This window comes from Platichthys flesus, chromosome 20, assembly GCF_949316205.1.
Source record: "Platichthys flesus chromosome 20, fPlaFle2.1, whole genome shotgun sequence".
In the NCBI taxonomy this organism is placed as follows: Eukaryota; Metazoa; Chordata; class Actinopteri; order Pleuronectiformes; family Pleuronectidae; genus Platichthys; species Platichthys flesus.
This window is the reverse complement of record NC_084964.1, coordinates 12,114,223-12,176,883: the sequence shown is the minus strand read 5'-3', so window position 1 is coordinate 12,176,883 and position 62,661 is coordinate 12,114,223. Positions and strand designations below refer to the sequence as shown.

Genomic DNA, 62,661 nt, shown 5'->3' with positions numbered 1-62,661 from the left:
TCGGCTAGCAACAGCTCTGATATATCCACTGAACAGCGTGAGAGGAAAACAACATCACTGAACTTTTTGCATTCCTTTGATTGAGCTGCAAAAGTTGCATATTGTGCATTTAAACTTAAAAAAAATGTTAACACTAATTAAACGTGTTTTGACCTGCTTACCATACTGCGCGAAGTTCCCCAAGTAGCTTTAACATTCTCAGCAATGCAATTGAAAACTGGGGTTAAAGTTTGACACCATCTGTTGCGCTTAAAGATTTACCCACTGCTACTGAAAGTAATATCTTACTCTAATCGATGAATTACTCAGGATTCTTCCTCTTATAAAGCTGGTTGGGTGTTAGCTAGCTAACCCTGCTAAACTAGCTAAATTCAGTTGTATGTAGCAGATGGGAAACAATGAGGATTACAGCAATTGACTTTCGAAGTGCTACAAAAGTTAACGCACCAAAGTAGCACAAAGTAAACTAACTTTGCAGCTCTACAGTTTAGCCCATCGTTTTGATTCTAATATACACAGTCTAGTCTCAGTAGCCCTTGTTTGCACCAACGAACCCCCCTGTTCACAAAGTTAGCAAAACAGTTAGCAGCTATAGCCAGTAAACACAGCTGAAAAGAGAAGCTAAAGAGCTGATGTTGCCGCAAGTCTTCAAAAGCTAAATGTTAACCCACCGCCCCAGTGTCATCGATTAACGCAGCTTTTACCCTTTGATTGCTTTTGCACTTTGAATACTATTTCATCTTGTATCATCTTATTCGTCGGGGTAACATTGCATCAGTGCTGTGGCACAGGGACGGCTAGCAGAAATCTGTTGTGTCATTTTATAATCGGTACTTAGGGACTTTATCTGTAGCTTATGCTGGTTCAGCATCGCTATGGACAGTTTCAGAACAAGTGTGTGTGTGTGTGTGTGTGTGTGTGTGTGTGTGTGTGTGTGTGTGTGTGTGTGAGAGCGCAATGAAAAAGAAGAGAGGCAGTCCGTGTGTGTTTGTCACAGTATGGGTGCGTGGGTGTGTGTACATGAAGTTGCATAACACCATAGGGCAGAAAGGAACAAATCCGCAGTGCCTCCCTCTGTCCTCCCTGCCCTCCTTCCCCTATAGCTTACCCACTTTTGGCAAAGCTCCCTCGCCTGGTTGTCAGGTTGCATTGCCGCCAAAGCATCCCCCCCCCCAAGCGAAAGGCGCAGGGATGCTGCGGCGAGCAGGCAAGCCGCGTGGGCTGTTGCCACGGCGATGGACGCATGGGTCGGGGGTGCGTGGTGAGGTGATGAGGGCGTGGGACGGAGGGTAGAGGGGTCATCGAGACAAATGAAGTGCATCAGAGCAAATGTGGAAGGAAACCTTATACTGTGAGACAGCAACTTTGCAATGTCGGTTCATCCACTTGTCACAGAGCCTATCCATCTATCTATGTATCAATGTATGTATCAATATATCTATCAATCTATCTATCTATCTATCTATCTATCTATCTATCTATCTATCTATCTATCTATCTATCTATCTATCAATGTATGTATCAATATATCTATCTATCTATCTATCTATCTATATTAAAACAAAAAAAACTGAAACATTCAATACATGTATCAATGTATGTATCTATCTATCTATCTATCTATCTATCTATCTATCTATCTATCGATCTATCTATGTATCTATGTATCTATCTATCTATCTATCTATCTATCTATCTATCTATCTATCTATCTATCTATCTATCTATCTATCTATCTATCTATCTATCTATCTATCTATCTATCTATCTGTCTGTCTATCTATCTACATGAAAACAAAAAAAAACTGAAACATTCAATACATTCATCCCTAAACAAACAAATCCAAATTGCCAGAGGACTTATAAAAAGATTTGGCTGGCATGCCCTGTATGTGTGTGAGTGTGCACGTATGTGTGTGCGTGTGTGTGTGTCTCCTGCTGAGCCTGTGTAGAGTGTGTGATCACACATCCTCTCTGACTGAATCCTACAGCCACACACAACTGAGATTGCTCTGGCAAGTCACAAGCGCTGTTTATTGCGTCTGTAAGTGTGTGGATGTGTGTTTTCATGTGTGTGTTTTTTGTATAAGTGTGTGTGTGTATGTGTGTGTGTGTCCCCACATCTTCAGCTAGTTACCATGGAAATAGGCCAAGCAGCAGGCACGCGGGGGAAAAGCCGAACCATGTGATTTAACAGAGAAACACACTGTGCTGAACTGGTTGTGATAGCACACACACACACACACACACACACACACACACACACAAAGACACATGCACTGGCACACACAAGGCTGGCAAGTGATGATGATGTGTATTGATGGTGGAGAGTTCCTGGAAGCCAGAGTGAGTCAAGGCACAAGTCAGTCAAACTCCCTGACCCTGCCCTGGCAGGCATAAGGAGACCGGGACCTGTGGTCGCAGCCCAGACCACACGTGGAAGACATTTCCACGTATGATGTCGAGGTGAGGATAACAGTGGCGCATCCAGACGCACATTGTGCTTGGTGAGTGTCTGTGTGTGTGTGTTTGCCTGTGTGTGTATACACTGTGTTATGTGGCTCCATCTTCTAACTCGGTGGTAATCAGACCCAGTTTGAATTTGAAATGTCATGAGGAATGAGAAAAAATTGAGGCCCTGACTTCTTCGGTGGGCAGGATGGCGATGTAGGGTTTTAGTCAAATTTTGGATCAAGTGCAGGTTAGACTCAATGTGCAACTACTACTTCAACTACTGATACTATACAAGTCCTAATAGTATTTTAACTTCTATATATCTGACACCATTTCTTCTTCTGTGTCTAATCGTGCAACTGCCACCATCAGGGCCACCATGATATTTACTCATAGATTTCAGATAAAGATGGATGACATGACTGCACTCAAAAGTGAAGCTCAAAGCATCTAGTCATAAGTCATAAAGTCATTAACCCCACCTCCTCCATGTTAGTGGATTGGACATTGGCCGAACTAAACAGTTCGTGTTTAATAAATTTGTATACGGGACATTTTGACATCATTTCTGGACAGTTAAGGGATCCATCTTTATCTACAGTATATGTATTTCTGACACACAGTAGTACATTAATTACTTTTACTCCTTCACTTGGTTTCCCTTTCCTCTGTCATCGCTTAGCCTCCTTCTATCTGCCTCACTCCAACCTAATGATGGTGTTTTCTCAGCCTAACTCACTTCCTAAGGTTTACCCCGGTCTTCACACGGCCTTATGGAACCCACAGCTCTCCTCTTGCCCTCTGTCCTTTCCCTTACTCTTTCCTCTCCTTCCGTCCTCTGTTATTCCTCAACTTTTCCTGAGCTCACCCAGTGACATGCAGAACTTCAGACGACTGTGGGAACTTATCCGATGACACAATCTGGAGGGTGGCTCAAAGCCTATTTGATCCAGGGCGCACTGTGACACCTCTCTGCTCCACATTGCTGCGATTAATGTAAACATGCTGCGAAAACATCCCTGCACATCCATCTGCCGCGACATCAGATCAACATTTGGGAGGAGTGGCACGACATATGACACGCGGATCAAGCTTTCTTTCCACTTTCCTCTCCTAATCTGACTTCCATTGCTTGGTGTTGTGCACTCTCCCCCTCCCTCTGTCATTCCTTTCCATCTCTCTGTGCTTTGAAAAGATCATGAGACTTAAGTTTCGGTGATAAAGCATTACGTAAATTTGAGGTCATTTATTTCTTGGGATTGGATTTATCATGAGGCTGTTTAGCTGGTTATGCAAAAAAAGCTTAATGGAAATAACGTAATTCCCAAGTCTCTCTACTATGTCTTTTTTATACCCACCGAAGAGCGATTATGGACGAAAGCATATGGACACTAAAAAAAACATCAAAGCATTACATCAATCTGTCATTGTTCAACATCTGGCTGCAGGGATACTTCACCACAAATGCATCACTTCAAATGTTGAACAACAAACTGGGAAAACCATCTTCTTATAAACCTCACGTCCTGCACAGGGGTATTGCCATGCTGAAACAAGGGCCTCAGTCAAACTTTTGCAGCAAAGTCTGAAGCTCACTATTGTCTCTAAACAATCTCCCAGACCCGTCTATTCAGTAGCTTTCCTGGACCTTTTCATCACATCACACAGTGTCCCACAGCAGATGGAGTTGCCATATTGTCATTGATCCATATATGTTCAAATTTCCATTTAGCTGAGCCTTTTGAAGATTAGGACTTCAAGGCTGGAAACCTTGGCGGAACAATCCTACCACACGGTGCATTAGTCACTGGGCTTCATCATGTGCTTTTCAGCCAGCATGATGAGAACGCCCTTATATGCTTTAAATGATGATTGGGTGATACAGTGAAATATTCCGCAGACGCTGCTCGACAGACCTTGAGGGCAAATTGTCCAACCGACCACAGTTTCCAACAAGGAAATCTGAGGTCATTGTCCCTGATCATTCTACCTTGTAAAGATCCGATATGCTTGACTGATTGAGTTGCTCGTGCCAACTGTGACGTCGGCACAATGTCTCCTTCATACTTTTGCTAAATGTTAGGTATCACAGCTGAGAAAAGAAACAAACACACCGTCAGAAAATGGCAAAGATGAAGAAGAAAGACAAGTCAAGCAAGTTGGAGGACCAGCCCAAACAAACAACAGTGGAAATTACATAATTTCTGGCTCACACTGCTACGCTCAAGGACAGGAATTGCGAGCATAAGCTAAGCTTTACTTTACATGTGCCTTGATTACAACTCTGTTGAGGCTTAAAGTCCCAACATATGGAAAATGTCTCTGCATACTTTTAACCTAAAAGTCCAATATGTCTAACATCTATCTAGAATGTGACCCCATCCGAAGGTCAAGTGTATGACTATAATCCTTAAACAAAAATCTGCATCTTGTTGAAATATCGTTTGTTTTTCCATTTTATGCTTCCTTTTATTACACTCAGCTGTGTGGAAAACATTTGACCTCAGAGGCGAATGGGAATACAAATGCTGTTGATGACACCGTTTTGGACTTTGGATTTACTGTCACTGTTTCTCTCTTTCTCTCTCTCTCTCTCTGGCTGCTGCTGGTTGGTGTGGCTTGGTGACAGTGACACCGGTGTCAAGCAAGCAGAACAAAGAGCTGATGCTGTCCCTGAGGACAATAGCCTGTCTCATACACTGTCTCCCTCCCACTCAAGCAAACCTAAAGACAAGATTGGGTGTTTATATGTCACTCTGAAGAAAAGGGGTCTTTACTTTCACAACCACTGCCCTTCTCTCTCCATACCATTCACTGCTTTTTAGCTCCCTGTCTCTCACTCTCAGGGGTCCACTGACCTCCACCTTTAATTCTCATTCACTCTCTACACTTTCCCTCCCCCCGTTCATCCCTGTTTCTTCACATGCATGTGCTCATAACATGAACACAAACACAAACAAACACACACAAACGCAGTAACTTTCCTGTAACTGGGTTATGTGTAACTTCAAATAGCCCTAGTCGACAATGGGGAGAGCCCAGAGTTCATCCTTCCCTCTGTGCATCACGTTATCCCCCCTCAATCTCTGGGAAGTTTTATATTATATATGTGTGTGTGTAAGTGTGTTTGTTTGTGTGTGTGTGTGTGTCTACTGTGAGTGTCAACTTTCTGAACATACAGTAGACCCACGTGCAGCTGCATGTGTGAGCATATTACTGAGACTGGGATTTTTTTTTTTTGCAAGAGTCAAGGTCATTTCCCGGCTCAGACTCTGTAACATTCAAGTACACGTATGAGAACTCACACATAGTCACATGCATGCAGACCGAGACACAAACACACGTGCACACTATAACCTAGATGCAACCGATTATCACTGTGTCACATGTGCACTACCCAATTATGTAGTGCACATGTGACACATTATGTGCACTACCCTATTAGTAGAACATATAGAGAGGGGTGAATATTTGCTTAATATTTGGGCTATTATATAACCATCCATACTTACAATGCATGGTGGGATAAATGTGAGGTTTTTAAAGTTTAGGTTAGGAGGAGCGGAGGAGAGGAGAGGAGAGGAGAGGAGAGGAGAGAGGAGGAGAGGAGAGGAGAGGAGAGGAGAGGAGAGGAGAGGAGAGGAGAGGAGAGGAGAGGAGAGGAGAGGAAAGAGAAAAAGGAGGAACAAGGAGCGGAACAGGATGAGAGGAAAACAAGGGAATGGGGAAGAAGAAGGAGGGGAGAAATAAGTGGGACATTAGGTTGAACAACCAGCCACGCGTCAAAGATAGAAAAAGAGAGACTCCAGCGGATGATAAAGGTTAAAGGAGACATACAGTGTGAGCGTGCCTTTCTTTTCCTCTCCTCCCTCTTCATCCTCGGGGATGACTTAATCTGCTCTTCCTTATACCTCAACCCTCACACAATCCCACACTCGTGGACCCAACCACATCAAGGACACACCAACGGAAATGCCAGCGATAGACAAAGCCCCTGGGAAGCGGAGACACAAGCTGGGCTCAGTCACACATGAGAAATAAATACTCTGAGGATTTAAACCAATTAAATTGGGGGAAATTAAGGGAATTACATATGCTCTCAATTGTTTCAACAAATGGCTGTTTGTCTGCAAATACGCGCGAGAAGTCGAGGAGACCTTGAGAATCCAGCAGCACTTGGTAACACGTAGAGGATGATGGTGGTTGTGTGTGTCGATTATGTTGGTTCGGTTTCCATAAATCATAATGAAAAACTATGGCAGTTTTCAGACATGAACTTTGGGAAATGTCCTTAGAATTGGTTTAGGATATTATTCTGGGTTTACATATGAAGAACGCAGCAGGAGAATGTACGATTCTGACACAGAGATGTTCCAGAGACTGTCCCACGCAACTGACTCCAACATTTGCGTTCTCACGTAAAGCCCCTCCGGATAATTTCAGGAGAATATGCAGAGTTCAGTGAATGTCTGAAAGCAGCTTATGAAAGATGTTAAATACAAACAACAGTCCGAGAACTGATAAGAAAAAGAAAATATATTCAAGACCCAAAGTCAAAGGACGTTTATGTCACGTGTCTCTTCGCCCCTTCAGCAGAGCGACACACAACATCACATAAGGCCTCCCGATTGGTTTGATCATTTAGACAACGCCGGTGGAAACACCCCTGAGGAGAGTCGTCCGGAGAGGGACGAGGGAAGCCAGGCTTTTCTCTTTTGGCAGTGTGGACCGAGGCTGAGAATGAGCTATTTTGTAGATAAAGGTAATGAGAGTTTATAGCTTCCAGGAAAATCCCGCTCTTCCTACAGAATGAAAGGTTACACGGCCTGGGACGAGAACGTTAGAGGAGGCTACAGTGATGGTTCGTAAATATGTGGACACAGCTGTGCATACAAGGACTTGTAATGTTAAACAAAGGGCTGAAATTAGCTTTGACCTATTGTTTTTAAGATAAAACCATATGAGAGGGTAATGTGCAGACGGCAGATTAACACACACATTGTGCATACACCCTTAACAACTGTATTTCATCTCTAAACACGGCAAATGATGATAAGTGCAACTTAAAAGTCATGGCAACATTTCAACTCAGCTGGGAGGGTGTGTGTGTGTTTGTACTTTTTCTTTTACCTCTTAAGGACCTTTTCTCGTTATTATAAACACTAAACCTTGTCAGTACCAGTAGACCTCATGGGGATGAAGGGAGCAGTGCAAACAAAGAAAGAAGTACAAACTTTCTATATACAAATTTGTGTGTGCTCCAGTGTGTGTGTGTGCGTGTGTATTTGTGTTTGATTTGTTTTTACTGACCACATTATAACCCTATAATAAAGATTATCCTTTATCATAGGGTTAAGCCTTGGTCTTAGGGTAAACCCAGGCTAAGTTTAATTACGTTAACTTTAGACTTAAGGAGTTGCTGTAAGTCAATGCAATGTCCTCACAAGTAGCCAAACACAAATTTGTGTATTGTAAGTACGTAGTAGTACGTGTGCGCGCAGCTGAGGACCATGAGCCCCGCCATACTGTCCAGGCGGGCGGGTGACGTCTGGGGCCCGGTGAGGGGCCAGAGCGATCAATCACGCGGATTGAAACCGCAACGTTAAATCAATTGTGGCCCCCGGGAGCGATGACAGCCGAACGTGGATCCGCCGTGGTGAAAAGAGGCTGCGGTCCCTGCGCCATCCATCAACAAGTCCACACAGAGCTGGAGAGTCCGACACACGCACGCAGAGGAGAGGACCGGTGCCACGCGCACAGCACAGCTATATGTACAGGGATGGATGCCCGCATGGGTGGGATGGGATGGAACCGCGTGGATGATAATAACACTTGTGACATGCGAGAACAACCCCTCCCCCCCCCCCCCCCTCCCACAATACTGTGTGATGCGACCGGGACAAACTTGCGGGGGGGAGGAAGGGGGAGATGCCTGGAGGGGGAACCACCGACTCACGCGCAACCTGATGAAATTATATCGTGGACATGATACAGAGCAACAGAGCGGCACGCTGGAGAGTGGTGCTGATGGGAGTCATGATGGAGGTGATGATGATGAGGATGATGATGGAGGGGGTGACATCCTAAGAGACTGTCGCACATCTGGAGGGGTGTGGGGGGGGGGGGGTCACATCTGGCCGACACGTTGACTATATAGCCTCTCACACCCACTCCCTAAACCACACACGCGTCCCCCCTCACACAAACACCTTCCCACCCCCTTACCTCACCCATGCTCCCCTTCTATCCCATGATGCGTTTGCGTGCTGTGAAGGTTTTGGGGATGTTGTAACTCACCCCGGGTTCTTTCGCCGCAAGTCACCGTCCGATCGCGTGTCCCTCCGTGGGATTTAACCGAGAGAGAGCGAGAGAGGGAGGGAGAGGGAGGGAGTGTGAGCCGTGGGCGCATCATCCAGCCCCCACCACCGCCAGCGCCATCCAGCGGCACGGTGCTCTCGCGATACCATGCCATCTTCAGAGCCAATGTGTGTGTGTGTGTGTATGTGCGTGTGTGTGACGTAGCGGTTTTCATCGGGGAAAGGATTGCCTGGCCCGATGGCGCCGCCTATCGGGCGTGGGGAGAAAAAAGGGATCTGGCCCTTACCTGTTACACCTCCACTAACATGATGTCTGACCAATGCACTGACAAGATGCAGACAGAGTAACTAAGTACTTTTACCTCAGTAATCCAAGTGCTGTCAGACTCTACAACATCAGAGATGAAAAATAAAATACTGCACTGTTTTTCACTGTACTCCTACTATTTACTATTTACATAAATTGTACTTTATAACATTTCTATACAAACCAATACAGTGGAAGGTGATTCTAATGCACGTACTCTACATTATTTATTTACTTCTTATGCCTTTTATTTATATATTTGTATTCTCTTGTCTACCTCGTTCTGACCTGCCTGCTGCTGAAAGAGCTGGATTTTGTGTGGATCAATACAGTTCTTATCTTATCTCTAATATGATTACATGTGTATTCCCATGTTTATGTTACTATTACTTCTACTCCACTACTTTCTAGAGGGAAAAGTTTTACTCCACTGTATTTAACAGTTTTACCAACTAATTATTCCACAGATTAATCTTCCATCACACACAAGAGCTCTATGTGAGATACGACCATGCAGATTAAACTGTAAATAATTTACACGAGTGGAGAATTCATTAGAGACCACGTCCATCATCATTTTTCATCTACAACTGTCATGTTGATATGCTGAGCACTTCTTCAGCCACAGCGTGCAGAAGACATCTGTTTAATAGGTGTCATTGGAGACCTGCCAGCTCCGGTTTACGGTCACAGCCTGAGTGGGCTGACTATTCATAGTGCAAGTGAGAGGTCATGGGGACAGCGTTTAGTTTGGTTATGAAGGTGTGCAAGAGAGGTCAAACAAGTCGTGTGCATCAAACCTTTGGGTTTGGTGGTTGCAGCAGAAAAAACAATTTGACAATTTCTAAATAGATTTGGGGGCTCCAGTTTCTTTATGATGATTATCAAACTCTCAGAAAGAAAATAAAAAAGCACAATAGGACTATAAGGGGTGCTGATAAAGACATTGCTTTTTAAGTTTTTACTTTCTTTTTGGTATTTTTGCCTTTATTTGATGCTACGTCTGTCAAAAGAGATTAGACAGAAGACATTGGCACCAACTGGAATCAGTTATGTTGCTGTCATAGCGCCTGTGACTCCCACTCAGCCACCACAATCAATCAAATTCTATTTAAACAAGCTGCTCAGCTCGATTTAGGAAAATGAATGTGACCCTCTATAGACTTTGCACTTTGCTTGTGCGGGGCAGAGGAAAGATCAAATTCGAAGCATTTAACCACATCCTCAGTAGTGGATGTTGTTTTCTGTCATGGAGATGTCTTAAGTGTCATCATGTGACTTTTAAGTTTTAAACTCTGGGCAAGGTGGTAACAGGTGGTTGCATATGAGTTTGATACTTAACCCCTGTTTGGCAACTGAGCAAAATCCACCCGCTGTAGACGGCTGGTTTGAAAGCTCCAGAAAGAGACAGAAAGTTGAAGATTTCCACCAAAATAAGCAAACTTTTGTATATTGTAACTTGTGAAAAAAGATCTCCAGGAGCAGGATATGCAGCGTTGAAATGAGAAGCAGTCAGACGTTCTGTAAAGGGGAACTTTATTGCATAAATAAACATTTTTAAGAGTGCAGGGTGCTTATCTGTTTCTGTTCACACACGTGTCACATTAACTTACCACAGTTTGCACACACATAGTAAGAAAGCATGCAGGAGGCCGAGGAAACTCTTTGTCCTCTTCCATCAAGTCAGTTTAGAATATTTTTTGGCTTGTTTTCGATTTCTTTCCCATGCAATTAAAGTAAATTTCAACATGTGTTCATGGGAGCTTCAGCAGCTCTACCAGTGCAAATGTTGTCGGTGTGTGGGTCAAGAATTAGGATCTGCCCAATGCTCTAATAAACATATGTGAGGTTGTGTTCTTCATGTAAGTATATGTTTGTGGGTCATATAGTTCATGTACTTGTAATGTGTGTTTCAGGCTACATGTACTGTATCATGCTTCTCCCTGCACGCGTGTTCACAGGTCATCTGTCTCTCCGTCGAAGGCGATGTTGTCCTCGTCCATGTGGATGTTTGAGTTGTCCTCGCTGCACACCCAGCCGATGGGCGTGCGGTTGAACGAGGGTCGTGAGCGGATGTCCGCCTGCAGGGAGGCCAGTGACTCCGGCTCATCGTTGGCAACGCTGGGCTCCGGGAGCTCGAAGGCCAGAATCTTGCACGCCTTCTCGTTGCCGCCAAATGGCAACGCCGTCCTGGCAGAGAAAAAGGGAACATAGGAGGAAGGTGAGAGATTAGGATGAGCGTCATGGGCATCACACACAACAAAGTGACACAAAATAAACACAAAGAGAAAAAAAACTCAAATGAACATAAAATAAACACTTAGATACGCAAAACAACCACATAAACCCCAAACCCATCACAAAGACTGGCAAAATGTCCACAACGTAATACAAAAAAACCACACAAATGTACAAACAACCAGATATGCACAAAACAGAAACATTAAACAGAAACAAAACAACCACAAATACACATATATTGACCACAATGACACACAGAACAACCAAAAAGAAACACAAAATAACCACAAACAGCAAATTGATTAGCATTTCAGATGTGTATGAGTCAGTGTGAGTCTGAGTGCTCTGTGGCGTTGTCAGTGAGTTTCCCTCCTCTGTAGGAGTGGTGGGTGGGCTTTTACATATCTGTGCCCAGGGACCTGTTGTCTCGTAATAACTCCCCCCCGGCTGGTTATTTATCGCTGACTCAGACCCATTAGTAATTATAAAGGCTGCAGCTATATGTTCTGAGGTCCATAGCAACCATCAGCACTCTCTCCACGGACAGAGTTCAAACGAGATTAAAAATAAGGACATGTGGAACGAGATGGGAGCGATGTGCGGGAGTATGTGTGATTTGTATCTCTGCTGAGTGACGCCATAGAAACAGACGAAGAGGAAGTTGCTTTTTTTTGTTTGCTAATGAAACAGCAAATTGCTGGTTGTCATAGAGACGTTGGTCCTATATAAGTGCTGCAGTTATAACTATAATTACACTGAGTAATTCCAGTTTTATCGGAACACGGTTAGGATGTCGCTCTTGTGCAATTTTTCCATATTAACACATGACTACTCCCCAAAAGTGAAGACAAAACATCTTGGTCACCACTTGGTGTATGGCTGCACTACAAGTCATGATCCCTGTCTTTTATGGACCAAACTAAAAATACTGAAATAATTTTTCTCAAACATGGTTTCGGCCATATTAGGTATCACACCGATGTATGTGCAATTGATCATTATTCCTGTATCGGCAGGACCTTGCTCCCGTGGCTCGAACTTTTGTACGGATCTGGCTCCAAAAGCATAAAATGGCAGTGTTTGGATCAGAGATATATTTGCTTAATTTCTCAAAAGTGGGAGGAGGTGGAGACGAGTCATCAAGTCAACGTCAAGGCATATTCTTAATCTTGGAGCTAAGCCCATTCAATGGTAATAATTGTTGCCTTTAATATATTAATTCTGAATTTTTTCCCCCCAGATTGTGAAATTTCAGATGACTATTAAGAGTGCCAGTACGTTGAAGCAAACTTTTATTATTCTGAAACACCTAAATGAAGAACTGTTCTGCACTTGAAGGTGAGATGAAAAGCCTCAAATTGTGGAGGGGGGCAGATGTGGTAGTGTTGAAGACGCCACTGCAGAGTTTCAGGTGCCAGAAGTAAGGGTTTGAGGAAAGAAGGCCTGAGAGCCCAGCTGCTCACTTTCTCACCTCCACACATCTGACCCGCCGCCGTGTGAAGTGAAGGTCAGAGCGTCAGAAAGATACATGAAATGAATGTTCCTTGATGCAAAGTGAAGAAGTCTTCCAGGAGGATGAAATAAATTCCACTTTCTTTTGCTGGTTCACTATGAGTGATTATTTGAGTTTACAGCATCCTCTCTAAAGTCACTCAATTTGTTCAAACGTGTGAGAGTGAGAGCTTAAATAATAGCTACTTTTATCTGCTTTAATTTCAACACGTTTATGATAAATGCAGGCTTGAAAATATGCTCTTATGCCATCTGTGTGTGTGTGTGTGTGTGTGTGTGGGGGTGTGTGTGTTTGTTGGTGTGTACCTGTTGAAGCTCTTGTAGAGGATCAGGTCTGGGTGGATCTGGATGGGTCCCGGCATGTTGCCCTTCATGGTGGCTGTCAGCTCCACGTTGCCCCTCATGGCCCGTTCCCATGGTGATACGTAGGTGCGTATGTACTCCTTCCTCTTCGCCTCCTTTTCCGCCTCCTCATCCACAGGTTCCTCCACCACTGAGACACCCAGGGACAAGGGGGGGGGGGGAGCACATAGATGAAGTGCAAAAATCATAAAAGTAATAATGAAAATCTACAAACTGCATGGGTGACCCCATACCTTCTACTTTTGGCATCTCAGGTTTTGGTGCGACAGGGGGAGGACACATCAGAAGGTTCTCGAGGTTCTGCTGGAGGACATAAAATAAAGATACAGCCCGAACAGTATCCGCATACATACACAGCATACATCTAGGCTCTCCTTCAGTTCCTCACTCTCACCATGTTCTGGTTGGTCACGATGAACTTGTCCACCCTTTGCTGCCTCATCCTGAACATCTTGGAGCCCTTGTTCGAGAGCAGGGAGAGCTCCTCCAGCATCAAGTCCTTGGGCGTCTTGATCTTGGTGCCCAGGTCGAACTCGGAGGCCTCTGGGTCGGTTTCATCGTCTGCCAGGGAGACAAAGGAGGAAGAGGAGGAAGAAGAGGAAGACAAAATGAAGAGGCTCAATGTGAAAAGGTTAGGCTTATGGGGTTAGGGTTACACCATGAATTTAAGGCAGACACTCAACTTTTGTTATTTGTGTCATCCAGAAATTTTAAAAAGAGGTTTAAATTGCTTTTGCTTTTTGTCCCTTTCCCCGTTTCAAATATGGTTCAAGGTTATTTTTATGACAATGTTTCTTGTTTTATCAAATATGTGCTTATTTGTTTCACTTTCATCTGCTTGTACAGGTCACTTAGCTTCAAAATTATAATATGTTGCACAGTATTGTTAACCAAATTAAAATTGAATTTAAGTCAAGATAAGAGTCATGTTGAAAGGACAGAAATGAGAGTGGTATTGATTTTAACAGGTAGCAGGTTGTCGATGATATTTTTTACATTTTCTCTTGAACTACTGCTCTTACTTGAATGAATAAACCTGTCACCTGGACCCAAAGGTGATTTATCACTGCTCGGATGAAACATTTCTAAGCATTTTTGGTTATTAAGATTCACAGGATTGTTTCTTTTTTTGGCGTAGCTACTGCATACGCTTGTCAACTAAACCCATTTGGCAAATTAAAAGGTGGGTTTAACCTCCAATTTAGGTCTGATATTGAATCAGTGATGTGACTGTAAAGGGCAAATACTTCTATCCTCTGGCTTTCACACCATACTTGTTGTGATGAATTACAGTTAAAACCTGTTGTATTAGAGGGCGTGAGTGTGTATGAAGCCAGGGGAGTCGTAGGAATTACTGGGCCAAAGCAATATAGAAGAAAAGGGGCACTGGGGAACGACACAACAGGAAGAACTGTTCATGGAGGGAAATCCTCATAACATACTGTTGCTCTCTCTCTCTCTCTCTCTCTCTCTCTCTCTCTCTCTCTCTCTCTCTCTCTCTCTCTCCTCCGCTGCAGTGATGGAGAGATCTGATGGATTTTACTGCTGCACCGAGCTCCTCATAAAACACTCTTCTCATCCACCGCATCCACTCTGATATCATTCATAACACCTGGAGTCCAGCCATAAAACAACATACACACACACACACACACACTCACACACACATACACACACACACACTTGTACACACACTCACACGGACACATCTATAAAGCAGGGAGTTGGCATTGCAATGCTGCTCTTAGCAGTATATCGTAAATCAGACTTGTGCAAGCGGGTGGGTGTTAAGTGTGTGTGTGTGTGTCTGTGTGTGTGTGTGTGTGACAGAGAAATAGAGAGAGAGAGAGAGAGAGAGAGAGAGAGAGAGAGAGAGAGAGAGAGAGAGAGAGAGAGAGAGAAAGAGAGAAAGAGAGAGAGAGAGAGAGAGGGGAGAAAAATTGAGGCTGCTGAGCAGAGCGGACTCTCCCTTGGGGATATTGATTAGAGTGTTAATTCAGAAGAATGTGAAAGTGGAGTTGGCTGCTGACTAGGAGGAAACGGGACAGACTGACAGAGACAGGGGCGGAGAGATGCAAGCAGGCGACATGCAGAGGGGACAGGGGCATGGGACAAACTGTCAGAGCGACCGAGTGCAGTGAGGATGATGGATGGATGACTGGGCATTAACTGGAGCAAAAAGGGGGATAAGCAGGATAAGCTCCTGAATGACTGACTGACTGACTGTCTGACTGTCTGTCTGAGTGACTGAGAACAAACCGGTTGAAAGGCTCAGATGTGGCTACAGATGTGACAGCAGAAGGAGAAGCAGAGGACGGAAATGGCAGATTGTTGAATGACAGATAGGAGCATGTGCAAACACTCCGAAAGCAGATTGTACGTGCAAAGATTTGGTTCATTGTAGGTGTTTATAAATAGAATATGTTATGCAAGAAGTAAATGGCAGTTTTGATTCTGCGATAGAAAATAATCCCTATAAAATGAAGACTCAATGCTAGCAGCTCTGTAAAGCATTGTGCTTTTGAGCTGAATGATAATGCACCATGCTGAGATCATTCAAATTAAACAACAGCAGGGGCTGATGGGAAGGTCAATCGTTTTGTAGTCATATAATTACAATGCCAGAAAGTATTACAAATAGTAAGTCTGACCTGATTGTGGCGCAAAATGGAAAATTGGATAAAAAAAAAGAAGGAAAATTCCTCTTTTGGGGACATGAACTTTTGTACCAAAATTCATGGCAATACAACCAATAGTATTACAACTTAAAAATAAATTACATTGTAATTAGTCATACCTTTACGATTTTAATAACTTAAAGAGCCAGGTAAGACTTCTACATTTTTATTCCGCGACAAGTTAGTATTAAGATATAATTTTTTGTACCACTAAAACCACTAAGTATTGAGAAAGGGTTCCTTCAGAGTTTTACACTATACTGTATACTATTACATCATCCTATTTTAATAGATTTTTTCCATAATGTGTTGTCAACATGTTGCAGTTTTGTAGGAGTTTTTCACCAAATAATTTCCTCTTATACCAATACTACATCATAAACGTTCCCACAATGAGCAAACACATGGTGACAATAGTTGGGTAAATTAATTCACTTTTAAGGCTGCACCATCTCATTTATTGGAAATGCTGCACATGCCATCTGTAGCGGCTTTTACATATTATCCTCACATTCAGCCTGACACATCAATTTTTTAATGTTTAATAATTTATTTTTGAAACTGGGATTTCCACTAAAAGTAAAAATAACAGCATGTGATTCTGAAGTGTGTCCAGCTTCACAGCGAGAGTTGAACAGATGGACCTACTGGTGGGTCTGGCAGGGGGAAATGTTTTAAACACTTTTGTTTCTGGTGGGTCTTTTCCTGCAGTAAGTCTCTGGACACTCTCTGGTGCACAGCAAGGGATTTATAGAAACATAAATGGAGGAAAAATTAAGTGTTTGTTATTGGGCAACATATATTAGCAAAGAAAAGAGCACCATAATATACACTACTACAGCGATAACCACAGAGTGTTCAAATAAGTATATATACTTTGAAATACATAGATTTTCACCTTTCACAGTACGGTTGTGGGTTAAAGACGTAAACTTTTTGCCACGTTTGTACATGTTGTAATGACTCCACACACAATAAACACACAACTAAAACAAACCACAGTCTGGTATTTTGTGTTGCCTCTAATAGTATCAGGTCTGTAGCTCCTCTGCCATTTGATAATGAGCCACATGACCCCACAGAAGACTTTAGATATTGTGTTACTGCTTGGAATGTGTGTGTGTGTACAAGTGTGTGTGTGTATCACAAATCCACATAAGACCACATGCAATGATTCAATTTACAGACACAGATTGTGCAGATAGTGGACACCAGAGAGCAAAGCTCACAATCGGACTTGACATTTGCTGGGTTGGATAATCAGATCACAGGGGAGATACAGGGAGGTCTTTGAGGAATGAGGGTGGAGAGGTCCGGCAAAATGTTTCCAGTTGCTGTGTGTAAATGTGGGAAGCTGTTTGTGTGTGTGTGTGTGTGTGTGTGTGTGTGTGTGTATGTCTGTGTGTATCTTACCATTCTGGCTGATGTTGGACAAGTCAGTGATGATCTTGTCGGACTTCTTCCTTTTGTTAGAAGGGGCAAAAGTATCGAGAGGCATGGCTGTAGAACAGAACAAGAACAATAATCATCATTATCACCAGCCATTCATTTCATATTAGAAATGTAATTTTTTTACATGGAGAATAAAAGACTGGCAAGGTATAAATAACATCAATAACACATTTGACAGCTCCAGCAGTTGACTGACTATGATGCTGAGACAGCTCCATCCCAGTCAAATCGTTTCAATAGACTACTTAAAGGGTCACAACCTCAAGTTTCAAGATAAATATTTCTGCATTTATAATGGATGTACTGTTTGTGTCATGTGGAAATTAAGAGAGTGCAGTACTAATTTTAAATTAGTTTAAATTAGTGAAAATGTAGCTGAAGAATACTTGCATCATTCACAGAACTAAGATAAAGGTTATGTTGGCCAGCATGTGGCTCCTTGGTGTCTGGTTGTCGAGGGTTATTGATGTCATATCTTGTAAATTGTAAATGGTTTGTATTTATTTAGCACTTTTCTAGCCTTGATGACCACTCAAAACGCTTTACAGTACAGTTTGCCTATGATGTGCTATTCAGGGGTTCAGCATCTTGCCCAAGGACACTTTGGCAAGCAGATGGGGAAGACTAGGATGGAACTGCCGACCTTCTGGTTGGAGGACGACCGCTTTACCTCTCAGCCCCTACATTTATTGTGAATTGTCCCTGTTCAGCAAACAATAATGTAAAATAAGAGTTCTTCTTGGTGATAAACCATAGCAGCTTGACTCTACGGTGTCCCTTCAGCTCTACAAAACATTTTTGCATCGTTCAACTCAGTGTGTTGGTTTTACACACTTTCATTAACCTTCCCGATGCAGCAGGCAGCTGTTTTCAACTCTGATTACCCCACTGTACACGACCAGCACCAAATAGACCCAACAGACAATGACACAAACAAGTTGTTCCCAAATGAGCATTTAGCCACAACGACAAAAAAAGCTGGTGGAGGCCAAAAACAAAGCAAAAGGCAGTACTGGGTTAACTCTAATCAGATGACCAGAAACATGACGCCATATGTTGAACACATTCACCAAAACATATTTTTTTATGATATCATAATGTCTAATACTAAATCGTATAATATCAATTTAGAATTAATGTTTACAGAAGATTCTCTTCCCGAGAAACACAACAGCGAGATAAACTGTGTGATGAGGCTGTGTGTAGGAGAAAAGACGTTATTATTGAGCAACAAAGTCTGAACAGGGAGGAGGCAGCGGTGATGGATGAGACTACTAAACACACAACGTCTCCCATTTTCTTACAATGACCAGGATCAATTACCAACCTTAACTCATTTCAACCCATCGATGAACTCACAAAGTCGTTTTTGTACCTGTTGTGTTGTTATTCCTGAACCTAACCAAAACGTAACCATATCATAAACATTGATTTTTGGAAGGCACAGAACAATTACGTAATCCTGCCTGGAGGGACATCCGATCAGAGAGTGAGTTGCTCTAATGGGCCGTTACAACCACCAAGGTATTTTGTCATTTAATTTGGAGCTCTTGTTTGTGTACGGCTTGTTGTATTGTCCCCGATTGACCAAAAGGAAATCTATTAATGCAGCTTCAAAAATTGAGCCAACGTATACATAATAAATCAGCGGTGGGCCAGTGATAATAGATTGGAGGGGATCTTGTTTTAGCCTATCCATGCAGTTGCTGTCCTGAGATCCAGAGGGAGACTATTAAAAAAAGTAAGAATCTAGGAGGCAGCTACACTGTGAGTTGTTTGGTACAAATAAATACGCCATAGCCACGACTCTATTTGTGACATAAAATGCATTTAATTATTTTGTTTAAATGTCTTCAAATGAGATCTTTGATCTAAATCAACTTTAACTGATCACATAGTGTAAATGTGGTTTAATTAGATATAAAGAATCACTGCCTCAAAACTAATTTGGTCTGTCTGGCATCCAGAAAGGAGCATGACAAAATTAGCAACAAGACACTGACAGGCAGTGAAATCTGATACAACAAAAGTGTTAAACCTGCCCATAGATATTTCAGGAGAAGGAATAAAATGTATCTATGTATGATGAAGTTGAAATCAGGTCGAAATGCATGCAAGTCTGAGGAGATCCATCCCAGAGTTAATTAAGTTAAGAACACTTTATAGTGTGGTCTATAGCCTCCACGTGCCCTAGAGGACACAAATTCCCAGTGGCAGCTTGTGTCTCTCTTGACTAACCACTCCAGGGGCAGGCAGTATGTCGCTGTCTATTGCACAGGTCAAAAGCAATTATGTAAGGCTGGAGGTGAGTCCCTCTACAAGAGAAAAAGCCGCAGAGCTCGTCTACAGGGAGACAGTTAATTTAATTGCTTTTCATCTGCTGTAATTGAAGCTCATTCCTAGCTGGGGATTCAGTCCTGTGTGTGCTATTTTTGGGAACCTATGTTCCATACCTCCGGAATGAGTGGGGGTGACATGCATGTGCACAAGACCACACACACACACTCACGCACACACCAGCCACGGCGAGAGAGATTTGGACTTTGGATTAATGTCACTACATGAGGTTACAGGTGTTTTCAGATGTTTAGGGAAATGCAAGATGGAGGGAAACAGCCAGGCTGGTCGCAAACTACAGGAGCTTAGTGCAAAGGGCCTTGGGTCCTGTTACCGCCTCTCTGAGTGAAGGCGCTCCAGTCCCCCACGACCAGCCTGTTTTAGCTCTAGATAAATCTTGAGGGGACAGCTGGGGAGGAAGGGCATCAGTCAGCACATTCCCAGATCCGCACATACATGCATCCCATGGACTAAAAACTCCACTGCAGAGGGCCACGTTCCTCACCTACCACGATGTTGGTAAGAAGTGGTGGAAGAAGAGGAAAGTCATCCACAATTCTGCTCTCGTAATTCCAATTTGGTTTAATTCATAATTAAATTAGCTATTTGATCATTAAATTTCATTCTACGATGTAACTGTCAAACCATGTGCGATATAGTGTGAATTTAAATATTTTCTCGACCAATTACTGTGACTTCAAACATAATCAACTGTGCAATCTGCCAAAGTGGAGCATCTGCTTCTGATTCCCTCATTCATTAATTAATCGATTGCAAAGGCCTCTACAGGCCACACACAGAGGCTTCTCCTCCAAAATCTTCTGACCGTGGGGTTCAAATTAACTTGACCACAACTGGCACAGAATTACTACCATTGATGTGTTATAATCCACAAACACTCATGGCATCTCAGAGAGAGATTTCTTTGAGTTTTATCACTGCCATCGTCACATTTCACTTCTCAGACGTCTTACCTAAGGCCCAGGTGTCGGCAGGAAGACACAGGTCCCAGAGGTTCCCTGAAAAAGGTTTGTGTTGAAGGAAGAGGAATATAGATTCCCAGGTAGATTTGTGTCCTGCGATTTGTATTGTACTGCCTGCCCTCTTCTTCAGCCTAGAGACAGTGAAACCCTATCAGCAGGGCTGCAGCAGGGCTATGGACTGGGCCCGGAGGGTGGGAGGGGTGGCAGGGTTTAAAGGGTAAAGTGGGAGGCGGTTGTGGTGTACAGAGAAGATGTCATGAGTGACAATAACAAACCTGATAGTTACTTAACTTTATTCATCACTTTTATTTAATAAAGATATCATGTAAGGAATAAAGCTGAAGTTAAAGATGTATTTATTTGTAGAATTAAGGTATTTGCTTAAAATATAAATTCATATCCCATTTTCGTCACAATAATGAGGATTATTTGATGTGAATATAAGAGTTACAATGTGTTACATACCGTACATGTATGTACAATTTTAGCTCCACTGGAAAATTCTAAATCCATTACTATCTACTCTTAGAAGGTTTTGTTGAAAGCAATTGCAACTATGGGCAAACAGCAACTTCACTTCTCCATTGTTGGCTAAATCTATAACTGATCCTGAAAGAAATCTGTTAACAATGGAATGATACAAGGAATGGCCTCATAGGTGAAGTGGATTCTTCCAGCCCCCTTTAATCACCTGTCCCATAATATGCAAATACAGGGTAAAAAGGCCTTTGTCATAACATGACTATCACTGCAAGAAAAGATGAACATATTTCTCCAGCAGTTGTTTTCTTCCCTGTCACTTGTTGTATCAGCTTTAAGGCATCTGTGCTTTTGGTTGGTGTGTTTTCCTCCTCCTCTCACTTTGCTCACAGCGTCCTGCAAACCTTTGGGTATGAATGATTAGCAGCTTCACGACCAGCTTGTGTCTGGCGGCATACCTTGGATCATCATGTCAGACGGTTCATCATCTGTTCAGTGCTTTAACGTTTCAGCCAGTTTGTCAGGTATTTGATCATAAACAATCACTGGTAAACTAAGATTACATATTTATAAAGATCACCAGGGATTTTATCATTCAACATATGAATTTCTTAGTAACATTTCATGAAAAAAATCGAATGGTTGCTAGGTATTTCTGTTAAAACCACGTTGTCATGGTTACAAAAGAGGAAAAAGTGCTTAATCTAAATCCAAGGGTTGGTTATTACCTTCTCCTTTCAAAATAATAATTATCAAGAGATGGAATGAATTGAGAATGAAGATTGAGCATTATTTGTTGACCTGCCCCTAAACCCCGACCCCATGTGACTCGGACTGTGCTGACCCAGAAACATGGTGCGAGGGAGAGGGCCTCTTTGGCGGAGCAGAGAGAGGAGGACGGACGTATGAGGCAGCGCTTCCCCTCTCGGCTCGCAATCACATTGTAAAAAAAAGCCATCAGAATTAAGGGTTTAGCACCGCGCCAAATAGCGGGAGATTAACGACTCCAAATATCGGTTGAATGAGCTCTGTGTGTGTGTGTCTGGGGGGGGGGGGGGTATGTGGGTGTGGCAGTGTGGCTGCAGTTGAGTGAGAGAGAAATTACCAGAAATGAGGAGGTAGACCAATAGAAGAGAAACGTAGAAGTCATTTATTAATATGGCCGAGGGTTAAAGGAGCCGCTTCAGTCATTACTATAAGTGCAGTTACAGCTTTTATGTGTTTCTACAATTCAGTGACCTAGTTTGTAGACAAACGATTTTGCCTAAATATCGGAAGGATTTTTTTTTTGTTATATTTCGTGTTGTACCTTCCACTGGCAGAGCAGTGGCGGTACATAACAGGATTAAAGTTAGCTGCTAAAGTTAGCCCCGTCTGTCACCTGATCCCAGTCAGGGGTCATAGGTTAGATCCCTCTCTGTGGCCGTGGTTGGGTTTCACAGCTCCAAGGCCGTCGCTCTGCTCTGAAATGTGGCCAACAATCCCACAAGGACAAATTCAACCACATGGATAAAATATGGAAAAACATAATCATTATTAAAGGGGGTTTGTGTATTTGAAATCATTTTTAACTCTTCTCATGTAGCTGGATTACCAAATATACTGTGTGTTTGACAATACAAATATAGAACATCTGATATATGGTAAGAACAAATAAAGAATATTTGTGTATTTTTTCTATAACAGGTCTGTATTATTGATATATTATATGAAACTAATATATTTCCTGATTTAAATCTGTGTTAAGAAAAGGGAGGAGACTACAAACTGAGGTGGTGCAACATGTCTCCCAGGAAAATCCTACAGTGCCTCCATGTGGTAGAATTTAAAAGAAGTTTCTCTTGATCCCTCAACTATCCCTTTTCAATATTGTATACCGGTATTTAACCTCTTAACTGGCTAAATCCTCAACAAATTATAATGGTGTTATACTTGGGGGTAAATGTCTGAATGGGCGACGAGGTACTCGGGCCTGGTGACATGTGTGACAGAGGAAGAAACAGAGTGACAGCTGAGGTGAGTCATGTCTATTTTTATTCAGCCGTATGTCTCCTTGTAAAAGAATCACAGCTAAACAGACACGTTATACTTTTCTTGTTCCATATCAGCAGATCAGAAATCAAATCTACTTCGCTCTATGAAAAAACTACAGAAAACAAAGCTAACACCGCTGCACTCTGCAACTAGAAAAAAATAATACACTCAGTTATCAAACACACATACTCAGAATATATATTACAGTGAGGGGATTACACAAGTTGTGTCAAATTTGCTAGAACTACAAATGTTCTCATATGATACTGTACTGCCAGGTGTTTACAGATGAGTAAAATCTGTACTTTTCACCCCTCATCAGGCTTTAATGTTTCTTTATTGTCACTTCATCAGTGCCTTTTCATTATTTTCTCATCCTCGACTATTCCTCTCTTCTATCAGTCTTGTCTTTTCACATCCGCTGTTCTTCTTTTTTACGCTAAAACACAATTCTTTAATCATTCAATACAATATTTACAAAACTCTCTCTCGAGTATCTCTTCCTGGCCTTTCAATCTCTACTACCCATTTTTTTGTTTTAACCTTACTCAGGTTTCCATTTTCTTTAAATTTATTAAAAGAGTAAATGTCTGTGACAATATGTGCTACATGTGTGGCCAATCCAAACTAATCTTTAGTTAAAATGTGGCTGATAAAACCCATGAATAAAAACATGGCACTACTAAAAACACTTCAGGCTCCCTATAGAGCCCTGGTTTCTTGTGTCCAGACCAGAATCAGGTCAGTGCATGGTGGATCCAGGGCGCCAGACGCTGGGCTGCAGGCCCAGGTTGGAAGTGCTGAACCTGGGCCTCGGTACCCTGGCAGGCAGAGCGCTGCTGAGGGCTGGCTGAGAGGCACCAGTGGGATTCAGAGGACTAAGATCTGGGGCGCTCTTGAACTCCCTTCTGGCCTGGGCAGTGTTGGAGGCCTGGAGGTGGGAGAAAGTGGGGGACTGAACCGGGTTTGGAGCCGGAGAAGAGGAGAAGGTGGGAAGATGAGGGAGTGGGGCGGTAGGGGCAGGAGGAGGGGGGGGAGACAGAGGGCCGTTGGCCCACTGAGGTTGGTAAGGATGGGGCTGAGGCTGATAGGGTTGGTAGGAGGCGGGACCAACTGTGGGTGGAGACGTGACATCAGAGCGCCACAGTGGCTCTCCGAGTGTCGTAGCAGATCGAGGGACGATCACTTTGAGGGCAGGTCTTGTGGATGTCGGTGGGGGCGTGGAGAAACGTTTCACCTCGTATACTCGCGCTGTTTTCTGAGGAACACCTGTCATTCCTCGCTGCTGCTGATAGGTTGATGTGTCCTGGGGAATCCCATTCCCGTAGGTGAACAGGGAGGAGTTGAGCTGGTAGGGCTGGTGGCTCATGATGTCCACAGGCTTGATGCCCGCTTTCTTCCCTTTAGACACAGCTGGCCCAGACTTTTTCATCTCAGGCTTCTTCTGGGCTTTCAGAGGGCAGGAGGGTGAAAGGAGGGGGTTGTAGCTGATGGGAGGTGGTGCACGGATGCTGGATGAGTACTTCCAGGTAGCAGGGAGAGAAGGCGTGGGTGAGGGCTCCCTTGTCTGGGCAGGAGAGTAAGGTGCTGCAGCCACAGAGGGAGATCGATCCACAACATATCGATCCATCCTGCTCTGTCTGCGGGCAAACAGCTGCCCTCCCTTCCCTTCCAGCTGTGGCATCTGAGGAGCTTGCGGTTTTGGGGCCACAGGGGGGGGCCTGGGTCCTCGCTGAGCCTGCATGAAGTTGCAGGCCTCTGCCCCTAGTCTCAGCCAGTCCTCCTCAGGCCCCGACTCGTGCCCAGTCTCCCCACTGGGTGGGACTCCAACTTCAGCCGTCGGGGCTCTCACGAAGCGGTCGTCCATGTTCTGGACCATCGACAGCAAATCCGGGTTGGGAGACACATCTTTGTTCTGGACTGCACAAAACATTGGCTTGTTGTTGGTTCGACGACGGGCATCGTGCAGGATGCCGGTGCGAGCGGCGGGGACGGAGATGCGCTGCTCACGTGTTGCAAGGGAATCAGAGGCGGGAGCCTGGGGGTTAGAAGTCATTGCACCTGATGTGTTTAGGTAAGGGTGAACAGATGGAGAGGGACAAGGCTGGATGGGAGGAGGAAGATGGGTGTTCTGGGCATTGAAGGACATTTGAGGTGGGTCAGGGGCATATTGTGGGGAGATGGGAAGAGCAGGAAGACAAGCAGAGGGAGGTGTGTAAGTCTGAGCAGGAGTAGAGGGATGTAGAAGTGGAGCTGGAGGGGAGAAGGTTTGAGCAGGTGATGGACCGACTGGGCTTCCTTGAGCTACAGGTGGAGACAGAGGGGTTGCAGGAGAAACATGCACTGCAGGCTGAGGAGAAAACATTTGTGCGTTTGCTAGAGGCGGGGAGAAAGGTGCAGAAGAAAGAGAGTAGGGAGGCGAGAGAACTGAGGGAGGGGAGTTAACAGAGGGGTGAGTGTTGTTATTTCTTGGAGGGATGTAGAGAGAGGTGCTAGACACCGCTCTCCTCGCATCTGGCCCTGATGGATGGCGAGTAGGCGGTATTGTCACCATGGAGACGGCCGCCACAGGTTTGGTTTCCATGGACACAATCATGGGTTTGGCTTGGGGGGGGCGAAACATGACGGAGGTTACAGACGCACGAGAAGGGGTCGGGCCAGGGGTGAAAGGTCGTGCAGTGCGGTTCAGAACATTGGGATTAGAACCAAGGTTGTTCAGGTGATGGTCTGAGTCTGTGACGGTGCTCGGACTAAGGTTCTGGGTGGGACCATGTGAACCATTTTGACTTTGAAGAGGAATCTGAGGGGGTGCGCTCAGAACTACGCTCGCCCGACTAACAGCTACTGACCCACCATTGGTGTGAGCGACAGCGGGAGGAGACATGTGTGCAGGGTGGTTGATAGGTGGGGGCTTTGTGATGCTGCTCTCCAGCCTTGAACCCTGATAGGGTGAGCTCTCCAGCCCTGATCCCTCCAACCCTGGGGTTTGATTGACAGGGGTCAGAAGTCCTGGACTCTGATACGCTGAGATGTCCAACCCTAGGCTGTGATTGGCTTTTGGTGTTGTTGGAGTAGTTGGTGCGGATGAAGGGCAGGCAGAGCTTCTCCTGTCCAGCAGATCCAGATAACCCGAGTCCCACGTGGGGTCAAACGATGAGAATCCCTCTTCATCCAATTCCGAGCCACTTGGGATGGAACTCCCTCCTTCCTCCTCTGTCTCCCCTCCTGTATCTCCCTCGGTCTCCCCTCCTCTATCTCCCTCGCCTTTGCCAAAGCAGGTCAGCGTGTACTTCTTTGCCCTCTGTCGGCGCTTCTTGAACATAAGAACCCCTTTTGAGTTGGGGTTGGGAGCATCAGTCAGCAAAGAGGCAATAGAGCGGCATTTGGTACGAGCTTCTTTCACCTGCTTCTCCACCAAACTCTCCCCACGCTGCAGCTCTGCAAGACAGGAAGAGGGGAGACAGGGAAGGTGAATGTGTTGAAAGAGAGAACTGGTAAAGGAGAGATTTTTTTTATCATTGCATAACAAGGCACAGGCGAAAATGACTGGAAACGAAGCAATGTGGTAACCGGTGCTGACTTGTACAGTATCATCCCAATGAGGAGCTGCAATGAGGATTACCGCTGACAGACAGGAGTGTGTGTTGTGGATTTAGAACAAAGAATTCCTGCTGTCACCGGTACTGCCTGTCTGTGTTTGTGTGTGTGTGTGTGTGTGTGTCCGCTTAGTCCAAGGCTATTTGTGTCTTTTTGGTATTTTGGCTCACCTCGCATGAATATCATCACTAAATAATTGTAGTCTGACGCTGTCATGCCAACCAGGGCAAAATAAACTACAACAGTACTCAGTAGAGGGCTGAGTCCCCTTAAATATCAGTCCCCTGAATATTCTTGATTGATTTTTTTCCCCATCAAAATCCATAAATTATTCTCTGACAAATAAATCAAAATGCTGAAAATATCCCTATCTCACAACATGAAAGAAATTAGAATAGATATCCTTGATCCATCACCTGATTTAAAGCCGCCCCAAATTTCAATGGGTTCTTTCCTGACTCATTCCATTCCTATTTGTTTGTAATCCGTTTGGTAGTTTTTGCGTTATCCTGGTAACCGACAAGCAAACAAACGGACAAGGCAAAAAACAACCTTATTGTTTTAAAAATAATCATCCCATCATCAAACTGCTTACTTGTGTTGCGATATTCAGCAAAATTTATTTTTCAATTTATGCCACTAGAGTCAATGTAAGGAGGCTAAAAGGAGAAAAATGTCCATGCTAGTATCATCGGTGCCTAAATACTAATACACCTTTAGCACCAAACACAGCTGAGCCTGGTAAGAATGGCTCTAGTTTTGTTGGTTAGATTAAAGGGATCGCCAAAGTTATTACAATTCATCCTGAGGGGGACAATGATGTCTGCTCCAAATCTTTTTGGGGCGATCCATCCAATAGCTGTCATGTTAACACACAAACGACAAAGGTCAGCCTCCTGCTAGCGGTGGAGGAAAAGTCAAGGGGGGATCACCAACATCATTAGGAAACATCCTCTGGGGTGTACAAAATTTTAACCTAATCCATCTAGTAACTGTTGAGCTATTTCAGTCTTAACCGAAGCGGCGACTAACATCATCACTGGAGCCATATGGTTAAAAATTACCATGAATATTTAGTAACCAATCATTTAGCATCATGTTTCTGACCCCGAAACACAACAACATAGACATATTGGCCCATGTAGATGCAATTTCTCTTAGAAGCATAAAAACACAAAATGGGATACCAAGTCACAGGTGAGTCTCCTCACGTCTAAATCATTTCAACAAAAGGATTGTTTGTTATGTCCAGCAAGTAAAACAATGACAAAAAACAATAATAGCATAGAAATTGATTGACAGATTCCTCTAAATCTGAAGAAGACACCAGAGCTTGTGAGCTGTGTGTGAATCTTACCTGCGTACACAGTGTGTGGGGCCGTGTGTCCACGCACGTCTGAACCTGACAGAGATGTGAAGTCCCTCATCTCACAAGTGTTTTTCTCACACCCTCCCACACACACGTAGACACACACACACACACTGACACACACTCTCGATAGCGTCCACTTCTGCTCTGAGCGCGGAAAAACGTTCGCTCCTCGTCACCCACCTCTTCTCTTGGGGCACAGCCCTTGTAAAGACCTTTGTTTCTGTCCAGCAACCCAAACCAACACATGATGTCAACCCACTATTCCTGTCTGTCTGACAGGCATCAAACACCTGTCCACTCTCTAGCCCCTACACACACATGTACACGCACACACACACACACACATACACAAGGACAGGAAGACCCCGTCCCCAGCGAATATCTTCACAGCAGTGTCATTGAGTGTGTGCCCATATGTTTGATGGTATCTGTGTGTATGAGTTCATAGAGCCAATTATAGACTATAAGGAAGTGTGGTCGTAACCCTTTGCCAATGTCCCGTTCCCTGCTGCTGACCCAACAACCACTGCACACACAGACACACAACTCCACAGCAGCAGAGCTTACAATCTCAGATCCAAAGCCGAAGGCAATGTGTGTGTGTAATGTGAGAAAGGGCAGATCCCCGGACGCCTCGGCCATTCATCCTATAGTAAAACCCCCGCGAAGCCCTTTGGCTTCTCGCAGCAGAGGACAGATCACTCATTCCAGCACAATCACTCATTTGAAGTCACAACTCAGTCAGTGCATAGTTATTTGCTGCCATCAGCTATGATCCCTACTACCTTGTTGAGATGAAGTCAATAAAACTTTAGTGTTTAAGTATTTGGGTCAACATTTAGATGGAACGATTGATTTCACTTTTACAAATTGTTTTGAAAACTATTGCCCAGCTCATAACCCGAACAAATAGGTGTTTTTACTCTTCAGATTTTAACAGACCAAGTAATCGAGTTATAATATGGTTATTATTGATCTTAAAAAGTGCTGGTTCGAGGATTTGTTACCTTTAGGGCAAAGCCAGGCCACATGTTTAACTAGTTTTCAATCTTTATGCTAAAAATGCAAAAATTCTCCAGCATGTTATTTTCATACTTAGTACAATAATAGTATCTGAGGGGCATAGGGCATCAATAGAGCACATAAACATGATTTAAACTGCATCCTATCATCAAGTTATTGTGGTTATCCACCTTCTTATTTTTGCGTAATCCTTTTAACTAACAAACAAACGCAGATCAAAACATGACCTTTGGTTGAACTTACTTTTATGGTTAGTTTCAGTATTTCTGTCCCAGTAATTCCTTCGTGACCCTTTAAACACATCTCACAATCCTTTGTTTTAGTTTTCAGCGAAAGTAATTTATTTATTTTTATTTATTTATTTAAATAATCAGAAAGGATTAAATTGCCCAGCACAACTTTCAGATCCCACAGGGAAAGACTTCGAGAAAAACAGCGAGACGCTAATACACAACATATTCAGCCGTGTGGCCTGTGGGCCGAGGTCAGTGTGTGTCCAGTCTGTCAATCAGAAGCTCCAGTTTCTATAAATACAGCCGCTGAGGCAAATACCCAGAATATTGACACGGGAAATAGACTTCTGGTTCAAGGGACAGTGTGTGTGTGGAGGTGTCTGGTTTATCTCACCTAGTAAATGTAAGGGGGTACTCCAGTTACAGGAAAGCGCCACTAGAGGGGGATCTAGCTATAGACTTGAGTTGAACTCAGCGGGGACACTTGGGGAATAAATGGAATTTAAATTAAAAAGCAAAACACAACTGTGAGGAAGAAAGAGCTGCATTGTCGTGGGAAACTACTGACGTTTCTGTGCAGCTGTTTTTCACATCGTCAAACCCATGAGCAAACACATGTCTAACTCTATTTAGTGAAGTGATAGGTGGGATTGACAAACACCCATGGTATGTTGTAATTTACTATAATTAGTCGTAAAGCATCAATTATTCTTTTTTTTATGTTTGGGTATAATTACCTCACACAAGAGCATGGTAGCTTGGTAGCTATGGAAACCCAGTCTTCAAACAGGATTAAATAGTTTTCATCACTTTCTGCTGTCACGTGATGTGTGCTGGTTTTGTCTTTGTTTTTTTTACAGAATCTTTTTACTAATTTCAAAACTTGAATTACCTCAAAACTCACGTCTGTGCTAGTATGCATGCAATTAAAATCTCAATGGTTTATTTTTCTCAAATTGTGCATGTGAATGTGAATTCTTTCTTTTGTCCTTGTTATTATTGAGACATACTCACTGGCTTGCCGTGCTTTGTCCATGTAGGTGGTGGAGAGCTCATCACTGATGGGGGTGTGCTGCATCCCCACCATGGGCACCAGCTGTTTGTGGGAGCCCAACATCAGAGCCTCTTTCGCCCGCTCAGGTGACACCAGGGGCACGCAGCTGAGCCCGCTGTAGCCCCCTGCCTCCTGGAAGCCACTATCACCCTCACCCTCCGCTTCCACCAGCCCCTGATCCGGGGTCGGGGCGAGTGTACGAGGGGTCAGGGTGTGTGGGGTGCGTGCCGGAGTGGTCCACTCTGTCTGGAGGGGCTGGTAGATCAGCTCTCTGCGGGGGACGCCAACCAGACACGGACTATCCCATTGCACCTGCAGGGAACCCCCCGCATCCGTGGCACTCTCATACCTTTGAATAATAAGAGAATGCGGCAAAGAGGATTCTTTATTTACATTCATGTTTATCATGGTGGATTGTGGACCATATACAAGTTAAATGTGCATTCTGGATTTAAATATGACCTGAAACTTGCTCTTAGTTTTTTTGGGGGAAAAGTAACACAATTTATAATTTGGTCCTTAAAGGATAACGAGAGTCGCCAAGACATTTCCACAGTCCTCAACTGGGCAATAAATTATCTTTTTATTCATCATCACTGGGAAATGAAACATTATACTTCTGTCAAAAATTGATATGCATAAATATTCTGTACTGGAAGATTTCACAGACAACATCCTTTTCGATAGGACTTGTTGTTGAATTTGAACAAAAATAACTTTAAATAGTTTTTTGAATTATCTTTTATCTTTCTTTTATCTTTTTTAAATTTTTTGGAATTTGTCTGTTGAATGTGGACTAGCGCCATGCGCATTGAACAAAAGTGTGCAAGGACCTCTTACCCGCTCATCTCCGAGGTCTCCTCCTCTTCTTGGTTGTCATAGCGTGCAGGTGAGCGTGCATGAGGAGGCGTGCGGCGCTGGCGGCGGTGAGTGAGGGCCTGCGTGTCTGCGTCGCTGTCTGTCTCTCCGTAGTAGGCCTCGCTGTCTGGAGGGGAAGTGATGCCCCTGGGTATCCCGATGGGGGAGAGGACTGAGGGACGCTGGGAGGACAAGGAGGCCACAGGGGGAGACAGGACCCTCACGGAGGAGCGGGGGGAGATGGAGTGACCAGAGTAAGATGAGGAGTGGAATCCAGAAGGGGCCCTGGAGACATACACACAAAAACACACATGCATCAGTTTGTCTGATATGCCGTCATATAACATGGTGCGTGCTGTACAGTTTGTCTGTGTGAGTCCGTGCTCTGACCTTTTCACCCTCAGGCTGAGTGTAGTGCTCTGTGAATCTATGAGGCTCATGGCCTGAGCATGACTGAGCTCGGCACACACATGGTCATCAATGGCGACCAGCTCATCGTGCTCTTTCAGTCCAGCTCTGCAGGCTTTGCTGCGTCTGCGTACCTGCAGAGAGCAAAGAAGGAAACACATTAATCATTATTACATTTCAGACCAAGGGTCCTCAATCCTCTGTGCCCATGACCTCATATGACAACGCCCTTCTTGACCTCAAGTCAAGTTTTCAAGTTTAAACCCAAATCTTTAGAATATGAATTGTAATTTATCCCAAAACATTTTATCCAACCAGGGAATGAATGGACTGAAGCCACACAGTTATGCAATCAAAAACATGTTCCATCAGGGGCAAACAAGTCCAGCAACTCTCAGCCTGTTAAATCTAAAAATAGGCCTCAATTAGACGATACGTAAGTGAAAGCGATATCTCTCCTTATATCTGATCCCAAAACAGTGCTGTGTCTTATAAAGGATCTGATGTTGCTCATTTGCGTTCATTTTTAATTTACGACATCACATTTAATGTTGGTTTGAAAGGACATGAAAACTATTTTTTTCGATCCAGTTCTGACTGAAGGATGGGGTCCTGCATGAGACTCTATTTTCTGAACATGTTTGAGCGTTTTAATATATTTTACATGAGATGGTTTTTTTTCTGCTTACTGGTTTGAAATATGCAGGGCTTAGTAGGAAAAAGGTGATGCCCTGCACATCTGGGCAACCTTAACGATTTCCTTGTTTTCTTATAATGCCTGGACCATTATCAATTAGATCTAATAAGACTACACCCACAAAGTCTATCTATAGTTTATCAATAAAGCCCAATTAAAACAACCAGAGTTGATCAAAGTTCTGAGTAATAAATAAAATCTATAATTTAACATAGTGGGGAAATACTTTAGATGTGACCAAGTTATCATGGGTTTTAAACTCAATGGATTATATTTCATTTTATGGTTTATATAGCATATTCTTGTATTTGTATATTTCCATTATAAATCTATATATAAAACATTATTATTTTGAGGATGACACATCATAGTTGAATATGTATGCCACTGTTTATGAGTGTATGCTGTTAGTCAGGGAGAGCATGTAAATGGCCGATAAAATTCTGCGACTTGTAGAGCAGTGCTCAGGCATCTCCCCTCTACTGGCAACTGTTCCTGTATCAAAATAAGTCATGAAGTCATGCAGCTTTTTGCTGGAGGTCGCTGAGAGATGATGTCATAGGATCCTTTAATAAAAAGTAGGTCTGTGGGGGGTGGGTGGCAGATGGGAAGGCGGGTATTCTTGTCCATCAATCTTCAGCTTCCTCTGAAAGAAGAAGATAAGAACCTCCCCTCCGTCGGCTAACACATACGAGCACCTTATCCCTGCTGACGGTAGACATGTTGAGTGTATTCCAGCACCTACTTGGACTCTAAAGAGGACACTGAGTTTCCCTTTATCAGCGTCTCTTGACCCAATAATCCTGCTCCTCCATCGTTCCAACGCTCGCAAGGACGAGCTTCTCTTCCACTCAGGCGAACGCACACACAAGTTCAGATACACTCGTGCGGCACAAGAGGACATCATGAAAGGGGAGGTTTGAACAGCTGCCTCACCAGTCTGGTCCAAGGGGCATCAATGTCAATCACCATATGTTCCCCACACACCCAAAATAAAAACCCTCGCAGGAAATATCAACCACATTCCTGGACGGATGAAGAAAGACAGGAAACAATATACCTGTTTACCTATAAACAGATTTATAGGGGACAGCGAAATAAATGTGTGAGTGTGTTTTTTTGTGTGTGTGTGTGTGTGTGTGTATCAAGAGGCCTTTTTCCATGCTTGGCTTCCAGCTCCTCTTAAATGAGCTATTCTGATCCTCCATTCCCAACCAGGCTTATCTGAGGTATGTCCAACCACACACACACACACACACACACACACAAAAACACACGCACAAGCTCACGCACAATATACTTCCATCTTAGTGAGCACACTCATTGGCATAAAGCATTACCCAGCCGCTTGACCTAACCATATCCATCACGACTAAATACCTGACATCCACCTAATTCAAATGATAACGAAAAAACCTTCACTCTTAACCCTCGAACAGCCCATTGAAAGTGAGGACGGGCCAAAATGTCCTCACTCCATAAGAACTATGCCCCAAATTCTCCTCAGAATATGATGAAATTGTCCTTAATGATAACCTTATCTTCATGAAAATCATAAATAAAGGAAGATCTTTTTGTCTTTGCCTGAGCCCCCACCAGCTCCATCATGAATCAGACGTTATGACAGCTTGTGAGTGACCGGCCAACTTTTAACGTCAGAGTGAGCGAGGTCACATTCTTCCTCTCCAGAATAGCTTTTCTTATTAGAGGCAACATTCTGATCTGTCAACAAATATAAACACAGACACGAGAAGATTTTGAAAAAGCCAAACTGGGAAGAGAAAAGAATAAATCCGGGTCTTAAAGGTGGCTTATTGTGTTTAGCAAATATGTGATGATGACAAATCTTAAACAAGTCTGTTACTGGTCGTATGTGTTTACAGTAGATGGAGTCATGCAAACACAATCAATGTAATAAATAATGTAAAGGTGTGATCACACGGGTGTTGTGCTTTAAAGTACTTGAAAACCGTGTATTGGCTACATATGATCTCCGTCAGGATACAGTAATGAAACCTAAGACACAATCAAACCCCAAACATGTGTTCACACTGTTCTCTGACCCACATACCAGCTTCAAACATAATAAGAACGGTAATATTGAATTGAGGATATGGACAATTGAGGATAAAGAAATTCAACTCCTTGACGTACTGTTACATGAAACTATGGTAAGATTGTCAAAGCTTCTCAAGCAGATAAGTGAAATTTAAAGACAGGCGTTTACTGTGAAAATACGTCCAGATAAAAATCCTATAAACAACTTGGCTCATCAAACTCATTCCTCTCCAGTTTAGTGGTGCTCTCCAAAGAAAGACCAGGCACCCCTTTCTAAAACTAGCAGAGAACAATCAATTTACTACTCAATATATACTCACAAACGTACAAGTTTGCAAAAAACTCTGAAAAGTAATTGTATTTAGCTGTTTTACAACCAGACATGCCTTCTTTATGTCTACTAAATAAATAAATGCAACTATTTCTAGCTCAAATTACAGACAGCAAACCACATGTCTGACCATCAAGGCCTCAATTAACAGCTGCAATCTCTGTTAAACCTGCTTGTGTTACCACGTTGGCAGTAAGTCCTCTGTGCAACATACTGTATGGATGCACATATTCTCACGCACATGCACACACACACACAGGCTTCACTATACCTTGGCCACCTGTAGAGGGTTTTGCTGCTCCACTCCTCCCTGCAGCCTGAAGCCCCAAGGAGCTCCTCCTGAGAGGGAGACCACAATCTCCTCCGCCACCATCCCAGCTCACAGCCAGCTGTGTGTATGAGGGTGTGTGTGTCGCTCTACCCTTCTTCAGTTCCTCAAAGTCTGCGAGTATCAATGCGTGAGGCTTCTGTCTCTCTGTGACCAAGGAGAATCACTCCACCCATGACCAGACGCAGGGGGGTGGCTGGCTTTCACCTGGAATGCTGTGTCGGAGGGTGGGCACTCAGAAGGGCCAGAAGGGGCAAAAGTGTGTGTGTGTGTGTGTGTGTGTGTGTGTGTGTGTGTGTGTGTGTGTGTGTGTGTGTGTGTGAGTGTAGTGAACACTTGCCATGTCACTCTACAGGAGGGGATGCTTGCTGATATCCCCTCCCAAAATAACCACCAGCACCACTCCCTCTTTGACCCTCAGCTCAGCGAGCCAGGACTCACATATTTGTCTTTGTCTACCCACAATACCCCCCAACCTTAGAGCACAGAGAGCGAGGCGCTGCGAGGAGTTATTTAAAGAATTTCAGATGGTTTACTGTCTGTGCATTTAACAGCTTTAGAGAAGGAGATGTGCTCCAGTGGCCGAGGAAGAAATAATTTCTGAGCAAGCCTTTCTGCAAGATGACAAAAACTGACTCTGCTGTGCATCAGCTTTCACATCTCTGACTTTGGAGAAAAAAGGCTAGAAGGCAGGGTATTATGTGAGGGCCCAGCCAGTGAGCAGTGCCCCACATGGCTGAGAAAAGCCAGACAGAGGATATCAAGGGGCGTGGTGTTGGATGGGCGGTACTACTCCAGAGGATCCTCATAGGGAACTCCTCCCCTCCCAGGTGGCTCTGATTGTCCCTCACAGGTGGAGTGAATCAGCCAGGCAATCAGGAGCCATCTTAAAACCTCAAACAAAGGAGTGAGAGGGCCTGGAGCTTAAGAGGAGTGAGACCCAGATGCTTTTGCCAGACCGTCTCAGGGTAAGAGTCCAGCGGCCTGCCTGTTTGTCCTATGAAGAGGAATAATTGCTGTCTCTCTCTCTTGTTTGATCAGGAAGAGCCCGACGGAGCCCCAGAGGCCAACTGCCAACCGGGTGAAGTCTTCTGAGTTACCTTTGTGCGCCCTCCTCCCTTTTCCCCTCAATTTATGAATAAACCTCCTATGTTATATTCACCACAACCCCTGCTTCTGACTGCTCTTTTTCCGGTTTGTGTACCCACTGTTTACTCTTTCAAGGCCAGACTCCCACATAGGGTATGACTTGGCCCAGTATCAGAGTTTTGCCAGATTTGCGATGAAAAGCATACTGGAATAATTTCAAATTTCAGCAAAAAGATTTTGGCTCAAGGTTTCATGAGTCTTGACCCCACTCTCCTCAGTTTTGACCCTTAAAAAATGGAAACAGATCTGGTCGTGGCAAGGACTCTGGCTCAGGTCTTTGGTGCTGTGACCAAAACAAAACAATTAATTTCACAACTGTGACCACCTTAGGAAATTAAGTTTAGACTGTCAACATGTTTTTACATCGTATTATACTTAAAAGTTCTTAAATTAAAATTTAGATTGTAATGTTTCTAGAATATCGAAATAGTTGACCGGTAATTTTCTGTTGATCGACTTATCAATTAATTTATTAAAAGCTAATTTTCCCCTGCTACTTTGTCTATCGGGCTTTAATACTATGTGTTATTTATATTGTATATTCTTGTTTATTTGTCGTGCACTGGTTACTGGTTGTACATCAAGTTGCCATTGAAGGATAAATACGATTTTCTTTTATGGACAACTTTAGTTAATCACAAACCCAGCAGCCAGCAGGGGGCAGCCTCAGGTCATCACATGGAAACTACTGGGTTAGTCTCTAACAATAGGTTTTTAAAGCATGTTAAATCATCCGGTATCTAAAATCCAAAGATATCAGTAACTTTTAAATAAGGTTGTCAAATATATCTAGTAAAGTAGAAAATATTCTCTTGTGTATTAAAAGCAGCGTACACGAACACGCACACACGATAATTTGTCCATGTTCAGAGTGTGCTCAGTTCCACACCGAAATCAGAAGGCGGTGTGGCCTAGTAGGTAGCACGATCAACTTCAAAGCAGAGGACCTGGATTCGAATCCCATTTGGTCTCATCATTATGCTGGCAACATACTGACCCCTTAAAATTCACAATATCTTACACAATGTAAATTAAATATATATAAAAACTGAAAAAAATTGAGTTTAATTTAAATTTAAAAAAAAAAAAAAAAACTGCGCATGCAATTCCTGCGCCATGGGCTTCTGCGCAGGAGGTGCGCAATGGGCTTCTGCGCAGGAGGTGCGCATTGGGCTTCTGCGCAGGATATGCACACATTTTTTTTCCCCCCAATTTTTTATTTAATTTGTTTTTATATTTCATTTAATTTGAAATAATTATTTAATTTAATTTAATGTTTTTTATATTTAATTTAATTTTATTTCATTTCATTTCATTTTATTTTTATTATTATGTACATATACATATATTAAAAGTATTATTTCATTACTGTTTTTTTTTCTTCCTCTCGTCCACTCCTTTGGATTAACTCCTCCTCCCTGATGACAGTCTATTAAGGGATTTGTGATCCAGGATCTTTACTTGTATTTTGCTCCGGTGCAGCAGAGGAGGTGAACACAGAGGAAGTCCCCCTACGGCGTCCGGATGTGGACGTGGCACAGCGCTGCAGCAGTTCCGCTGAATGTCCGCTCCTGACACCGAGGAGAGACGGGATTAGTGACGAACAGCCCGGGACGACGTCTGCCTACGAGTTTGTCGGCCGCCGGGTTTCTCAGCTCGCCCCGGACAGAGGATAGCCTTTACTATTCACAACACTTCGGGGGTAGGTTTCTGTTCGAGGCCGATTAATGAGGCTCATAACCCCGTCCGGCTCCGACTACTGACGGCGGAGCTTGGGATTCTATGCGGTTAGCTCATGCTAGCTAATGCTAACGGACGGCTAGCATCGCCCATCATAGTACCTGGAGCATTTAGCTGCTAGGCTAAATGCTGCTAGGTCCGGTTGTGGCTATCCCCGGCCACAGCTGATTCAGCCGCTCGCTGCTGTCATCGTGTTTCAGGTTGACCGGCTGCCAGCGTCAGCCAGCGAACCAAACCCTCACCACCGTAAAGTGTATTTAACGAAAGCTGTTTTTACACCAGCGCCTGTGAGCCACACCGCGCGTTACACCGGGTTGTGTTTAGGGTTTATTGCCTGACATGTTGTGTTGCTAAATGTCAGCTAGCCAGTGAGCTAATGCTAATGCGGCACTGAGATGGCTCCTGTTAGCTTGTAGCTGGGCTCTCTAGCTTTTGTATTGTTGTCACACCTAACTACCACGGAGCGTGTGGTCTTTATTTGTTAATCTTGGGTGTGTTTGTGTCCTTCGGGGTTTCCAAACCAGCCAGCCAGTTTCCGTGATGTTGCAACCCCGGCCAGGGAGAGCCGATGTGGGTCACTCAACAGGCCTTACGTACGAAATAGCTGTGAGGCTCCAGCGATTGTATTTCTCGTTATGGCACCTGCACTGCTGAATTATTCAAAGGCCCCGCTCGTTTAGCTCGTGTTTGTCTGTTAGCTGATACTCATCACCCTGTCATACAGGTGAGGCCACTCTCCACCAGCCTCAGTGAATACATAACTCCACTCTTGTGTCTGTTAGCGAGGCTCACACTTGACATGTGATGAGGAAGGACTGATCAAGCCTGTAAGTCGAGCCACTCACTGGGGGCCTGTCCTAACTTCACTGTTAAACATTTATCTCAGGCAGATGCGTGAGTCCAGTAGAGTGTCACCATCATATCAGGCTTTTGATTTCACTGAGACAATATCACATGTCTAGTGGATTGTTTGCTGTACATTTTTTGCTGAAGTGACTTGTGTCAACAGTAAGTTTGGTCAGCTTGTGTGTTAAGTGAATTGTTAAGTGGCCAGGAGCAATCTGTGGGTGTGGCACAAAAAGCCAATAAAGGTGTTGTCACTCAACCAGGAAATGGTAACGTCGTAACAAAGTGGCATGTGTTACTGACTGGAGACCTTGAGAGCTAAGAGCTGTGTAGCTGTACATTTTTTGTTTGTTAGTTCAAGTGCGTTATGAACTGCTCAGTGTGCGACTGTCCCGTCTTCTCACAACTGCCTCCAAATCTTTCCTCACAGAGATCTGACAATAGCACAGCTCAAGGACCTTTCAGCTAAACTAGACGACTCAACACTTCAATAAGACTTTGCAGTTAAAAATAGACACATTTAAATACATTCCTATTTGAGTTTTCTTTGCATTATCACATTGTGACATAGAGCAGTTACCAACCGCTTTATGAGGCATGCCCCTGGGTTGTGTAGCGCTTTATGTACTGGATGTATGTTGACATGATTCATAGTCAGACTCTGCCCTGTAACATGTAAATGGCAATTTCTATTAGCAAATCATGAAAACATCATAATCTACTTTCACAGTAGTCTCAGCAGTGAAATCTCAGTTTCCATCTTGGAAACTGGTTAAGTGAGTTTATCCCATACTGGTGCCAAGTCTTTTTATAACTGTTTTACAATCTTTCCAGATTTAGGGATGAACTGAAGAGGATGAATGTAAACCAGCACACTCCAATGGCCTCTCCGTACGGCCAACCCCAGCCTGGCTACAACCATCCTGGCTACGCTCCCCTGGATGCGGGATATCCTGTCCCGTATGCACCCTACAACGGCCCTGCTTTAGCCTACCAGCCTGGGGCTCAACCACAAGGTAAAATGCAGCTTCTGAGCAAGTATGCATCTGAGTGAAAGAAAGTGACACCAGAGTTGCTTTCAGACATGCACTGGACTCCGCAGCTACTCCGTATTTTCTGCGGATGAGGTGCATGTGTGAGCGCAAATGTTCGAGTTAGATGCTCACTCGCAGTTTCTATGGGATTTATCTGCCTGGCCACCTGGTATAAAGTCAGTAGAAATCCAGCTGAAGTTAAAGGAAAACATGTCTTCCGGTGAAAAAGTAGAGTCAGACAACTAGAAGACACCGACAAAGATGTCAAGACAGTTTGTGGTGATAAGAGCAGATGACGTGTCGGAGTGCTGTACACATAGTCCCGTCATTTCCGCAGCAGGCTCCATACCTGCCGCTGTGTTGTGCATGTGTGAAAGGCAAACTCTGGGTAAACACCGTAGCCAATTCTCCTGATTTTACCCAAGGTCACGTCTGAAAACAGCTCAGGTAAACTGTGATGCTCTGCAAGCATCCTCAGAGCCAATTACCTTGCTTCCCGCCATATGGTTGACCATGTATGTGTGAGAAAAGCACGGATGCTGTGCATACTAATCTAAATATCAAATGCCCTCTCATTCCTTACTGTTGCTTTACGCTCTTCCCTACATCTGTGTCTGCGCCCTCTTCCCCCTATTTTCTTCTATTTCAGATTATTCTCCTTTCACAAGCTTTCCCTCTAAGGCTGTGGCAGCCACCCCAGTCTCTGACCTCTCCTCTCCTCTTGACTTAGGTAACTGCCTCCTGTGTTTTTCTTGCTCATTTCACACTGTTCTGAAATCATCAATTCCTTCCTGCAGATACAGGCATTATTCTTGCCACCATGTCCTAAGACTATTATAATTAATGGCTGAGTAGTTACTAAACTTTTTATTACGTAAGTTTTGAAGTAACAAGAAACATTTTCCCATGTGAGAGATGTTCCAATTCAAAAACAGTCTCTGCTTACATCCCCCTAGTAAAAACTGTGGGCCATACACGTAGAAGGCATGAAGATGTCAACTTGGAAAGACAAGATTCAAGCTTTTGGTGATACACGCTAACGCAGGGGTTGCTGTGCTATAAACAAAAACAAGTGATCTCTGCATTGGAATTTAGATATTGTGTCCTGCCTCCTGCATTATGGACAATCCTCACATGAATGCTCCTGAGATCTACCTGAAAGGGTTAAGCTAGTTTATTTCTGACTAACCAGAAACATCCCTGTAAATGTCAGGTGTGGCTTTCATTTCCAGTCTTGATTGGTCCCATTAAACCGACTGACCATCTCAGCACAGAACTTGTATCAGTATGTTGTCTGTGCTCCTAACTGTTGTGAAAATATGGAATATAATAAATGTTGTTTCCTATAGCCAGTAATCTCGTCACAACAGAAAGATTGAAATCAGAACTGATCCAGGATTGTTTGCAGTAGGTTTCTGCTTTTGATGGTCTTTGTGTTTAATAGCTTGTCTCTGCTTTTCAGGTCCTGCCAGGGGTCCTCCCACATCTGGAGCCCCGCCAGTCACAGCGCCTCAACAATATAATCAGTACAGTCACAGTCAAGGGGACATGCCAAATGGACCCCCACCTATGACACAAGCACCGAACAGGTAGTTACATGTTTATAGATTGTTCTTGTCACTAAAATGTTCCACCACGTAATATTTTTTGAATCACTTTTTATTAAGATTCTTGGGCCTAAAGGTTTTGGGTACTGTTGAGAAGAAATGCGACTTCAATGAATTTTGTTTTTCAAGGACTCCTGTATCTCAGCCGTACAGCCAGGGAGCTTTGAACATGACAGGGTCGCAACCCAACTATCCTCAACACCATGGGCCTCAACCAACAATGCATCAGGTCACCAACCAGATGACTGGGATGCAGATCAACTCTGGACCGCCAACCCCAGCAGGGCCAGGATATGGTAAATTTGGGTGGCTTTATAGTTGACTGGAATGTTGATTTAAATATGAGTTGGCCTGTGCTGTGGACATACCTCAATAGAAACCTGAAAATTATTGTTGTAAATACATGTAGTCCCTCACAAACACACTGTCTCTTTTGCTCTCTTTCGCCAGTTCCACCTCACTCCTCCCAGCTTCCCATCAGTACCGCCTACTCTGCCGCACCTTCGCCCGCCTACACACAAGCCCCTCCACCAGCGTCCTCGGCTCCCACCCAGCCGCCAACTCCCAGAGGCCCTGCAACTTCTCAGCAATACTATGGAGGCCCAATGCCCCCTTCTCAACAGCCATTCAACTCTTCTGTTCCTCCTGCCTCTCAACAGCCCTTCACCTCCTCTGCACAGCCCCCTCCTTCCTCTCAACAAAACTTCCCTCCCTCTTCCTTCTCGGGTCCTGTGCCTCCACCAAGCCAAGGCCCTGCTCCTCCAGGGTCCCCACCACAGCAGTCCTTCCCCCCAACCCAGCCCCCCTTCTCCTCAGCACCTCCACCTTCCAGCCAGCCTGCCTTCATCTCTGGTCCGCCTCCCCCTGGCCAGGGCTCATACCAACCCAGGGCACCCCCTCCTTCCTCTCAACCAGGACATTTTCCTCCCCCTGGTCCCCCTCCCACCTCCGCTCCCCCCGGCCAATACCCAGGCCCCATGCCTCCTCAACAGCAACCCCCTCCATCCCAGCCATCACCTTATCACTCAGGACCGTCTCCTCCCAGAGCTCAGATGCCTCCAACTTCCATGGCTCAAAGCAACCACCTGCCTCCAGGACCACAGGGCCAGACGTGCCCTCCTGGGCCCCTGCAGCAGCCTCCATCTCAGCCTGGTATGCAGGGTGGATACCCTCCTCAGCAGAATGGTGAGGAGACTGTAGCTAACTATAAGCTAATACTTGTTACCGTCACTTTTTTTTTTCCATTGGTGAGCTGATTTCTTCTTCTTAAGGTGCTTTTGGGCAGGTGAGAGGCCCTCAGCCTGGCTATGCAGGCCCTTATCCTGGGCAACCAAACTATGGACCCCCTCCACCAGCACCAGCACCTGCTCCTGCTCCAGCTGCACAGAAAAGACTTGACCCAGATTCCATTCCTAGCCCGGTGAGCAGACAAACACATTTACAGAGTTCTTAATTTATGACACATACCGACTTGTTGTAGTATTACTATTTGTTGATCACACAATCTTTTGAGACAGGGTTGTTGTGAGGAAAGATGACTTTGCAGCACGAACTGTTCACTCAGTGACCATGTTTTTAGATACACCTATACAGTTCAACGCAATCGAATGTGTCATAGATCCTTTTTACGATGCGTTTCATGTTCAGGGTTTGACTCCTTCATGGAGGTGTTGATTCAAATTAACAATGAGGTCAGTAGTGGTGTTTTGCTGTAATCCATCATATTCAGAGGATCTATTTATAACATTCTGTCTCCCTCATGTGACTAAAGAGATAAAAATAGAAACAATCAGTCTAATATTGTCCAGTGAGACCACTCAACCAGCTATGATCTTAGTAATTAATATATAATTGAATAAACACTATTCTGATAAACAAAAGCCAAACTCTGTAAACCTAATCAAGAGACGCCCATAAGATGCCCACACATACGAAGAAGTGGGTCATCTCAGGCGACTACAACAGAGCCCGAACACAGCGTTATGCCTACTGTTGACACTTTGGGTTCGACTGTACAGGTGTACCTAACAAAGTGGCAACTGTGTGTATATGACTTTGCATTAACCAGGTAGGGCTGGGCAGTAATTATATAAGTATTATTCTATATCATCCTTACATTGAACAGGATTTGTAATTATGTCATGTAACAAGTTAGTAAAAAGTAATGTGTTGTGAATGTCTATCATAGTTCAATACCAAAAATAATAAATAATCTAATAAATAAAAATGTGTTCACCCAACCCAGATAGTCACATTCTCCTCCAACTGTCAATATATATATATGTATTTAATTATATATATATATATTTCCCCCTTTGCTCTGAGTACTGCCAAGCTGTAGCAGCACAGAGTCTAACAGTAGTATTTTCTCTTTGTTTGTGATCTTCTATAGTCTTCCTACCTGTAGAGCTGCTCAGCATGTGTGTCAAATAGACTACCAGTATATTAACTTATATTAACATGCACTTGACTGTCATGAAGCCCACTGATCTATAATCAACACTACTGACCAGTATCTGTTTGAATAACCACAGTGCTGCTTGCTTCTCAGTGCAGTATCACTGAGATTTCTCTTCTCAAATCTTTTTTAAAAAACTTTTCACTCTGTATTTATTTTTTTATTTTGTCCTGTTTTCGCACAATTTGCTGGACAAACTTTTGAATGTAAAGCAAACGTCTGACATGCCGGCTGTGCAGAAATCAAGACATAGAATAGATCCAGACGCTATCCCCAGCCCAGTAAGTTTCCTGTGTGTGTGCCCGCCATGTACCGCTGCTATATCCCTGTCGCCTCTTCTCGCTTGCACTAACCTGCATCTCTCACCTCTTATTCTTTCCTTCAAAACCCCTCAGTCAGAGATGACAACTGTCAGAAATAAGAACAATATAGACTTGCTGGTTATGTCAATTCTTCGGTAAACCCTGCTTACTTTTGTAAATATACTCCATTTATCTGCTGCTGATAAATTCCAGCAGCAGATAAAATAGTTACTGTAAATTAAACAAAAACATTGGAATTAAATTATTTCCTTCATAACCTTTTTTTTTTTTTTTTTTACAGTTGACATGCTGTGGTAATCTTAACTTTGATGTATTATTTCCAGTCTAGTTTTTTGCAGTTTGTCGATTATGCAGCTCAGCCATCACCCCCCCCCCCCCCCCCCCCCCCCCCTAATCTGTTTCCATGCCCTGCATGCTGGCCTGTAGTCTTTTGATTTACCCACAATTCCTTGGATTAATAGCATGCCTTGATAAATCCTGCCCTTTTTCCCTAGGGGATGTCATTTAGATCTGTTTTTATTATGTGTTGCTCTACACAAGCTGCTTCAGCATGAATCTGTACCACATGTCATCTTTGTCATGGCTTGACTATGCATTTTTTGTCCACAGATGTTGGCTTATTTCATTGTGTGGTTAGTAGCTGTTTGTGTGTCCGGGTTGTGTGAAAGTTCTCTCCTGCTTGAATAAGTGTTCCTCTTTTAAACTTTGTAAGTCCCGGGGACAGTGTTATGTGAACAGACATACGTTTTTATAATGCGAACGATTTTTGATTTAGAAACCTTGTTTCCCCTCTCTCCCTTTCAGATCCAGGTAATAGAGGATGACAGGGCTAAGAGCACCGAGCCATTCACTACAGGGGTCAGAGGTCAGGCCCCACCGCTGGTCACCACCAACTTTCAGGTCAAAGACCAAGGTAGCTTCTCCTTTCTTTTAAGACATACTAACTCCTTTAATTTTTCCAAATCTTGAGGAAATGTTATTCATTCACAAAGGTCCTCTAATTTCTTCATTTAGGTACATGTCAAAACAGGTTATTGCCATGTATTTATTGTGATATTGATTGAAGAATTGTGTCTGTGTCCAGGTAATGCCAGTCCCAGGTTTATTCGCTGTACAGCGTACAATATGCCTTGCACAGCCGATATGGCCAAGCAGTCTCAAGTGCCCCTGGCCGCCGTCATCAAGCCCCTCGCCACACTGCCACCAGATGAGGTGAGACCCTCTTCCTTCCAAGCTCTCGTCTCTCTAATATTGTACATGAAGTCCTGTTAAATAGGACTTTATTTGAAATGTGGCTACATGTTATTGCATGATAAGAGAAGAAGTGAGTCCATTGGAATGCTATCAGAAAGCAAAAAAGAGAAATACATTATTTAAAGTCAAGCAGGGTGCAGAATATGAAGGACTTTGTTGACAATTGTGAAATATTGTAATATTATGATTAATTCTGTTGTCCAGATTTACCTTGTCACAAATCCTTGGGGTATCTGGGATAGATTGTAGTTTTATTCTGATATATCAGTGAACTCCCTCTGTATCTCACCCTGTGTATTCCATTCGACTGCAACTTTATCTTCTACTGAGATTTCCGTAACAGTTATACAGCTTTTACTCTGAGCTTATTTTGAAAAAAGATTAGTTTTCAGGGCAATGCCCGATAAGTAATTATTACCACGAAACACCCATGATGTCAGTGGGATAATCCGTCTCAAATCGTAGAGCTTGGAGTGACTGCATGACCTTGTTTCATCAGTATCTAGACTGGAGTAGTTTAATATTATGTCATTTTGGCAGGAAAAACATCTGCAGGGAAGAGAGGTCGTAAATTTTAAATCGGACGGGTTTCAGTAATTCTGTCCATAAAAGGTTTTTAGATGAAATCACTATCTTTGCTTTATAATGATTCCCTGACTCTTTTTCAATGAACCGCATTGGCACAGACCCCACCGTACCTGGTGGACCATGGCGAGGGTGGTCCAATCCGCTGCAACCGCTGCAAGGCCTACATGTGTCCGTACATGCAGTTCATAGAGGGTGGGCGCCGCTTCCAGTGCGGGTTTTGTAGCTGTGTCACAGAGGGTGAGTTTGTGTTCATTTAATTGGTCAGTTAATGAATAAGAAATACATGTCTTTATAATTGGTAGAGTATTTATATGCTTTGTTTATCCTTCCACTGTTTTCCCATAGTGCCTCAACATTACTTCCAGCATCTGGACCACACTGGTAAGAGGGTGGACTGCTATGACAGGCCGGAGCTTTCGCTGGGCAGCTACGAGTTCCTGGCCACTGTCGACTACTGTAAGGTAAGACCTGGTACCAAGGTGAAGTATCCATAATGGATTGTTTTCTCAAGGATCTGCAGAAGTAAATCTTTGGAATAGAAGCTTGTTTCAGAAATTCAGAAACGGGTACGCATGAAGCTATAATGAACGAAGATATCGGGAATAACAATAACCGCAGAGGAAATATCAGCATAGACTGGTCTACATTAATTAGATGTGTAGTCAGTTGTTATCCAATTATTTGATAAAAGCAGCGCCTGTGGTCTCAATTGGGTCTCAGTGAAATTGGCTCGGTGTCTGTTTTATTTAATGGGCGTCAGTTTGGAAATGATTCAATGAAGCTAACAAAACGGTTTGTTATCTTGATGGGTAAGGAATCGATATTGGTATGGATGAGATGGTGCACTCACAAAAGGCCAAGGCTGATCTGCAAATGATATTAAATGTTCTGTTTAAATATTGTCGTGGCTAAATATAGCCATGAGAATATTTAAAGGCTTTGTAATATATCATATCTTTGCATCACTTCATCTTGTGTACATTTTTTATTAATATGGTAGAGCTGTGTTCTTGACGGAAATAAGACATGATTTAGGATTCAGATTAACATAGAATTGCTTCTGCGATCCAACTCAGCAACTGGTTTTATTCTGGGATTAAATCAGTGATTACTATTTATTGATCGAATAAAAAATGTAACTCTGAGACAACCCATTAAACTGAATAAAAAGGAAGTTCCACCGTGATTATATTTTACCCTTATTTACCCGCATCTTCATACTTTGTCTTGTCCGGACTTCAACAGAACAATAAGCTCCCTCAGCCTCCAGCCTACATCTTCCTCATCGATGTGTCCTACAACGCTGTGAAGAGCGGCATGGTCAACATCGTCTGCCAGGAACTCAAGACCCTTCTCGACTACCTGCCCAGGTAACACACGAGAAGAGGGAAGGCTCATTTGCTAGAAGCAGGGAAAGAATAATGGAAGAAAATGGGGGGGGGATTATCCAGTGAAGAAAAGGCTGATGGAAGAATTGCAATGATCGAAAGAGGGAATGAGGAAATTAGAGCAAGGATGAAAGACTGAAAATAGAGTGAGGAGATAAAGAGAAATGAATTAATCAAAAATATAAGGGGGGGAAATAGGAAAAGTTTTGATAAAGGAAAAATATGATTTAAGCAAATGAGATAATTCAGTTAGTCTATACTCATTTGTACCCTGTGACCAAATGTTGACCTTTTTCCCATCTCATCCGTTGTGTCTGTGTCCAGGGAGAACCCAGAAACGGATTCTGTAGTGCGGGTGGGTTTCGTCACCTACAACAAGGTTTTGCACTTCTACAATGTCAAGGCGAGCCTGGCCCAGCCACAGATGTTGGTGGTTTCAGATGTGTCGGACATGTTTGTTCCCCTGCTCGATGGCTTCCTGGTCAACGTAAACGAAAGCCGGCTAGTTATCGAGAGGTGGGCGGGGACACAAAGCACTGCAACAAATCCTCAAGGTTTCTATGGACAGTCAAATTGATCCGATTTAATCACACGCTGTTTGTGTTTTCCAGTTTACTGGACCAGATCCCAGAGATGTTTGCAGACACCAGGGAGACAGAGACGGTCTTTGGACCTGTAATCCAGGCAGGACTGGAGGCACTAAAGGTAAGCACTCGGGAGAGCCTGGAAAGTCTTTTAACTGCTTGATAAATCATTTACAGTTTGAGGATTAGAAATGCTCAAATTATTAAACAAACCATCAAACCGGTCTGCTTTTAATATGTCTGTATACATGATACTTGTCTTGTAAAGAGCATGATTTCTATGTTGCTGTGTCATTTTCTCAGGCTGCAGATTGTGCTGGAAAGCTGTTTGTGTTCCACACCTCTCTGCCAATCGCAGAGGCTCCTGGTAAATTAAAGAACAGAGAAGACAAGAAGCTGATTGGGACGGATAAGGAGAAGGTAAACATGAGTGAAGCAAGTTGTTCTTTAATTCAACGTAACAAATTATTTTGAATAATGTTTTGGTTATGTATCGCGCATTCACTTCCTTCACGCTGACTCTCCTTCCTCTTCAGTCTCTGTTTCAGCCTCAGGCCGGCTTCTACAATACCCTCGCTAAGGAGTGTGTGGCCCAGGGCTGCTGCGTAGATCTCTTCCTCTTCCCGAACCAGTTTGTGGATGTTGCCACGTTAGCAGTGGTTCCCGTCTCCACCGGAGGTTCAGTCTACAAATACACTTACTTCCAGGTGAGAGGAAATCACTCTCTCCCTTCCTTCAGTCTAACCCTGAAGCTCCAGCAGCTTTTTTCATCCATGGTTTTGAGTGTAGCCTGCTGTTCATGATATACTGAGTCTTGATGAATTGAAGGCTTTCGTTTCTCAATGTGTTTTTGTTTTCTTTATCCAGGCTCCATCTGATCAAGAACGATTCCTGAATGACCTAAGACGAGACGTTCAGAAACTAGTAGGGTTTGATGCCGTCATGAGGGTGCGAACCAGCACAGGTAAGTCACTCCCTAGCTGAAAACCAAACAAAAAAACATAGTCAGATTGAAACAAATGTGACAATCTCCTGCCCTGTTTTACTCCACGCCCTCCCCTATCCCTCAGGTATCAGAGCGACAGACTTCTACGGCTCATTCTTCATGAGTAATACCACAGATGTGGAGCTGGCAGGCCTGGACTGTGACAAGGCCGTCACTGTCGAGTTCAAACACGATGACAAGCTCAGCGAGGAGACAGGGGCACTCATGCAGGTGTGCACATTTATCTTTGTGACAAAAACACATTTTATTTTGAGTTTTCAATTAAATATTTGCACACCAAATAAATAAAAACCATTGATCAATAAGCAATTTAAGAGTGGACCCTCAGTGTTTTTAAGCAGCGATTTTGACTTAAATACTCTAGAAACAACAAATACAAAGTCTTTTCACGTGTAAGAAACATCTGCCTCATTTGTTTGCCCCCAGTGTGCCGTGCTGTACACCAGCTGCAGTGGACAAAGGCGTCTCCGCGTCCATAACATGGCTGTCAACTGTTGCTCTCAGCTGGCTGACCTCTATCGCAACTGTGAGACAGACACAATCATCAACTTCTTCTCCAAATATGGTGAGGACAGCTCTAAAAGCCAATAAGATTATCCCGAGGAGCTGCTAGTTAGCAACAGTATAACACTCGGGCTGTTCTTCATTGATATGCAGCCTTGTAATACGAATCAAGGCTTTGCTAAATCACCAGGGTAAAGACGAGTGGAAGATGTTAAACTCCTTATGTCTTAGTCTCCAATTATAATTAGCTTCATGAATATATTAGTTTGTTGTTTTTAAAGAGATCATTGCAATAGAGTAATATATTTATTTTATACTTTTCATTCTTTGTGACTGTTTCGGTTTATGTTTGTGTGCTCGACAGCTTTCCGGGGCGTCCTGACCAACCAAACTAAGGCGGTGAGGGACACTCTGATCAATCAGTGTGCCCAGATTCTGGCCTGCTATCGGAAGAACTGTGCCAGCCCGTCATCGGCTGGTCAGGTACGGAAACCATCAGCACCCTCACATTCCGCTGACATCACATTCACCACTTTGCTGCTCTGCTTTTAAGTTTTGTGCTGTGTTAATTCAAGAATGATCCACACAAATATTTCTGGTTCAGGACTTGACATCATGTTTACTTTGTTTAAAAGATAGGATCCTTTTAGAAAAGTTTGTCCTAGATCCTAGAAGTATCTAAATCTCATGGTCTCCTAATCACAGGGTCACATGTCATGACGTATTTGAAGCAGCACCCTGGTCTGTAATCTTAATCTGTATCTGTGTATTTTCCAGCTGATTCTCCCAGAGTGCATGAAGCTGTTACCCGTCTATCTGAACTGCGTGCTGAAGAGCGACGTGCTGCTGCCGGGAGCCGACGTCTCGTTGGACGACCGGGCTTACCTGAGGCAGCTGATCAGCGGCATGGACGTCTCAGAGACCCACGTCTTTTTCTACCCCCGCCTACTGCCACTGGTGAGATCTCACACACATACACAGACACAAACAGAAGTTTGATCAGCAGATGGCATCTAATAGTGTTACATCTCTTTGTTTCTCCAGATTAAGCTTGAAAGCGAGTCGTTGCCGATGGCAGTGAGGGACTCGGAGGAGAGGCTGTCGAAGGGAGGAGTATACATCCTGGAGACGGGGCTCCACCTCTTCCTGTGGGTGGGAGCCAGCGTTCAGCAGGAGGTGCTGCTCAACATCTTTGGCACGCCGAGCTTCAGCCAGATCGACCCGAGCATGGTGAGAAACTTATCAGAGAGATATTTTGTTGTTGTTTTGATTCCACACAAATTGTAATTAAAAGCGAACGTCAATTCTTATTGATTTTCCATTAATGAGGACATTTTTGTGATGTTTGTAAATCATAGCAACTTTCAACTCTTGTCAATTATTGGAAGATTATTAGCACTGCTGTGATATTGATTCAGGCCTGTCAGTTAAAGTGTGATCTGACGTCTCTGAATGTCTGTCCTCCGACTCTCAGGTAAATCTACCAGAGCTGGACAACCCGTTCTCTCAGAGACTCCGAGAAATAATTGAGTCCTTCCGAGCACAGCGACCACGATACATGAAGGCAAGTGCTCTCTTTTTCTCTCCCTCAGTCAAATGTTCGACTCCCAGCCTTCCACCTGCCTGCTATGTTCTTCCTCTCTTCCTTACACTTCTTCTCATCTCTCCCTCTCAGCTGATGGTGGTGAAACAGGAAGACAAAGCCGAGCTGATATTCAGGCACTTCCTGGTCGAGGACAAGAGCGCCAGCGGGGGAGCATCATACGTGGACTTCTTGTGTCACATGCACAAGGAGATCCGCCAGCTTCTCAGCTAGGCGCCCCCTCCCCCTCAGAGTTTCCCTTTGTTCACCCATATGACCCCTGCCCACCGCTGACCCAACCCACCTGGTTCACCACTCATCATGAGAGAAAGAAAGCGCTTTATCATCTTCTTTTTTTTAAGCCTAACAAACTAAAGCTCTCGTCGCTGTTTGCCACAGACCAGCTGGCGGATCTCATCATGTGAGGGAGTGTGAGTGTGAGTGTGCGTGAGGGGGGGGGGAGAGAGGGAGGATGTGATGTCAATAGAGGATTTCTCTGCCTGTAATCCACTGCCCTAACAGCAGGAGCAGAATAAGTGAAGAGGGAGGGGAATGTATATACACAAGTGAACAATTACATGTATGCAACAGATTAAATGAGCGATGGAGGGGGCTGGTGTTGACTGTAGTCGGTGTACTGTCTTATTTTTAGCACTGAAAGGCTGTTTTGGGTGCATAAATGACCCTTAGATAGCAAACACTTTTTATATGATTGAATCCAATTAGAGTGATGGACAACTAGATACAAGACAAAATGGAATTACACATTAAATGCTGTTCTTTCTGTCTCTTCTCCCATTTAATCATGGCCTTAGTACCCCCTCCCCATGCTCCTCCAATCATCATGTTTGTTTGTGTCCAGATGTGAGGATTAGTTGACTGCTGCCCGATTCTTATTTCCCGATGTGGCTCAAGGTTCAAGTGTGAATTTACGCACCTAGATGAACAGCTGGCAAGTTTTCACCTGCATTTAGAATATAATCTGCTCTGTGTCGACAGATCCACTGAAAAATAAGGTGCGCCGAAAACAGTGTCATTACGGTAATTCGTATAATGAAGATTGGTTTGATATCGGCCTCGGTTGGGTTTTCTTTTAAGGCAGAAACATCTTGCCCCCCCTCCCCCCGTTTACTCACGGGCAAACCAGATGTGTATTTCAAATCACTGTCATGATTCTGTTGGGAGAGTTTGAAGTCTATGCAGCACCGGGAAATGTCAGGGATGGAATAAAGGACAAAAGAACCAATGAGAGGGGAAAAAAGGAGGATGTGAAGTTTTGATCTCAGCATGACGGCGATGGAGAATCCTCTGACTGAGGATAATACTGTCTGTTGATGGTATGTAGTGCGGCAGACTCCATGGTAATGAAGAGTTTTGATGTCCTAAAATGTATAGAAATGCATTTTCAAGTCGACAGAAATAAACCGAGGGAAGGCTGACAAACAGACATGAGTTCATGTTTGCAAACCTTGAGTTGCCTCTGCACTGACTGAGTTCAGTGTGTAAATAAAATATATAATCTGTACAGAATTAATAAGAAAATAACAATTTTAAAGACCTGCCTGAGCAGCTGTGGTTTGTTGATGGTTGGTTTCCCTGTCAAAAAAATGGCCTAAATTTAAAATCATGGCTTTTACCGGAGAAATAAAGACTGGCTTTGTGATCTGTGTGTTTGTGTGTGTGTGTGCAAGAGAGAGAGTGTGAGAGTGAATGCAGGGACGGTCCTGGTGAATTTCTTCTGAGGAACAGAGGGATCAGCCAACACACACACACAATCTACCAATGAGATTAATGTCCGTGTTCTTCATTTATCACTTTCCGTTCTAATTTTTTTCTTTTACTTTGACTTTTTGTGTTCATTTGGTGTGTGTGTGTCGCCCTCTGTTCCATCTTTAAGTTGACTGAGTTTGACCCATTGTCTCGACTGTAATCTTAATTTCTTTTTTTTCCTTGATTTGTTTTTTTCATGGCCTCTTGGGAATGCTAATAAAAATGAGGTTAAAACGAAACTCCAAATGTTGTTTCTCTCTTGGTTTTTCTTTGTCTCCCCGAGAGAAAGCCTTTATTAGAAATAACAAATGTACATATATTAACTTCACATTGTTCTACTCTTTACATTTACATTAGTGTACAATTTTCCCTAACAAAACATTTTCCAGTACCTCTCAAGTGGATGTGACGGGACGGACAGATGAATGTGATATATCAGGAACATGTTCTATCTCAATTGTGCTTTTAATGAATTCCTCCAAATTTTGTCCAGCTGTCAATTGGACTCAGATGCTATCAGTGGTCAAAGGTCACAGTGAAAACTTTAGTGCTCTAAAACTGCACTTGATGGTGGTGGATGACAACCACAGTGCAATAATTCAACTTTGTATTTGCATGCACTGAACCTTTCAGTGTAGAGAGCAGGAGGAGGTTCTGAGATCAGGAGGAATATGAAGCAATGATTTATGTCCTGGTGATTTTTAGCACAGTTTGATTGTGGCGCTCACCCAGGCAAGCTGAAACCCTGGGTAGACAGCCTCAGTGAAGGAAGTGTGGAAGGTGTGGAGGAGGGTCAGTGAGGCACGGGAGGAGACCAGGTAGAACGACAGTGTCCCCGCTAACCAGTCCAGAAGGACTGCTACTCTGTTGGAGCTGGGGGTGATGGTCAGAGCGGTGTTTGTGGTGCTGTGCAGGGCCCTGAAGCCATCGTTTGTACAGCTCAGGCCCCAGGAGGAGTCATTCCGGCCCAACCAGCTGTCGGCTTCCTCTCCCTTCCTGCACATACGTCTGTAGGCTACTCCTATGACAGTTCTCCCGCTCCACTCTGTCTCCCAGTAGCACCGGCCGCTCAGTCCCTCTTGACACAACACCTGTCTCCAGAAATCGAACCTCTCGGGGTGGTCGGGATACGGCTGCTTAGTCCAACGCTCCGCCTTCGTGTTCTCCTCGGACAGAGCCAGGTCTTTGTGTGCTGTGTTTGGGTCCAGGCTGAGTTTGGTGATATCTGATTCAATTCAACAGAAATGTTTGTCAGGGTTAAATATTACCCGGAGCTGTTTTATGAGATAAGACGGAAACAACGAAGTAGAAACACAAAGTGCTGGTCACTCACATTTCTTTGGACCTGGCTGAATCCTGGATTCACCACACTCTTCCACACTAAAACATAAAAAAAACAGATGTAGAAGAAATGTAATGCACATTAACTGCCATTGTTTGTTTACTGTTAGCTCTACGACTTTGAGCAAGACACACATAATTCAACACATTTCCGAAAATTGTCATTCATTCCTAGAGTTGTAAGTATGTGATTTTTGTTTTCTTAAGACTAATGATAGGACAGGGGGCAAATCAGATCAGCCTGGACCAGTGCTCCCCTGGCCCCAGTCTTCCACCCCTGGAGGTATAATTAATACTTTTGACTGTTGATAGCGGAGCCTGAACAATATTGCATGTTTAGACTGATACTGATATCAGGCTAAAAACAATCTATATTTTGGCCAACATTCACTTTTACCGTAAAGTCATGAAATAAACATTCTCTTAATAAAATAAAAACTGTTTGCTATTATCAATTCAGGGCTCTGTGGTGGATTTGAATGACATATTCCTTGTTCCGGCTCTTAAGTGGACTCCACCTGAGTTTCTGCAGGCTGCATTGTGGGTCGTCAAGCAGAGTAGACAGCAGCTTCAGGCCCAGGTCTCCTGGGTGGTTGTAGCTCAGGTTGAGCTCCCTCAGACGGGCTGAGTTCAGAGCAGACGCCAGGTAAGTGCAGCCTTCTTCTGTCACGCCGCACAGGGACAAACTTCGAGAGAAGACACCGAGACATTTTATCCGTCTTGATCTCCATCACAAATGACAGCAGCGAGCAGAGTCTGAATGTTTGGCTCTGCACTGTACGCTCCTTTTAAATAATTCAACTGGGATGGAATTTCACTCGAGGGCACTCACATGAGTACTTCAAGTTTGCAATGAGGACTCCCCAGTCCACCGGCGATCACTGAGATTCCTGCGTCCTGAAAGTCGTTGTCAGTGAGGTCAAGGACTTTGAGCTGGCAGGATGCCGAGCTGAGAGATGAGGCCAGGGCTTTGCAGCATTGATCAGTCAAGTTGCAGCTCCTCAGTCTAAAAGCACAGAGAAAAGACAGAAAGTCTAAAACCATTAGCTCACAGATAAAAAACCTTGGAGTAAAAAAGAAAGAAACATGTCGGGTTTTGACCTCAGTGTCTCCAGTTTGATCGTCTTCAGTCCAGCAGAGAGCAGTATAATCCCTTGATCTGTCAGGTTGTTGTTGCTCAGGTCCAGATCTCTAATTTTAGATGAGCCGATGCAGTTTGCCAGGATTTCACAGCAGGTCACCGTGAGATTACATGATTTTAGACTGGAATAGAAAAGGCGAGAGGAGAGGTCAATAATGTAATAAAGAAATGATACCCAGGTTGCAAAACAGTTTTGACCTTGATATGGCCCGGACATTCCACATCCGGCTCACACACAGCATGGAGTGATGGCACTTTGGTTGCCCGTTCCTGTTTGCCATGTCTGTGTGAGCTATAGGTTCCAAATATATACAATTTTTGTACTATCTGGGTCATATTTCCCATTTACCATATGTTCCACTTTAGGTTCACATCCAGATTACAACTTGCCTGGAGCACCATATGGGTTAGGGTTAGGGACATTTGGGCCACATTTATTGTTTTTACAAGTGGGCAACTTTAGGCTCACATCCAATCTGTCTGGGCCACAAAAAGGCCAGAAGGCAACGTCATTGCCTGAAGTGGGCCCTCATCCATATTCTGTTGGCTAGACAGACTCTATTTTAGCCCCCCCCCCCCCCCCCCCAGCTCAGAATAGGGTGAGCAGGTGTCCTTACTACACCTAAAATGACAGAAAACAGCGTGAAAATGTTTTTATTTGACACAAACTTCAATTATTTGAGTTTGCTCAATTTCCTATCCACTAACATGGAGGAGGTAAGCCACCAGGGGGCAAGACTACAGTCTTTAGTGCAGCGTGGTTGAATTTCAAAGGACTGCTGTGCCTTTGCAAACAGTATGTGCTCTACCAAGTAGACTTTCATCAAAACACTTACTTTGCCACTTGAGCTGTTTTGACAACAGGCAGCAGCCTCACAAGTCCCTTCTCTGACCTGCTGTAGTTGCTCAGCTCAAACACACTCAGTTCTTCCTCCGACGTCAACAGGACAAACACCAGAGTGGCCCACTGTGCAGGGGACAGTTTGGCTTTGTTCAGATGGCCCGAGCGGAGGTAGCTCTGAATCTCCTCCACGAGCGAGTGGTCGTTCAGCTCGTAGAGGCAGTGGAAGAGATTGAGGCACCTGTCTGTGTACGGACTCGACCTGATCCTCTCCTTGATGTGTTTGATGATCTCTGCTCTGGTCCGTTGGTTTGTTCTGTTGCTGGTCATTACATGTTGCAAAAGGGTCTGACTGGAATCCAGAGACAGGCCCAACAGGAAGCGCAGGAAGACGTCAAAATGTCCCTTCTCACAATTCAGAGTCTTTTCCACGGCCTCCTTATAGAGAATGAGCTCTGAAGTGTCTCGGGACTGGAAGAGTCTCGAGGCAGACGACTTCTTCACCAGGACGTTGACGTTGTCATTGTGGAACTTGAGGAAGACGTACAGTGCGGCGAAAAACTCCTGCAAGCTCAGGTGCACAAAGCAGAACATCTTCTCCTCGCCTATTGACAGCTCCTCGCTGAAGATCTGTGTGTAGACTCCTGAGAACATGGAGGCCTGCGAAGCGCTTATTTCGTATTTGATGAGATCTTTTTCATAGAAGATCAAGCGGCCCTTCTCCAGCCCTTTAAAGGCCAGTTTGCCCAGCGAGATGAGGTTATCTCGGACATCAGCGTTTGACTCTCGTCTTCCAGGCAACCTCTTCTTCATGGTCTGCTCGTACAAAGACAGGAATTGTATGTACATTTTAGTGAGAGTCTTTGGCGTGTCTTTACTGTCGGTCATCGCCAACTGTTTCCTGAGAACACTCACCGCCATCCAGCAGAAGACTGGTATGTGGCACATGATGTGGAGAATCCTGCAGGATTTCACATGGGCGATCACCCTGTTTGCCAAGCTCTCGTCTGCAATTTTCTTCCGGAAGTAGTCGTCTTTCTGCTGGTTGTTGAACCCCCGGACCTCGGTCACCCGGTCAACATACTCGTCGGGTATCTGACAGGAAGCAACTGGGCGAGACGTGATCCAAACAAGACTCAGGGGGAGCAGTTTCCCCCTGACGAGATTGGTCACAAGCGCGGCCATTTTGGTGGACTGCTTCACATCGGAGACGATTTCAATCTCGTGGAAGTCCAAGTGCAGGCGGCTCTCGTCCAGACCGTCCAGGATGAAGAGCATTTTACGTTTACTATTAGTGAAGATTCCTGTGTCTTTCGTATCAGGGAAAAAGACGCTGAGAAGCTCCTCTAGACTGTAGTTTTTTTCTGTCATCAGATTCAGCTCTCGGAAAGCGAGGGGGAACACAAACTCCAGGTCGGTGTTAGCTATCTTATCAGCCCAGTCTAGAGTAAATTTATTGACGGATACCGTTTTTCCGATGCCGGCCACTCCCCTCGTGATCACCGTTCTGATATTGTGGTGGTGTGGTCCTGGTGGAGGAGCAAAGAGTTCATTGCAGTGGATTGATTTCTCCTGGTCCACATGCATCCTGGATGCCGCCTCAATCTGCCTCACCTCATGTTCCTTATTGACCTCGGCACTTCCTCCCTCATTGATGTAGAGCTCCGTGTAGATGCTATTGAGGAGTATTTTGTTTTCCTTGTCTGTGAGCCCTTCAAACAGGTGGCTGAACTTCCTCTTTAGCGTCTCTCGCAGTTTCCGTTGACATTCGGCTACTTTGTTACCTGTGAAAATGCGTTTCCAAGTTCATTTCACTTTCAGGATTAATACTTTTGTGTGAATATGTCAAATTCCTAGACAGGTTTGGTTACTCACTTTGGGCCTGCAGAGACTCACAGTTGTCTTGGTTCTGTGCTCGAAGGGTACTGCCTGCCGAGGAAGAAAATAAGACATCAGCAGAGCCCGCACCTCATCTTTTACATTCACTGTTCATACTGTGTGTATATACCTTGGCTAACTGAGGTGATAGTGATGTTTAAGTTTCCGATGTTAGAATTGTGGATGGAGGGAGCGACCACGATGCTTCCACTCTGAGCAGAGATGCGCGGAGGTAAATGATGACCCAGATCCTGGATAGACGGAAGTGACCCTGAGAGAAACAAGAAAACTCAGCTTCAACTGGTTGAGATGGAAAAATGTATCGTAGTAAATGATCGCTGGAGTAAAACTGAGTTCTTAAAACTCCCTGTTATTGACAAATCTTGTCTTAGCACTGGATCCACCTCCTTGCAGTGTTTGGTATTTTTACACCAGGTTATGTTTTCATCTGTGTTTAAGCCACAGGATTACGGAAAAATTACTCAACCGATTTCCATGAAATCTCGTGGAGGGTTGTGGCACAACCCAAGGAAGAACCCATAACATTTATGGTGCAGAGCCAATCAGGGGTTGATCAAGATGTTTTTTTTTATTACATTTGCTTTAAATTTCTCAAGAAATGATCCACAGATCTTTTAAAAATCAATTCATAGAGTGCTCGTATCGATGAACAGGTGACATTTTGTGCAGATCTGGATGATCCATATTTTCAAAATCAAAATACGTATTTTCAGCAAGGTGATCTTTATTCGCTTCATTATAGAGGATGGTTTACCTTAAATGAACATTATGTAAATTAAATATGGCAGTAAAGTGGTCAATCTGCCTTGGGGGATGTACAGTATGTGTTCACCGAGTTCCCTTCTGGTTCTAGATTTGACCTTCTCACCTTGCAAAACCTCATCTGTTTCATCAGCAGCACTCTTTTCCTCCATGTTTTTCACATCCTCTCCGTGATCTGTTCATCGATGCTCCTCATCAGCGGTCTTCATCTGAGAGGTAAACTTCCCAGCACACTTTCGGTGGGGCAAACTGTAAAAACAAACAACATTCTTTCACACACGGGATCAGTCAAAGCGACAGAACTATTCATTAAGAAAAGACCTACCTGCTTCAGCAGTGGTTTGGGTAACGGCTGTCATTTCCGCAGCTGCTCGTGAGAAGTATTTGCAACAGATCCTGTACAAAAAAGAAACCATCAAACCTCCATGTGATGGTGACAAAAACGGAAGGCGGTGCTTCCTGTGTGCACAGTCCTTGTGTGAGCTGCAACTCTTAGTTTTTTCGGAAGTGTAACCTTCAGTTTCATTTAAATAAAATAAAACAGCCTGTTTAGATTTTCTGCCTTTCGTGTTGGAGGCAGAAAATACACTGTTATTATTTATTTTAAATCACACATCTGGTGCACAATAAGAAGATTTAATTTTAAATTTAGAGGGTATTTATTATATTTCTTTTAAATAAAATTACTTGTTGGCATGCCTAGTATACAGACTTTTAGTAATTAGGCTAATTTATCTATCTACAGTATCTATCTATATATCTAACACCAAATAGCACATAAATCATTCATGTTTTCTTTTTTCTTTTCTCTTATAAGAGTTAGACATGTGTGTAGGATTATTTGGTAATTAGTAGGTGCTATTCTTGTTTTTTTCAATGCAATACACTTCTTCTAAGTGTGTGGATCAATGATTTTAAGAAAGCATTGAACAGCTGCATTCTTAGAGGAGCAAAGGTTGCTGTTTTTTCTTTTCCATGCTCCCATGCTGCAGCTTTACCTGCTGTGAACAGATGGTGGAGGCAGAGTCCACTTCTAGCACATTTGCAGAACAATGGAGGCAGATGACGAATCCAACGCCCAAAGTAATTGATTGACCGAAGTTATTGACTGATTCATTGCATGCCGGTGAAATTTAGAAATGATGTTAAGAGTATTTTATAGTAATAACTTTTTCACCCACAACTTTCTGTTTCATTACAGAGCCCCTAACTCCTTCTGTTCTGATATCTTCCAACCATCACCTATTAGTTTCTAGTTGATGGCCCTGAGATTCTGTATTTTTTTAATGTATTTAAATCAGTACTTCAAACATATTTTAAGCCCATTTAACACTAGATTTGTAACTGGTTCGTAATGGATGTCTTTTTCTTACTTGTATTCTTACTTATTTATAATACCCATTGTTGTTCCTACTCCAAATTAAAAGATCCCCTTTTTATGCAGTTTTACATCAATCGTTTGTCAAAAATAGTTGCAGATTATTTTAATATTAGTTGATTAGGTCAGCACTAATCGAGCTATAGGGAGTTGTTTTATTGTTAAATCCTTTCGCAGATGCTGCTGAAAATAATAACAATAGTAAAACTGACAGCCAATATCTCCACTTGACTGACCTCTTATGGAGACAGCCATGTACTGAATGCACCTCTAAAGTCCAGATTTCAAACTCAATCTCTAGTAGAAATTGAATTCGCTGACTACTTTTTGTGATGTAATTAAAGTTTTTGTTATTATGTGTATTCTTGATTTACTATTTCACTGTTTCATTTAATACATTTATATGATATTTATTATCATTCAGCTATACTTACATATATACTTACATATATATATTTCTTTACATCATAGTTCCTTTGCTGCTGTGCCCTTAAGTAAAGTAAGAGTGTGATATTCAGAAATTTACCATCACTTATTTATTCTGACCACCAAGATGTCACTAGCATTTCATCTGCAGCACCAACCACTTTTCACACACACACACACACACACACACACACACACACACACACACACACACACACACACACACACACACACACAGATACACACAACAGTATCTGCTGAAGCAACAAGGAGCGTTTCCTCATTCACTTCTCCCCTCTCCCTCCCCATTCAGATTATTTCTCCAAAACAGTGATGAGGGAACAGGACAGTCATGACTCAGCTCTGGGCCCCATGCACCCTCTCGGTTTGATGATGTAACAGATGGCGTATTCACCCTCATTAGTCAGTAGAAATGAAAAGTCATTTCTAAATGTACGACAGCGAGTGAAGCGCTGATTGCACAAGTCTATCCTGCCTACAGAGTTTGCCACAGAGGTCGTGACTCCAAAAGGCATGGAGTTATAAACGACTAGCGCAGGACACGTTCTTAACCTGCCTGTTTGTTTGGCCTGTGGTCAGGTTCCAGAGCTACTCTGTCTTGAGATTCCTGTTCAAACTGTTTAACAACACACTGTCACGTCTCCATTGTTTGTGTAATGGATGTTGTGTGCACAGCTTTTTATAAACAGTCTTTGGTGCAGAGTGAAGTAAGAACAATTTGAGTTTATCCTACCTGGTTTCTCTGCAATTCATTTTTTTTTATAGTCTATGTCGTTCTGGAAATTAAAGTGAATTTGCCTCATTACTGTTCAAGTGTTTGGCCTATATGTTTAAGTTTGAAAGATTGACTAAACTGGTTTACCATTTGTTCATTTCCACAACAACTTGCCAAAATAAAAGATCTGTTATTCGGCTCGATATAAAACATTGCAGCAAGAAAATAGCATTAATTTCCCGGCAAGCTTCAAATGACACCATGCAAAAAGACAAAGGCTCTAACGATTTTGCTATTCAACCTGTTTCTATTAGCTTTCTATTAGCTTTTCCAATCAGAATTTTCTATGGGCCTGGGTCGCGTGAGAGTGTCAACATCTTTTTGCCATTTTAAGAAGTGCTGAGTGTTATTCACAGCAAGGTGGCATAGGAACATGTGAATAGCTGCTATCTTCATGTGCGTTTTCCATTGCAAATGCATCTCTGCTCTTCTTTCTCATGTCACTGCTAAGTCACAATCAGCTGGAGAGGAGAGTCAGAGTCTAATTTGTAGCACACGGTTAAATGATGAATGGTGTGTAACGGCCCTTGGGCCCAACCAACAAGTCCGGCGGTACACAACGATGACACTACATGGATGGGAGCATCGCCGTCTCTCTTTTTCTCCGCCGCTTTCTGCTGAAACCATCCCACTTTCTCTTCCCTCGGCCTCCCGTGCTCTCACTCCTCTTCCCGCCTCTGCTTCTCCGTCTCTCATCGGGCGGGCAAGGCGCAGTGTGTGGTTGGTGTGAGATAACAAAGGGCTGAGGAGTTCACCGTTACATAACTTCTGTGGAGGCTGAGGAGGTGGAGGAAGAGGAGGCGAGGCAGCAGGGGTCAGCACGTAGCAAAAGGAGGGCAGGAGAGGGCGAGTAGCCTACGTTGCACGGTGCTCGTTTGTCTTCCGCGGAACACACACACACACACACACACACACACACCAGCATGCACGAACACACGCACACACACATGCATGAACACACACGCACATGCTGGCCTCCTTTCGCTGCTCTCCATCACATATTCATTTGGCTCGCGCACCGCAGATATAGCGCGGCCTCATAATATTTGAACTTCTCAGCGCTTCGACTTTGTGTTCCCACGCCGACAACCACGCATAAAGATTTTCGAGTGAAATCACCATTCCGC

The 62,661-nt window shown here is 43.8% G+C and overlaps 3 protein-coding genes and 1 long non-coding RNA gene across 10 annotated transcripts; 2 read left to right on the top strand and 2 right to left on the bottom strand.

Annotated features, from left to right (window-relative positions):
• Window positions 1-10,593: 10,593 nt before the first annotated feature.
• LOC133931743 (synaptopodin 2-like protein) lies at window positions 10,594-35,309 on the bottom strand. Of its 4 annotated transcripts, none has more exons than XM_062378688.1 (9): window positions 35,061-35,309; window positions 31,686-31,837; window positions 31,278-31,580; window positions 30,398-30,786; window positions 17,286-17,372; window positions 13,589-13,755; window positions 13,428-13,497; window positions 13,138-13,324; window positions 10,594-11,268 (listed from the first exon to the last, which is right to left on the bottom strand). In XM_062378688.1, exons 1-9 carry the CDS (start codon window positions 35,160-35,162, stop codon window positions 11,034-11,036), a joined length of 1,692 nt encoding a protein of 563 aa, XP_062234672.1. In that variant the 5' UTR covers window positions 35,163-35,309; the 3' UTR covers window positions 10,594-11,033. The 4 variants fall into 4 exon arrangements, with proteins under 4 accessions (XP_062234672.1, XP_062234673.1, XP_062234670.1 ...); XM_062378689.1 differs by having other exon boundaries at window positions 13,428-13,494; window positions 35,061-35,308; XM_062378686.1 differs by lacking the exons at window positions 10,594-11,268; window positions 13,138-13,324; window positions 13,428-13,497; window positions 13,589-13,755; window positions 17,286-17,372 and adding an exon at window positions 23,137-26,596 and having other exon boundaries at window positions 35,061-35,276.
• Window positions 35,310-35,592: 283 nt separating this feature from the next.
• LOC133931953 (uncharacterized) lies at window positions 35,593-36,284 on the top strand. Its single transcript, XR_009911934.1, has 2 exons — window positions 35,593-36,085; window positions 36,159-36,284. It is a non-coding gene; the product is annotated as an uncharacterized LOC133931953 (long non-coding RNA).
• Window positions 36,285-37,749: 1,465 nt separating this feature from the next.
• sec24c (SEC24 homolog C, COPII coat complex component) lies at window positions 37,750-53,189 on the top strand. 4 transcript variants are annotated; one of them, XM_062414011.1, is made up of 25 exons: window positions 37,750-37,968; window positions 39,687-39,868; window positions 40,536-40,616; window positions 41,349-41,475; window positions 41,623-41,789; window positions 41,944-42,678; window positions 42,765-42,913; window positions 44,164-44,232; window positions 45,079-45,187; window positions 45,359-45,486; window positions 46,215-46,353; window positions 46,462-46,577; window positions 47,362-47,486; window positions 47,829-48,020; window positions 48,116-48,209; window positions 48,392-48,508; window positions 48,625-48,795; window positions 48,956-49,052; window positions 49,159-49,304; window positions 49,521-49,659; window positions 49,963-50,081; window positions 50,376-50,555; window positions 50,643-50,828; window positions 51,073-51,162; window positions 51,274-53,189. In XM_062414011.1, exons 2-25 carry the CDS (start codon window positions 39,709-39,711, stop codon window positions 51,412-51,414), a joined length of 3,777 nt encoding a protein of 1,258 aa, XP_062269995.1. In that variant the 5' UTR covers window positions 37,750-37,968; window positions 39,687-39,708; the 3' UTR covers window positions 51,415-53,189. The 4 variants fall into 4 exon arrangements, with proteins under 4 accessions (XP_062269995.1, XP_062269998.1, XP_062269997.1 ...); XM_062414014.1 differs by lacking the exon at window positions 40,536-40,616; XM_062414013.1 differs by lacking the exon at window positions 44,164-44,232.
• Window positions 53,190-53,196: 7 nt separating this feature from the next.
• On the bottom strand, window positions 53,197-59,387 carry LOC133975969 (NACHT, LRR and PYD domains-containing protein 3-like). Its single transcript, XM_062414017.1, has 10 exons — window positions 59,260-59,387; window positions 59,041-59,183; window positions 58,282-58,422; window positions 58,149-58,202; window positions 56,269-58,057; window positions 55,393-55,554; window positions 55,124-55,297; window positions 54,810-54,977; window positions 54,284-54,330; window positions 53,197-54,175 (listed from the first exon to the last, which is right to left on the bottom strand). The coding sequence occupies exons 2-10, from the start codon at window positions 59,084-59,086 to the stop codon at window positions 53,652-53,654; spliced, it is 3,105 nt and encodes a 1,034-aa protein (XP_062270001.1). The 5' UTR covers window positions 59,087-59,183; window positions 59,260-59,387; the 3' UTR covers window positions 53,197-53,651.
• Between the last annotated feature and the right edge of the window lie 3,274 nt (window positions 59,388-62,661).

Coding starts and splice junctions, on each gene's coding strand:
- LOC133931743 (XM_062378686.1), bottom strand. CDS start 35,162: ATGGTGGCGGAGGAGATTGTGGTCTCCCTCTCAGGAGGAGCTCCTTGG. Junction 31,838..35,060: donor ACCCTCTACAGGTGGCCAAG/GTATAGTGAAGC, acceptor TGCTCTCTGCAG/GTACGCAGACGCAGCAAAGC. Junction 30,787..31,277: donor GAGACCTCGGAGATGAGCGG/GTAAGAGGTCCT, acceptor TATTATTCAAAG/GTATGAGAGTGCCACGGATG.
- sec24c (XM_062414011.1), top strand. CDS start 39,709: ATGAATGTAAACCAGCACACTCCAATGGCCTCTCCGTACGGCCAACCC. Junction 44,233..45,078: donor CAGACGCTATCCCCAGCCCA/GTAAGTTTCCTG, acceptor TCTCCCTTTCAG/ATCCAGGTAATAGAGGATGA. Junction 48,210..48,391: donor CAGGACTGGAGGCACTAAAG/GTAAGCACTCGG, acceptor TCATTTTCTCAG/GCTGCAGATTGTGCTGGAAA.
- LOC133975969 (XM_062414017.1), bottom strand. CDS start 59,086: ATGGAGGAAAAGAGTGCTGCTGATGAAACAGATGAGGTTTTGCAAG. Junction 58,203..58,281: donor TATCACCTCAGTTAGCCAAG/GTATATACACAC, acceptor CTTCCTCGGCAG/GCAGTACCCTTCGAGCACAG. Junction 58,058..58,148: donor TGAGTCTCTGCAGGCCCAAA/GTGAGTAACCAA, acceptor GCATTTTCACAG/GTAACAAAGTAGCCGAATGT.